Genomic DNA, 72,089 nt, shown 5'->3' with positions numbered 1-72,089 from the left:
AATATAATCCCGGCAATTATATTACCCTGATTCATATGTGCATTCGACATTATTCTATAAAGTCAAGGTGGCGTGTCAATCAAATTAAACAACGTGAGATTAAGATGAACTAAGAGTAGATATGAGTAGAAGTGTTCGAGTATAAATGCACAAGTAGTCAAGTAATTCCTACTTCAAGTCTATATGCCGGTTGTAGTCTAGACTCACCAATGTACCCTATCACTCGAGGTTGACACCAATGAACTCTAAATCCCTACAACCAACGCTCTGATACCATCTGTAGCGACCCGACAAAATCGTCATTGACGGCGCCGTCTACTTAGGTCCCGTTACGTGGTCATAAGTCTTTAAAACAACGTTTGACCTAAAGATATGTCGCATTCATTTCAAATGTAAAGATTGTTCAAAGTTTACAAGAATAGTTCCACCACAAGTTACGATACAAAGTTTTAAGTACAAATGAAACTTATGCGACACAATTTAAAAGTAGCCAAAAGACGCTCCATGTATGCATATATACTCGACATCCAATGCAAGTATCAAAATAATGAGCGGAAGCATGTATCATGTATCGTTCAAGGACCTGAGAAAAACATAGAAATCTGTCAACGAAAACGTTGGTGAAATCATAGGTTTAAGTAAGTAAGTACAAGTGAACCACAAGATTTGCATCAATGAAATAATAGTAATACATTCCAAAAGTTTGTTTCACGAGCACCCAATTATCAATGCTTAACATTCCTTCCATAGAACCCCATCACTTAGTGCTAGAACATACACTGTTTCTCGAAAATATATTTCATTCGTAAACGGTAGCGAACCGTTTGAATGAGGGTTTGTCAAACCCATATGGATCCATACAACATAAGTTCTCGCTTACACCCGGCAAGTGTAACTAATGATAATCGAATTGAGGATTTTGTTCTAAACTCGTATGTAGAATGTTTGTTTTCCTGTACTTGTGTTCACTTAGTAAAGAAATGTTTATGTTTTCTCATCCCAAATGTAAGTTCAAAAAGAGTAAAAGTGGGACTATGATCTCACCTTGAGTGCACGTACGAAAAGTACTTCACAATTTAACGTGTGCGAAGGATAGTGCTAGTCTTGACCTAAACAAATAGGTCGTATCAATAACGGTAAACACGATAGGTCAAAGATGTTCAATTAGTCCTATGGCTCGTTACGACTCGATTATGTAGCATGTGAAATCAAATTGTCAAGTTTCATGCAAGATACAAGTATATAAACAAGTTAGGAAGGTTGCATAATCACTTAGTTAAGTTTGACAAAAAGTCAAACTTTGGTCGGTCAAAGTCAACGAAAAAGTCAACACGTTCGGGTCGGGTCCCGAACTATTTTTCTGAGGTTTTTAATCATGTATGAGCATGTTAGAACAAGTTACATGTGAATCGGAGGTGCGTAGCATAGCAAACATTATTCGAAAATTGACAAAGTTGGACAGACCACTTTGGCGCGCCGCGCGAGTATATGGCGCGCCGCGCCATTACCTGTGCAGAGAATTCTGGCAGTTTTTAAGTTTTATGCACGAACCTAACTTCAAACAATCACCATTTATGATCCGCAAACAATCAAGACAAGTATCTTATACCGTTGGGAAGGTAATTTGACGAGGAAAACAACTAAACACATTTCATCAATCAATCTACCTAATACAACAACCAAAACCGCATCTAATGCTTAACATTAACCGCATACAAGTTCATAAATGCAATTCAATGATTCGGGCAACCAATTTACATGAATGATATGCTGTTTCGAAGGTAATCAAGCATACAATCCAACTAAACACTTACCAATAATAATCCATGGCATTCAATGCATCAAAAGTCCATTTCAAGTTCATCAACCCTAACCCAAATTCACCAAAATCATAAATCAAGTTCATGAACTTTTCTAAAGCAACCTACACATCAAATTGAAGCTAGTGATACTAGGAACACAATTAGAACATGAACTTTTAACATCTAACAACATATGATCATCCAAAATTCAAGAACAACACACCAAAATTCAAGTTCATGCTAGTTACACTAAAACAACGAGATCGAGCATATAAATTACACACACGACATCACAATGAGCCATAGACACTAACTAACACCATTTCAAGTCAAAAACACGAATTTAGAGAAATCTAGAGTTTTAGAAATGTTACCCAAACGAGATGAAGTTGGTACCAAAATGAAGAGGATGAAGAGAGGATTACGAATATGTAATTTATTTTGTTATAAGCCTCCTAGATCGGATTTAGATGATGATTGAATGAATTTGGTAATGGTGTGTGTGTTCTTGCTAGAGAGAAAGAGAGAGAGAGATGGAGATGATAATGAATGGGTGAAAGGGGTTTGACCCTTTGACCTAGTCAAGGGTTTGATTCCTTGTCAAGTTTAGTCCCTCAACTTTCGTTCGGGTGCGTGAATTACCTAAACGAGATAATTTAAAACGCGTATCAACGGGAGATGTTATAAACATATAACGGACTTTATATTAGTATAACGAAAAAGTAAATGGAAAAAGGCGAGATGCTACATTATAAAAGTTAAATTGGATGTTAATTTTATTATTATTATAGATATTGTATAGTAGATTTTTTGAGTATAAATATGTGTGTTATGAGTTTATAAAACACACACTAAATATATTCTCTCATATTCTCTTATATTCTCTCATATTCTCTCATATTCTCTCTATATACTTATTAGTCTACAGTCAAGAACTAGGCCACTAAAGGTAGTTATAAGCATACTAAATTATAACAAGGTGGGTTTAGTGGGGAGTTTTATAGAAAATAAAACAATGACCATTTTGACTCCCTGAAATTTAACTTTACACTATAAAGTTTCCATTTTTTTCTCCAAAAGATTTACATTTGGCCCCTAAGGTTTGAAATGATTGTCAACTTCTAGTGTGGTGGTTAGGGATGGCAATAGATGTTCCATCCATGGACATCCATCCGATCCGATCCATTTATAATGGATATGGATGATGTAAATGGACGATTAACGGATATGGATATGGATATGGATTATCTAAATATTTCGTGGATCGGATATGGATGACAATATATCAGGGCCGGTCCCGAGTTTTTCGGTGCCCCGAGCGAGGCGTAAAAAAAAGGCCCCTATGAATAAATAACTTCTTTTGATTATGTTTTTGATGGAGATTACAAGAGACGTAAAGTTATGGCTTTTGTCTGAATTTAAACTGGTTTTGCATCAGTGGGTTTTATGACATAAAGTTTCTTTTTGTATCCCACGTCGGTGGGTATTATAGAAAAGATACTCTATAAATTTAAAAGTCACCATTTGTAATAAGTAAAGAAATACAATTAGCATTTATCCTCTAGTGTTGATTTGCCTTGGGCTTAGTTAATTTTTGTCTATAAATAAAATATATTGGGCCCTTAAAATTAATGGATTTATATATTGGGCCCTTAAAATTAATGGACCCTGTGCAAATGTGCATGTTGCACCACCTTTGGGCCGGGTCTGCAATATATCATCCATGGATATATTCATTATCACCCGAAATACATCTATATATACATCGATATACATATACATATAACTTACAAATTCTTAAATTATTAACGAAAATATATTTTGCACAATCGGCGACAAATTACAATCAAAACATGTGTAACAAATAAAAAACAAAAAGATTTAATATTTACATTTATTAAAATTTATATTAAATTGATAAAATTGTCGTTAGATTAACATTTCATTTGATATCCAACGGATATCCATTAACCCGCATAATCCATCGGATATGGATATGGACGGATGAAATGATATTAAATGGATATGGATATGAATGAGCAAAACATAAATGGATATGGATGTGGATATGGCATCATTCGATCCATATCCGATCCATTGTCATTCCTAGTGGTGGTATTGTGGGTACAACCATTTTAACGCGAGCTACAAACGATTTAAGCATAAAAAGTTACTATTCTAGGCTCTTTGTCTTTTAGATAAATGGTACTTCAAAAAATTTACATTTGGCCCCTAAGGTTTGAAATGGTTGCCAACTAGTGTGGTGACATTGTGGGTACAACCATTTTAACGCGAGGTACGAACGATTTAAGCATAAAAAGTTACTATTCATAGGCTCTTTGTGTTTTAGATAAAGGCTAAATGTATAATATATAATGACACTGCAATTTTAGTGACGTAATAAATCCTTAGGCGACTGTAGAAATGATTAACAATCCGATTAGGGTCACATTTAAACAACAGTGTCATTCGACTCATTTGACAATTATTTGACCTTTCAACTGATCATGTAAGATCAATGTCAAACCAACAAAAGAACAAAACAAGTGAAGTTTAGTTTAAAGACCTACCTCAGAAACATGATGATTGAAGTGATGTTCAATTTTTCCTATAATCATTTCGTCCCTATCACCACACAGCAAGTTGAATACAGCTCCTGTTACATACACATTACGAGTATTATTAGTCGAGTCCGTCTTCATGGAATCAATAAAATATATATCTACAAATACAAAGAGATAGACATGTGTGTAACTATATGACTCCGACCATGTAAAAACAAATTACTCAATTTGAAAATGCACTTGTTAAGCAAGGAAAACTGAACATTTAGGCTCAATAGTTATTGACACCTCGACAATTAAAGAATCCCAACAAACTATTGGTGTATCAGTATAGGCGTGACATGTTGTACATAATTGAGATGTTCAAAAGCAACCCATCTTGACCCACATTTTTGGTAAATGAGTCAAAATTGTCACCTCTAGCTAACTAGAAAGCATTGCATATGAAAATGTGAACATAAGTTGTATCGAATAACACAACTGAAGAAGATTATCGATCAGATAAAAACCACATACGTCTACTATGTACATGAAACTCTTAAGGAGCTGAGAAAGGAAACAAAGAAAAAAACATCTTTTAAGGAAAAGATAAGGTGCACATTGATAAAAGTACACACCTTTGTGTTGGAGATATGGAGAACTTTAAACAATTAGAGGGAAGATTCTAGGAAACTCACACGAAGCTTCCACGAAGTTGTTAGGAAACTCACATGTAGCTTCCACGAAGCTGTCAGGAAACTCACATGTAGCCTCCATGAAGCTGTCAGAAAACTCACATGAAGCTTCAAGGAATTGTTTTTAGCTTACTCCTTAAACCATTCTATAAATAGACCCTCTTGTAACTCATTGTAAACACACCACAAATATTCAGTAAATACATTCTCTAGTTGGTCCGTAGACTAAAGTAATCACAACGATTGCATATAACCACGTTATCTCTTGTGTCGATTTACATTTCTTGCATTTATAATCTTTCGTTCATTAAGTGGGTTAGTAATCTTGTAGAATTACTATCGGTGAGTGATCTTGTTGAATCACTTGCGTTGTTTTGGGTCCTAATATCCTTACAACTGGTATCAGAGCAAAAGGTTTCGTTAAGGGAACGATGGCGGAAGACGGGAAGTTTAGAATCGACCGATTCGATGGGAGAGACTTTGGCTTTTGGAAGATGCAAATTGAAGATTACTTGTATCAAAAGAAGCTACACCAACCCTTGTTAGAGATCAAGCCTGAAAGCATGAACGATGCCGATCGGACGCTTTTGGATCGTCAAGCTTTGGGCGCTATTCGTCTTTCACTTGCTAAGAACGTTGGATACAACGTTGTGAATGAGAAGACGACGTTTGCTTGCTTGAAAGCACTCTCTAACATGTATGAGAAACCTACCGCTTCTAATAAGGTATTTCTCATGCGTCAATTGTTCAATACAAAGATGAAGGAAGGTACAAGTGCAACGGATCATATCAATGAATTTAATAATATCGTTTCAAGGCTTGAATCGGTAGAGATTAGGTTTGATGATGAACTAAAAGCACTAATCTTGCTTTCATCATTACCGGAAAGTTGGTCGGGTACGGTTACCGCGGTTAGTAGCTCTACGGGAACTACTAAGCTAGCGTTTGAAGCAATAAGGGATTTGATTCTTGGTGAAGATACTCGTAGGAGAAACTCGGGGGAATCGACATCCGGTTCTTTGTTAAGTACCGACAACCGTGGTAGGAAATTTGATCGCGGTGAGAAGAAGGGTAGAAAGAAGTCTAAGAAGAGGTATCCATCGAAAGATAGAAGTGAAACTGTTTGTTGGGGTTGCAATCAAAAAGGACACTTTCAAAGGAATTGTAAAAATGGTCCGGCGAAAGGTGTGAACTTGACCGAGGAAGAAAGTGATGATGCACTTTTATTTAGTGTTGAAAATTCTATGGAGTCTTGGATTTTGGATTCGGGAGCTTCGTTTCATGCTACTCATGTCAAAAGCATGATGAAGAATTTCCATTCATATCAAGGCAATGTGAGATTAGCAGACGACAAACAACTCAATATAGAGGGCATTGGAGATGTTGTATTGAAGACTACTCTTGGCTCTAATTGGACCTTGAAAAACGTAAGGTACATTCCTAAATTAAAAAGGAAACTTATTTCGGTTGGTCAATTAGATGATGAAGGTAACGCGGTTACTTTTGAAAACCGCCAATGGAAGGTGGTTAAGGGTAGTTGTGTAGTGGCTCGTGGACATAAAAAGGGAACTCTTTATATGGTTGAAGTGTTTGATGAAGATACGGTGGTTGCTACAGTTAATGTTGAGTCCGAATCAACTCTATGGCACCGAAGACTCGGGCATATGAGTGAGAAGGGTATGAAGATGCTTGTTTCGAGTGGGAGAATTCCAGATTTGAAAAAGGTAGAATTTGAGTTTTGCGAACCATGTGTATATGGAAAGCAAAAGAAGGTGACTTTTGAGAAATCAGGGAATGCACCTAAGTTGGAGAAATTGGAGCTTGTTCATACGGATGTATTTGGTCCAACGAATTTAGAATCACATGGAGGTTCTCGCTATTATGTCACCTTCATTGACGACTCCACTCGAAAGGTATGGGTTTATTTTCTTAAAGCTAAATCTGATGTATTTAATACATTTGTGAAGTGGAAAGCTATGGTAGAAAATGAGACTAACTTGAAGGTCAAGTGCTTGAAGTCGGATAATGGAGGGGAATATGGTAGTCTTGAGTTTAAAGACCATTGTGCAAAGCTCGGTATTAGAATGTTAAAAACGGTACCAGAGACACCGCAACACAATGGGGTCGCCGAACGTATGAATCGTACGTTAAATGAAAGGGCTAAGAGTATGAGACTACATGCCAGTTTGCCTAAAATGTTTTGGGCGGATGCGGTTAACACGGCGGCTTATTTGATAAATAGGGGACCCTCAATACCGTTGGGTTTCCGAATTCCCGAGGAAGAATGGCAAGGTAAGAAGGTGAGTTATGGTCACCTTAGGATCTTTGGGTGTAATGCATATGTGAAGACCAAAGATGCGGATAGAGACAAACTTGAAGCTAAGTCAAAGAAGTGTATTTTCATAGGCTAAGGGTCGGATGAAATGGGTTATCGTTGTTGGGATAACGAGGCTAGAAAATTAATTCGTTCTCGCGATGTTACTTTTGATGAAGATTCGGTCTATGGCAAACCGGAAACGGGGAGTCCTAAACCGGGTCATGTTACTTTTGACGATGTTTCTATTGATGATCTTACAGGTTCTAGTGGGAGTACGGGAAACAATGAATTGCCAATGAACGGTGAGGCGTCAGAAAATGCTAATGATGGGGATGGTTCGGAAAGCGGTGATGATTTCGAACATAATGCGAGTTCTAGTGATGAGGAGGATACAAATGAAACCGGTCCAACCATTTCGGTTACTCCTACACTAAGACGCTCGACTAGAGTGTCCAAACCTAATCCTAGGTATTCTCCATCAGCAAACTACTAGCTCTATACCGAGAATGGTGAACCCGAAAGTTACTTTGAGGCAAGGAAGATAAAAGAATCCATACAATGGGAGCTTGCCATGAAAGAAGAGATGGGGTCACTTGAGAAGAATAAAACTTGATCACTAGTGAAGTTACCTCATGATAAAAGGGCGTTGCAAATTAAATGGGTGTATCGAATCAAGAATGAGTTGGATGGTAAGAAAAGGTACAAGGCTCGTTTGGTGGTTAAAGGCTTTCAACAAAAGAAAGGAGTTGACTACCAAGAGATATTTTCACCAATGGTGAAGATGACTACTATTCGTTTGGTACTTTCTATGGTTGCATCCGAAGACTTACATCTAGAGCAACTAGATGTAAAGACCGCATTCTTGCATGGTGATCTTGTTGAAGAGATCTACATGAGGCAACCCGAGGGCTTTGAGGTAAAGGGTAAAGAGAAATGGGTTTGTAAGCTAAAGAAAAGTTTGTATGGATTGAAGCAAGCACCTCGGCAATGGTACTTGAAGTTTGATGATTTTATGAAGAAGATTGGTTTCTTAAGATGTGAAGCGGATCACTGTTGCTACTTGAAGAAACTCAAGTCTTCTTATATAATCTTATTGTTATATGTTGATGACATGTTACTTGCAGGTTCCAACATGTCCGAAATTAACAAGTTGAAGGGATTACTTTCTCGTGAATTCGAGATGAAAGATCTTGGTGGTGCTAGGCAAATACTTGGCATGAGTATTGTGCGTGATCGTGTGAAAAGTACTCTATACTTGTCTCAATCTAAATATATTGAGAAAGTAGTAGAGAGGTTTAATATGGAGAATTCAAAGGCTCGTTCTATGCCTTTGGGTAGCACGATTAAGTTATCAAAAAGTCAATCACCAAAGACGGTAAAAGATAAAATGGATATGGAAAAGGTTCCATATGCATCGACCGTGGGTAGTATTATGTATGCCATGGTTTGTACAAGACCCGATATTGCTCAAGCAGAGGGAGTTGTAAGTCGTTCGTTATATGTCTAATCCGGGAAAAGAGCATTGGGAAGCGGTCAAATGGTTGCTTCGTTATTTGAAAGGTACTTCTAATATGGGATTGTGTTTCTCCAAAAACAATATCATACTTAGGGGTTATGCGGATGCTGATTTGGGTGGATGTGATGATTCGGGGAAAAGCACTACGGGTTATGTTTTCACAATAGGGAAGACGGCGGTTAGTTGGATGTCTCGACTACAAAAGAGTGTTGCTTTGTCAACTACCGAGGCCGAATATATGGCTATTGCAGAAGTTTCTAAAGAGCTTGTTTGGTTGAAGAACTTCTTAGGTGAGTTGGGTAAAAGACAAGACTATTGCGTCTTGTATTGTGATAATCAAAGTGCAATACATCTTGGGAAGAATCCGGTGTTTCATAGTCGTACGAAACACATCAAGATAAGGTATCATTTTATTTGACAACATATAAATGATGGTACTTTATTATTGGAGAAAATCCTTGGTACGAAGAATCCTGCTGATATGTTTACTAAGGTTGTTACGACAGAGAAATTGAGGTTTTGCATTACCTCAATTGGTCTTCTAATGAATTGATGAGAGAAGACCCCAACTAGAGAATTAGAGAGTTAATGTTTCAATTCTAACAAGTAGTGTTAAAGACCTTGTATTGAAAGTCTGCTCATCCGAAGTATGTGTTGAGTGTGCGTGTCCCAAATGGAGTTTGGCGGTATAATGGTGGTTTAACGTTCTTGGTTAGATCGTTGATATTTTGGGTTGACGAAGATTGGGTTTGTTCAAAGTCTCCAAGTGGGAGATTGTTGGAGATATGGAGAACTTTAAACAATTAGAGGGAAGATTCCAGGAAACTCACACGAAGCTTCCACGAAGTTGTTAGGAAACTCACATGTAGCTTCCACGAAGCTGTCAGGAAACTCACATGTAGCCTCCATGAAGCTGTCAGAAAACTCACATGAAGCTTCAAGGAATTGTTTTTAGCTTACTCCTTAAACCATTCTATAAATAGACCCTCTTGTAACTCATTGTAAACACACCACAAATATTCAGTAAATACATTCTCTAGTTGGTCCGTGGACTAAAGCAATCACAACGATTGCATATAACCACGTTATCTCTTGTGTCGATTTACATTTCTTGCATTTATAATCTTTCGTTCATTAAGTGGGTTAGTAATCTTGTAGAATTACTATCGGTGAGTGATCATGTTGAATCACTTGCGTTGTTTTGGGTCCTAATATCCTTACACTTTGCGCCCAAACCTTCCTACTCTACCAATCCGATGCAAGTACACCTCGTAATCAGGCTCAGAAGGAGATTCATGTCTTACGGGAAGATCATAATTAACAACCAAGTTAACCTGCAGTGATTAATGTTGGAGTATGATACAAATTCAAAGCGAGCGGAAGCATTTTTAAAACTTTACAAAATCATACTCTTCCACGAATCATTGTACAAAACTTTAGTAAACAAAACAAATTAACGAAACTGAACAAGAGAAGATTAGAATACAACCTTTGTAGCCCTTTTGAAGATCGAATTTGAAAACCCAAAGAAGAGTTCCTCAAAACGGTAGACTCCCAAAGTTCCAACCTTGATTTAATCTATACCTTCTACTTAACGGATCTTTTCTTTTCCTTATTTCCACCAAAACCCGAACCTAATTATAAAGTATTTTGGTTTCTTGAAAATGAGAAAGAGAAATAGCATTTTGTATGTGTGTTTTTGTATCTCAAGTTACATATATATTTTCAATACCAAGACTTGGTATTATATAGAATAAAATTGATACATATAATACAAATATAAAGATTTGGAAAGATTTTAAAAGATTTGCAAAATCAAATCTTTATATAAAATAAGATTTACAAATCAAATCAAATCTTATTTATATCAAATCAAATCTTATATATTATATAAAATATGATTATAGTACAAATCATTATATTAAATAAGATTTACAAATCAAATCAAATCTTATTTATATCAAATCAAATCTTATATATTATATAAAATATGATTATAGTACAAATCTTTATATAAAATAAGATTTACAAATCAAATCAAATCTTATTTATATCAAATCAAATCTTATATATTTAGATTTGTAAGTATATGTACACACATAAAAAAAACTTACTTAATTTATTAAACCATTAACTAATGATTAATAAATTAATTTCCGATTAGAAGGTATATCAAACAATTTACGATTGGCCTTTGTGTGTGACCGAATAGGATAAATGGACTTTTATTATTTAATGTCATGGGCATATCTTCGGAATATATGTACTACGGTCAAACCACGATCGAACCGTAGCTAACCCGAGAACATATTTCTAACAGACTCCCACTTGCACTGACATTAATAATATTGGCCTGTCTTAAAAGACACACCGTGTGTAACAACTAGTCTGCTACGTTACACTCCTATATTTTGATTTATATCAGTCATCCTTTTGTTCAAGATATCTATATGAACGTGTGACATGGTTAAGTGTCAATCATCATCATTCAAGATTATGTTTCCCGATAGAGATTTGTGGTGATCAAATAGACTGCTATTGCATCAATTCAGTCGTAGCATGGCCATGCATTTAATGCAGCACAAATCAACGAGGGGCCCAGAGATATCGCTTCAACTTGCTATGATAAGAAGGAACAAATTGCTTCAACTGTATAGACATCCACCACATCCCATATTGTACCTGATATGCACCCTTATGACTGGCATTTAAGCACAGCGTTAAATACAGGTCAAAGTAGAATATAGTTTGTGTCAGGATTCCTCATACATATCCACTCTAGGATAAATGATATTGCCATCTTAGAGCTTACTTGTGACTTAAAACCATGAAGTAATGTCTAAGTGTGGTCATTCCAGAACCTTGAATCAATTATCAAGTTCCTCATGAATGTAGTTTCATATAAGCCTATATTACTACACTTCATAGCAGCCTTAATTCAATTCTCTCTTCCTTAGAGAATGATCGACTGTGGAAGTTTATGAAATAATATTCATTGAAAGTTAAAAAATGCAAAATGAAACATGGCAATATACAATGAAATGATCGCATTGTGCGTATAATATAATCTCAATATATTAATCATCAGATCAATTGTTGTTTAAGGTCGTGGTACATCTTATTGGCACCGGGGTGAATCGAGTATCGTGACTTATGGGCTTCATCTAAAATAAGGCTTCGTAGGTCCCCATAACTAGGCACCCAAATCCTTCCGGCGTAATATCGGAGTCCGGTCTCCCTAATTTCGAATCGAGAGACGAGAATGTTCAAGAGCTCGTGTGAAAGGTTTTCATCCTTGAGAGCCTCATCTTGGGCTACCCGAATTTGGCTATTAAGGTTTGTGTGGATGGTGATGTTTAAGGCTCGGACACGAAGAGGCACCGCTCTTTCTTTTCGACTTAAGGCATCGGCTACTACATTTGCCTTCCCGGGATGGTAACGAAGCTCGCAATCATAATCGTTTAAGGTTTCAATCCACCTTCGTTGTCTCATGTTTAGTTGCTTTTGATCAAAAATGTGTTGGAGACTTTTGTGGTTGGTAAAGATAGTACTCTTGGTTCCATAAAGATAGTGTCTCCACATTTTAAGTGCAAATACAACGGCTCCGAGTTCGAGATCATGAGTCGTGTAATTCCGTTCATGAATTTTTAGTTGTCGAGAAGCATAAGCAATGAATTTCGTTCGTTGCATCAATACACACCCAAAACCATGTTTCGAGGCATCGCAATATACAACAAAGTCATCATTGCCTTCGGGAAGTGACAAGATAGGAGCGGTGGTTAGCTTCGTTTTCAAGATTTGGAATGCGGATTCATGTTCGGTTGCCCAAACGAATTTTCTTCCCTTATGAGTTAACGTGGTTAGAGGACGAGCAACCAAAGAGAAGTTTTCGATGAATCTACGATAGTACCCGGCGAGACCCAAGAATTGACGAATGTGAGTAGGAGTAGTAGGAGTCTCCCATTTACTAATGGCTTCGATTTTTGTGGGATCGACTTTAATACCTTGATCACTTACAACATGACCAAGAAATTGAACTTCCTTTAACCAAAATTCACACTTGGAGAATTTGGCATAAATTCGTTCTTGTCTCAAGAGTTCAAGCACAAGTCGGAGATGTTGTTCGTGCTCTTCTTCATTTTTAGAATAGATCAATATGTCATCGATGAACACAATAACGAATTTATCGAGATACGGTTTGCACACGCGGTTCATAAGATCCATGAACACCGCCGGTGCGTTAGTGAGACCAAATGGCATGACGAGGAATTCATAACTACCATAACGAGTCCGGAAAGCGGTTTTGGAGACATCTTCCCCCTTAACCCTTAATTGATGATAACCCGAGCGGAGATCGATTTTCGAATATACACAAGACCCTTGTAGTTGATCAAAGAGGTCATCGATGCGAGGAAGAGGATATCGGTTCTTAACCGTCAATTTATTTAGTTCACGATAATCAATGCACATTCGTAGGGATCCGTCTTTCTTTTTAACAAACAAAATCGGAGCGCCCCAAGGTGAATGGCTAGGTTGGATAAAACCACGGTCAAGTAGTTCTTGGATTTGACTTTGCAATTCTTGCATTTCGGATGGAGCAAGTCTATACGGTGCACGTGCTACGGGTGCGGCTCCCAGAATAAGATCGATTTGGAATTTAACCGGTCGATGAGGTGGAAGACCCGGCAATTCGTCGGGAAATACATCGGAAAAGTCACTAACAATTGGCACATCATCGATATGCTTCTCTTCGGACTCGACTTTCTTAACGTGGGCAAGGATCGTAAAACAACCCTTACGGAGTAGTTTTCTAACTTTAAGGCACAAAACGAGGTTGAGTCTGGTGCAACTCTTATCGCCATAAACAATCAAAGGTTCATCATTCTCGATAGGAATTCGGATTGCGTTAAGATCACAAAGGATGTGAGATTTCGTTTTGACTAACCAATTCATACCAATTATTACATCAAAGCTTCCTAGTTCCATGGGTATCAAGTCAATTTCAAATTCCTTACCCAAAATGTTTAACGTACACCCCCGGTAATATGTGTCGGCACTTAATAGTTTCCCGTTAGCCACTTCAATGGTATAAGTGGTATCTAATGGAAGAGGTGGAGTGCTAAAAGAATGAGTCAAAGTCTTGGATACAAAGCATTTATCGGCACCCGAATCGAATAAGCAAGAGACATAAGAATTGTTGAGAAGAAACGTACCCGTGACTAATTCATTATCATCTCGGGCTTCCTCGGTGTTGATGTTGAAAGCTCGGCCGTGCGTATTGGGGTTACCTTTCTTCTTTGGGCATGCATTTCTATAATGACCCGTTTGGCCACATTCGTAACAAGTGCCCGTCTTTGGTGCATTGGGCCACTTTCGAGCGACGGGAGTGGCACTTTTACAATCGTTGGCCTTATGACCAACTCCTTGGCACCAGTGGCAAATTAACTTACTACATTCGCCAAAGTGATGTTTGTTGCATTTGTTGCAAAGAGGTAGGTTCCCGGCATAACCCTTCTTGCCGTCGGAGGTGTAAGGCTTCTTAGCAAAGTTGTTGTTGTTTGATTGGGAGGGTTCCCACTTTCTTTTGTTGCCGCCCGATTTATCCTCGGCCTTAGGTGCCGGAACTACGATTTCGTCAACCGTTTCTATCAATTTGCGGGCCATGTTCAAAGCTTCTTGATGATTAGTGGGTTTGGATGACATTACTCCGTGTTTGATACTCTTTGGAAGACCATCCATGTAAAGTTCAACCCTTAAAGCTTCGGGGTTCACAAGATTTGGGTACATCAAGGCTAGTTCGGAAAATCGTTGATTGTAAGCCTTGAGATCATTTCCGATCGCCTTTAAAGTTCTTAGCTCTTGTTCGAGCCTTCGGGTTTCTTCACGAGGGAAATATTCGACAATCATCTTTTCCCTCAAGTCGGCCCAAGAGAGGGCGTGAGCTTCATCGGTACCCACCGATTGTACATAAGTATTCCACCATGTAAGAGCGACACCGGCAAAGGTGTGAGTGGAGTATTTGACCTTGTCTTGGTCCCGACAACCGCTTATGCTAAAGACGGCTTCCGTTTGCTCAAACCATCGGGTGAGCACGACCGGTCCCCCGGTTCCATCAAAAGTGTGAGGTTTGCACCCCATGAAAGCTTTATAGGAGCATCCCTCGTTTGAGTTTCCGGCTCCATTGTTGTTGTTTTTGTTGTTGTGGTTGTTATTATTATTGTTGTTGGATGAGTGACCGGCCATGGCCGCATCTACGGCGGTGGCTATCATCCGTTCGAGAGCTTGTTCGGGAGTTTCATTGCGGCGTACACGACGAGGAGCCATTGTTCCTTCAAGACACAAGATTATCATTGATTAGTATTCTCAATAATACTAACTGTGATATAGAATAAAGATAAAGAGAAGTTTTTCCTCGACTCGCCTTAAATTCTTTATGCCATAATGTCGGAACGTTCATATGAGTCACCGTAATATAATCCCGGCAATTATATTACCCTGATTCATATGTGCATTCGACATTATTCTATAAAGTCAAGGTGGCGTGTCAATCAAATTAAACAACGTGAGATTAAGATGAACTAAGAGTAGATATGAGTAGAAGTGTTCGAGTATAAATGCACAAGTAGTCAAGTAATTCCTACTTCAAGTCTATATGCCGGTTGTAGTCTAGACTCACCAATGTACCCTATCACTCGAGGTTGACACCAATGAACTCTAAATCCCTACAACCAACGCTCTGATACCATCTGTAGCGACCCGACAAAATCGTCATTGACGGCGCCGTCTACTTAGGTCCCGTTACGTGGTCATAAGTCTTTAAAACAACGTTTGACCTAAAGATATGTCGCATTCATTTCAAATGTAAAGATTGTTCAAAGTTTACAAGAATAGTTCCACCACAAGTTACGATACAAAGTTTTAAGTACAAATGAAACTTATGCGACACAATTTAAAAGTAGCCAAAAGACGCTCCATGTATGCATATATACTCGACATCCAATGCAAGTATCAAAATAATGAGCGGAAGCATGTATCATGTATCGTTCAAGGACCTGAGAAAAACATAGAAATCTGTCAACGAAAACGTTGGTGAAATCATAGGTTTAAGTAAGTAAGTACAAGTGAACCACAAGATTTGCATCAATGAAATAATAGTAATACATTCCAAAAGTTTGTTTCACGAGCACCCAATTATCAATGCTTAACATTCCTTCCATAGAACCCCATCACTTAGTGCTAGAACATACACTGTTTCTCGAAAATATATTTCATTCGTAAACGGTAGCGAACCGTTTGAATGAGGGTTTGTCAAACCCATATGGATCCATACAACATAAGTTCTCGCTTACACCCGGCAAGTGTAACTAATGATAATCGAATTGAGGATTTTGTTCTAAACTCGTATGTAGAATGTTTGTTTTCCTGTACTTGTGTTCACTTAGTAAAGAAATGTTTATGTTTTCTCATCCCAAATGTAAGTTCAAAAAGAGTAAAAGTGGGACTATGATCTCACCTTGAGTGCACGTACGAAAAGTACTTCACAATTTAACGTGTGCGAAGGATAGTGCTAGTCTTGACCTAAACAAATAGGTCGTATCAATAACGGTAAACACGATAGGTCAAAGATGTTCAATTAGTCCTATGGCTCGTTACGACTCGATTATGTAGCATGTGAAATCAAATTGTCAAGTTTCATGCAAGATACAAGTATATAAACAAGTTAGGAAGGTTGCATAATCACTTAGTTAAGTTTGACAAAAAGTCAAACTTTGGTCGGTCAAAGTCAACGAAAAAGTCAACACGTTCGGGTCGGGTCCCGAACTATTTTTCTGAGGTTTTTAATCATGTATGAGCATGTTAGAACAAGTTACATGTGAATCGGAGGTGCGTAGCATAGCAAACATTATTCGAAAATTGACAAAGTTGGACAGACCACTTTGGCGCGCCGCGCGAGTATATGGCGCGCCGCGCCATTACCTGTGCAGAGAATTCTGGCAGTTTTTAAGTTTTATGCACGAACCTAACTTCAAACAATCACCATTTATGATCCGCAAACAATCAAGACAAGTATCTTATACCGTTGGGAAGGTAATTTGACGAGGAAAACAACTAAACACATTTCATCAATCAATCTACCTAATACAACAACCAAAACCGCATCTAATGCTTAACATTAACCGCATACAAGTTCATAAATGCAATTCAATGATTCGGGCAACCAATTTACATGAATGATATGCCGTTTCGAAGGTAATCAAGCATACAATCCAACTAAACACTTACCAATAATAATCCATGGCATTCAATGCATCAAAAGTCCATTTCAAGTTCATCAACCCTAACCCAAATTCACCAAAATCATAAATCAAGTTCATGAACTTTTCTAAAGCAACCTACACATCAAATTGAAGCTAGTGATACTAGGAACACAATTAGAACATGAACTTTTAACATCTAACAACATATGATCATCCAAAATTCAAGAACAACACACCAAAATTCAAGTTCATGCTAGTTACACTAAAACAACGAGATCGAGCATATAAATTACACACACGACATCACAATGAGCCATAGACACTAACTAACACCATTTCAAGTCAAAAACACGAATTTAGAGAAATCTAGAGTTTTAGAAATGTTACCCAAACGAGATGAAGTTGGTACCAAAATGAAGAGGATGAAGAGAGGATTACGAATATGTAATTTATTTTGTTATAAGCCTCCTAGATCGGATTTAGATGATGATTGAATGAATTTGGTAATGGTGTGTGTGTTCTTGCTAGAGAGAAAGAGAGAGAGAGATGGAGATGATAATGAATGGGTGAAAGGGGTTTGACCCTTTGACCTAGTCAAGGGTTTGATTCCTTGTCAAGTTTAGTCCCTCAACTTTCGTTCGGGTGCGTGAATTACCTAAACGAGATAATTTAAAATGCGTATCAACGGGAGATGTTATAAACATATAACGGACTTTATATTAGTATAACGAAAAAGTAAATGGAAAAAGGCGGGATGTTACATTATAAAAGTTAAATTGGATGTTAATTTTATTATTATTATAGATATTGTATAGTAGATTTTTTGAGTATAAATATGTGTGTTATGAGTTTATAAAACACACACTAAATATATTCTCTCATATTCTCTTATATTCTCTCATATTCTCTCATATTCTCTCTATATACTTATTAGTCTACAGTCAAGAACTAGGCCACTAAAGGTAGTTATAAGCATACTAAATTATAACAAGGTGGGTTTAGTGGGGAGTTTTATAGAAAATAAAACAATGACCATTTTGACTCCCTGAAATTTAACTTTACACTATAAAGTTTCCATTTTTTTCTCCAAAAGATTTACATTTGGCCCCTAAGGTTTGAAATGATTGTCAACTTCTAGTGTGGTGGTTAGGGATGGCAATGGATGTTCCATCCATGGACATCCATCCGATCCGATCCATTTATAATGGATATGGATGATGTAAATGGACGATTAACGGATATGGATATGGATATGGATTATCTAAATATTTCGTGGATCGGATATGGATGACAATATATCAGGGCCGGTCCCGAGTTTTTCGGTGCCCCGAGCGAGGCGTAAAAAAAAGGCCCCTATGAATAAATAACTTCTTTTGATTATGTTTTTGATGGAGATTACAAGAGACGTAAAGTTATGGCTTTTGTCTGAATTTAAACTGGTTTTGCATCAGTGGGTTTTATGACATAAAGTTTCTTTTTGTATCCCACGTCGGTGGGTATTATAGAAAAGATACTCTATAAATTTAAAAGTCACCATTTGTAATAAGTAAAGAAATACAATTAGCATTTATCCTCTAGTGTTGATTTGCCTTGGGCTTAGTTAATTTTTGTCTATAAATAAAATATATTGGGCCCTTAAAATTAATGGATTTATATATTGGGCCCTTAAAATTAATGGACCCTGTGCAAATGTGCATGTTGCACCACCTTTGGGCCGGGTCTGCAATATATCATCCATGGATATATTCATTATCACCCGAAATACATCTATATATACATCGATATACATATACATATAACTTACAAATTCTTAAATTATTAACGAAAATATATTTTGCACAATCGGCGACAAATTACAATCAAAACATGTGTAACAAATAAAAAACAAAAAGATTTAATATTTACATTTATTAAAATTTATATTAAATTGATAAAATTGTCGTTAGATTAACATTTCATTTGATATCCAACGGATATCCATTAACCCGCATAATCCATCGGATATGGATATGGACGGATGAAATGATATTAAATGGATATGGATATGAATGAGCAAAACATAAATGGATATGGATGTGGATATGGCATCATTCGATCCATATCCGATCCATTGTCATTCCTAGTGGTGGTATTGTGGGTACAACCATTTTAACGCGAGCTACAAACGATTTAAGCATAAAAAGTTACTATTCTAGGCTCTTTGTCTTTTAGATAAATGGTACTTCAAAAAATTTACATTTGGCCCCTAAGGTTTGAAATGGTTGCCAACTAGTGTGGTGACATTGTGGGTACAACCATTTTAACGCGAGGTACGAACGATTTAAGCATAAAAAGTTACTATTCATAGGCTCTTTGTGTTTTAGATAAAGGCTAAATGTATAATATATAATGACACTGCAATTTTAGTGACGTAATAAATCCTTAGGCGACTGTAGAAATGATTAACAATCCGATTAGGGTCACATTTAAACAACAGTGTCATTCGACTCATTTGACAATTATTTGACCTTTCAACTGATCATGTAAGATCAATGTCAAACCAACAAAAGAACAAAACAAGTGAAGTTTAGTTTAAAGACCTACCTCAGAAACATGATGATTGAAGTGATGTTCAATTTTTCCTATAATCATTTCGTCCCTATCACCACACAGCAAGTTGAATACAGCTCCTGTTACATACACATTACGAGTATTATTAGTCGAGTCCGTCTTCATGGAATCAATAAAATATATATCTACAAATACAAAGAGATAGACATGTGTGTAACTATATGACTCCGACCATGTAAAAACAAATTACTCAATTTGAAAATGCACTTGTTAAGCAAGGAAAACTGAACATTTAGGCTCAATAGTTATTGACACCTCGACAATTAAAGAATCCCAACAAACTATTGGTGTATCAGTATAGGCGTGACATGTTGTACATAATTGAGATGTTCAAAAGCAACCCATCTTGACCCACATTTTTGGTAAATGAGTCAAAATTGTCACCTCTAGCTAACTAGAAAGCATTGCATATGAAAATGTGAACATAAGTTGTATCGAATAACACAACTGAAGAAGATTATCGATCAGATCAAAACCACATACGTCTACTATGTACATGAAACTCTTAAGGAGCTGAGAAAGGAAACAAAGAAAAAAACATCTTTTAAGGAAAAGATAAGGTGCACATTGATAAAAGTACACACCTTTGTGTTGGAGATATGGAGAACTTTAAACAATTAGAGGGAAGATTCTAGGAAACTCACACGAAGCTTCCACGAAGTTGTTAGGAAACTCACATGTAGCTTCCACGAAGCTGTCAGGAAACTCACATGTAGCCTCCATGAAGCTGTCAGAAAACTCACATGAAGCTTCAAGGAATTGTTTTTAGCTTACTCCTTAAACCATTCTATAAATAGACCCTCTTGTAACTCATTGTAAACACACCACAAATATTCAGTAAATACATTCTCTAGTTGGTCCGTAGACTAAAGCAATCACAACGATTGCATATAACCACGTTATCTCTTGTGTCGATTTACATTTCTTGCATTTATAATCTTTCGTTCATTAAGTGGGTTAGTAATCTTGTAGAATTACTATCGGTGAGTGATCTTGTTGAATCACTTGCGTTGTTTTGGGTCCTAATATCCTTACAACTGGTATCAGAGCAAAAGGTTTCGTTAAGGGAACGATGGCGGAAGACGGGAAGTTTAGAATCGACCGATTCGATGGGAGAGACTTTGGCTTTTGGAAGATGCAAATTGAAGATTACTTGTATCAAAAGAAGCTACACCAACCCTTGTTAGAGATCAAGCCTGAAAGCATGAACGATGCCGATCGGACGCTTTTGGATCATCAAGCTTTGGGCGCTATTCGTCTTTCACTTGCTAAGAACGTTGGATACAACGTTGTGAATGAGAAGACGACGTTTGCTTGCTTGAAAGCACTCTCTAACATGTATGAGAAACCTACCGCTTCTAATAAGGTATTTCTCATGCGTCAATTGTTCAATACAAAGATGAAGGAAGGTACAAGTGCAACGGATCATATCAATGAATTTAATAATATCGTTTCAAGGCTTGAATCGGTAGAGATTAGGTTTGATGATGAACTAAAAGCACTAATCTTGCTTTCATCATTACCGGAAAGTTGGTCGGGTACGGTTACCGCGGTTAGTAGCTCTACCGGAACTACTAAGCTAGCGTTTGAAGCAATAAGGGATTTGATTCTTGGTGAAGATACTCGTAGGAGAAACTCGGGGGAATCGACATCCGGTTCTTTGTTAAGTACCGACAACCGTGGTAGGAAATTTGATCGCGGTGAGAAGAAGGGTAGAAAGAAGTCTAAGAAGAGGTATCCATCGAAAGATAGAAGTGAAACTGTTTGTTGGGGTTGCAATCAAAAAGGACACTTTCAAAGGAATTGTAAAAATGGTCCGGCGAAAGGTGTGAACTTGACCGAGGAAGAAAGTGATGATGCACTTTTATTTAGTGTTGAAAATTCTATGGAGTCTTGGATTTTGGATTCGGGAGCTTCGTTTCATGCTACTCATGTCAAAAGCATGATGAAGAATTTCCATTCATATCAAGGCAATGTGAGATTAGCAGACGACAAACAACTCAATATAGAGGGCATTGGAGATGTTGTATTGAAGACTACTCTTGGCTCTAATTGGACCTTGAAAAACGTAAGGTACATTCCTAAATTAAAAAGGAAACTTATTTCGGTTGGTCAATTAGATGATGAAGGTAACGCGGTTACTTTTGAAAACCGCCAATGGAAGGTGGTTAAGGGTAGTTGTGTAGTGGCTCGTGGACATAAAAAGGGAACTCTTTATATGGTTGAAGTGTTTGATGAAGATACGGTGGTTGCTACAGTTAATGTTGAGTCCGAATCAACTCTATGGCACCGAAGACTCGGGCATATGAGTGAGAAGGGTATGAAGATGCTTGTTTCGAGTGGGAGAATTCCAGATTTGAAAAAGGTAGAATTTGAGTTTTGCGAACCATGTGTATATGGAAAGCAAAAGAAGGTGACTTTTGAGAAATCAGGGAATGCACCTAAGTTGGAGAAATTGGAGCTTGTTCATACGGATGTATTTGGTCCAACGAATTTAGAATCACATGGAGGTTCTCGCTATTATGTCACCTTCATTGACGACTCCACTCGAAAGGTATGGGTTTATTTTCTTAAAGCTAAATCTGATGTATTTAATACATTTGTGAAGTGGAAAGCTATGGTAGAAAATGAGACTAACTTGAAGGTCAAGTGCTTGAAGTCGGATAATGGAGGGGAATATGGTAGTCTTGAGTTTAAAGACCATTGTGCAAAGCTCGGTATTAGAATGTTAAAAACGGTACCAGAGACATCGCAACACAATGGGGTCGCCGAACGTATGAATCGTACGTTAAATGAAAGGGCTAAGAGTATGAGACTACATGCCAGTTTGCCTAAAATGTTTTGGGCGGATGCGGTTAACACGGCGGCTTATTTGATAAATAGGGGACCCTCAATACCGTTGGGTTTCCGAATTCCTGAGGAAGAATGGCAAGGTAAGAAGGTGAGTTATGGTCACCTTAGGATCTTTGGGTGTAATGCATATGTGAAGACCAAAGATGCGGATAGAGACAAACTTGAAGCTAAGTCAAAGAAGTGTATTTTCATAGGCTAAGGGTCGGATGAAATGGGTTATCGTTGTTGGGATAACGAGGCTAGAAAATTAATTCGTTCTCGCGATGTTACTTTTGATGAAGATTCGGTCTATGGCAAACCGGAAACGGGGAGTCCTAAACCGGGTCATGTTACTTTTGACGATGTTTCTATTGATGATCTTACAGGTTCTAGTGGGAGTACGGGAAACAATGAATTGCCAATGAACGGTGAGGCGTCAGAAAATGCTAATGATGGGGATGGTTCGGAAAGCGGTGATGATTTCGAACATAATGCGAGTTCTAGTGATGAGGAGGATACAAATGAAACCGGTCCAACCATTTCGGTTACTCCTACACTAAGACGCTCGACTAGAGTGTCCAAACCTAATCCTAGGTATTCTCCATCAGCAAACTACTAGCTCTATACCGAGAATGGTGAACCCGAAAGTTACTTTGAGGCAAGGAAGACAAAAGAATCCATACAATGGGAGCTTGCCATGAAAGAAGAGATGGGGTCACTTGAGAAGAATAAAACTTGATCACTAGTGAAGTTACCTCATGATAAAAGGGCGTTGCAAATTAAATGGGTGTATCGAATCAAGAATGAGTTGGATGGTAAGAAAAGGTACAAGGCTCGTTTGGTGGTTAAAGGCTTTCAATAAAAGAAAGGAGTTGACTACCAAGAGATATTTTCACCAATGGTGAAGATGACTACTATTCGTTTGGTACTTTCTATGGTTGCATCCGAAGACTTACATCTAGAGCAACTAGATGTAAAGACCGCATTCTTGCATGGTGATCTTGTTGAAGAGATCTACATGAGGCAACCCGAGGGCTTTGAGGTAAAGGGTAAAGAGAAATGGGTTTGTAAGCTAAAGAAAAGTTTGTATGGATTGAAGCAAGCACCTCGGCAATGGTACTTGAAGTTTGATGATTTTATGAAGAAGATTGGTTTCTTAAGATGTGAAGCGGATCACTGTTGCTACTTGAAGAAACTCAAGTCTTCTTATATAATCTTATTGTTATATGTTGATGACATGTTACTTGCAGGTTCCAACATGTCCGAAATTAACAAGTTGAAGGGATTACTTTCTCGTGAATTCGAGATGAAAGATCTTGGTGGTGCTAGGCAAATACTTGGCATGAGTATTGTGCGTGATCGTGTGAAAAGTACTCTATACTTGTCTCAATCTAAATATATTGAGAAAGTAGTAGAGAGGTTTAATATGGAGAATTCAAAGGCTCGTTCTATGCCTTTGGGTAGCACGATTAAGTTATCAAAAAGTCAATCACCAAAGACGGTAAAAGACAAAATGGATATGGAAAAGGTTCCATATGCATCGGCCGTGGGTAGTATTATGTATGCCATGGTTTGTACAAGACCCGATATTGCTCAAGCAGAGGGAGTTGTAAGTCGTTCGTTATATGTCTAATCCGGGAAAAGAGCATTGAGAAGCGGTCAAATGGTTGCTTCGTTATTTGAAAGGTACTTCTAATATGGGATTGTGTTTCTCCAAAAACAATATCATACTTAGGGGTTATGCGGATGCTGATTTGGGTGGATGTGATGATTCGGGGAAAAGCACTACGGGTTATGTTTTCACAATAGGGAAGACGGCGGTTAGTTGGATGTCTCGACTACAAAAGAGTGTTGCTTTGTCAACTACCGAGGCCGAATATATGGCTATTGCAGAAGTTTCTAAAGAGCTTGTTTGGTTGAAGAACTTCTTACGTGAGTTGGGTAAAAGACAAGACTATTGCGTCTTGTATTGTGATAATCAAAGTGCAATACATCTTGGGAAGAATCCGGTGTTTCATAGTCGTACGAAACACATCAAGATAAGGTATCATTTTATTTGACAACATATAAATGATGGTACTTTATTATTGGAGAAAATCCTTGGTACGAAGAATCCTGCTGATATGTTTACTAAGGTTGTTACGACAGAGAAATTGAGGTTTTGCATTACCTCAATTGGTCTTCTAATGAATTGATGAGAGAAGACCCCAACTAGAGAATTAGAGAGTTAATGTTTCAATTCTAACAAGTAGTGTTAAAGACCTTGTATTGAAAGTCTGCTCATCCGAAGTATGTGTTGAGTGTGCGTGTCCCAAATGGAGTTTGGCGGTATAATGGTGGTTTAACGTTCTTGGTTAGATCGTTGATATTTTGGGTTGACGAAGATTGGGTTTGTTCAAAGTCTCCAAGTGGGAGATTGTTGGAGATATGGAGAACTTTAAACAATTAGAGGGAAGATTCCAGGAAACTCACACGAAGCTTCCACGAAGTTGTTAGGAAACTCACATGTAGCTTCCACGAAGCTGTCAGGAAACTCACATGTAGCCTCCATGAAGCTGTCAGAAAACTCACATGAAGCTTCAAGGAATTGTTTTTAGCTTACTCCTTAAACCATTCTATAAATAGACCCTCTTGTAACTCATTGTAAACACACCACAAATATTCAGTAAATACATTCTCTAGTTGGTCCGTGGACTAAAGCAATCACAACGATTGCATATAACCACGTTATCTCTTGTGTCGATTTACATTTCTTGCATTTATAATCTTTCGTTCATTAAGTGGGTTAGTAATCTTGTAGAATTACTATCGGTGAGTGATCATGTTGAATCACTTGCGTTGTTTTGGGTCCTAATATCCTTACACTTTGCGCCCAAACCTTCCTACTCTACCAATCCGATGCAAGTACACCTCGTAATCAGGCTCAGAAGGAGATTCATGTCTTACGGGAAGATCATAATTAACAACCAAGTTAACCTGCAGTGATTAATGTTGGAGTATGATACAAATTCAAAGCGAGCGGAAGCATTTTTAAAACTTTACAAAATCATACTCTTCCACGAATCATTGTACAAAACTTTAGTAAACAAAACAAATTAACGAAACTGAACAAGAGAAGATTAGAATACAACCTTTGTAGCCCTTTTGAAGATCGAATTTGAAAACCCAAAGAAGAGTTCCTCTAAACGGTAGACTCCCAAAGTTCCAACCTTGATTTAATCTATACCTTCTACTTAACGGATCTTTTCTTTTCCTTATTTCCACCAAAACCCTAACCTAATTATAAAGTATTTTGGTTTCTTGAAAATGAGAAAGAGAAATAGCATTTTGTATGTGTGTTTTTGTATCTCAAGTTACATATATATTTTCAATACCAAGACTTGGTATTATATAGAATAAAATTGATACATATAATACAAATATAAAGATTTGGAAAGATTTTAAAAGATTTGCAAAATCAAATCTTTATATAAAATAAGATTTACAAATCAAATCAAATCTTATTTATATCAAATCAAATCTTATATATTATATAAAATATGATTATAGTACAAATCATTATATTAAATAAGATTTACAAATCAAATCAAATCTTATTTATATCAAATCAAATCTTATATATTATATAAAATATGATTATAGTACAAATCTTTATATAAAATAAGATTTACAAATCAAATCAAATCTTATTTATATCAAATCAAATCTTATATATTTAGATTTGTAAGTATATGTACACACATAAAAAAAACTTACTTAATTTATTAAACCATTAACTAATGATTAATAAATTAATTTCCGATTAGAAGGTATATCAAACAATTTACGATTGGCCTTTGTGTGTGACCGAATAGGATAAATGGACTTTTATTATTTAATGTCATGGGCATATCTTCGGAATATATGTACTACGGTCAAACCACGATCGAACCGTAGCTAACCCGAGAACATATTTCTAACAGACTCCCACTTGCACTGACATTAATAATATTGGCCTGTCTTAAAAGACACACCGTGTGTAACAACTAGTCTGCTACGTTACACTCCTATATTTTGATTTATATCAGTCATCCTTTTGTTCAAGATATCTATATGAACGTGTGACATGGTTAAGTGTCAATCATCATCATTCAAGATTATGTTTCCCGATAGAGATTTGTGGTGATCAAATAGACTGCTATTGCATCAATTCAGTCGTAGCATGGCCATGCATTTAATGCAGCACAAATCAACGAGGGGCCCAGAGATATCGCTTCAACTTGCTATGATAAGAAGGAACAAATTGCTTCAACTATATAGACATCCACCACATACCATATTGTACCTGATATGCACCCTTATGACTGGCATTTAAGCACAGCGTTAAATACAGGTCAAAGTAGAATATAGTTTGTGTCAGGATTCCTCATACATATCCACTCTAGGATAAATGATATTGCCATCTTAGAGCTTACTTGTGACTTAAAACCATGAAGTAATGTCTAAGTGTGGTCATTCCAGAACCTTGAATCAATTATCAAGTTCCTCATGAATGTAGTTTCATATAAGCCTATATTACTACACTTCATAGCAGCCTTAATTCAATTCTCTCTTCCTTAGAGAATGATCGACTGTGGAAGTTTATGAAATAATATTCATTGAAAGTTAAAAAATGCAAAATGAAACATGGCAATATACAATGAAATGATCGCATTGTGCGTATAATATAATCTCAATATATTAATCATCAGATCAATTGCAACATATATTATTGCCCAATGTTTAAAGTTTCAAACTTAACATAATAAATACAATCAAACTTTATCATCGATGACACGAATGCCAATAGACATGCTATGAGCATCATGCTTAGTCTGTGGCAAAGGCTTGGTGAAAGGATCAGCCAAGTTCTTAGTCGTGTCTACTCTACTTAATAATATGTCATTTTCTGCTACAAGTTGACGGATGTAATGGTACTTTCTGAGTATGTGCCGTGTGCACTTTTGTGACCTCGGTTCTTGAGCCAAGACAATCGCACTCACATTGTCGCAGAAAATCTCAACAGGATCATGGATTGTAGGAACCACTCCTAGATCCCCGATGAATTTCTTTATCCACATGGCCTCTTTAGCAGCTTCATTTACCGCTATATACTCGGCTTCTGTCGTAGAATCAGCAATAGTACTTTGCTTACCACTTCTCCACGCGACTGCTCCACCGTTCAACATAAATACAAATCCCGATTGTGAAGAGCAATCATCTCTATCTGATTGGAAACTAGCGTCAGAGTATCCTTTGACGCTCAGCTCGCCATTCCCACCATAGACCAAGAACATCTCTTTAGTCCTCCTAAGATACTTTAGAATGTTCTTGACTGCTATCCAATGAGCTTCACCAGGATTGGCCTGATAACGACTAGTCATGCTTAGTGCATACGACATGTCAGGCCTAGTGCATATCATCGCATACATGATCGATCCTATAGCTGAAGCATATGGAGTCTGACTCATGGTAGCCGATTCCAAGTCAGAATTAGAACATTGAGACTTGCTCAATATCATTCCAGGGTTCATAGGAACGCACCCTTTCTTAGAGTTATGCATACCGAATTTATTCAGTATCTTATCTATATATGCACTTTGGTTTAGCCTAATTAATCTCCTTGACCTATCTCGATAGATCTTTATACCCAAAATATATGATGCATCTCCTATGTCTTTCATGGAGAAACATTTCCCTAGCCAAGCTTTGACATCTTTCAATGTTGGGATATCATTTCCCATGAGTAATATGTCATCGACATATAGTACAAGGAAGACTACAAAACTCCCACTAGACCTAACATAGACACATGGCTCATCTTCGCCTCTAATAAAACCAAATTCTTCGATCTTCTCATTAAAGCAAAGATTCCAGGTACGAGAAGCTTGTTTAAGTCCATAAATGGACCTTTGAAGCTTGCACACACTATTAGGATACTTAGGATGTACATAACCCTCAGGTTGTGTCATAAACACATTCTCTGTTAGTTTACCATTAAGGAAAGCTGTTTTTACATCCATTTGCCATATTTCATAGTCATAAAATGCAGCTATGGCAAGAAGTATTCTAATAGATTTCAACATAGCTACTGGTGAAAAAGTTTCATCATAGTCTACACCATATTGTTGCGTGTAACCCTTAGCCACCAGTCTGGCTTTGAATGTGTGTACATTTCCATCCATATCGGTCTTCTTCTTGAAGACCCACTTACACCCAATGGTTTTAATACCTGGTATATGATCAATCAAGGTCTAGACTTGATTATCATGCATGGATTGGATCTCGTTGTCCATAGCCTCCTTCCATTTGGCAGACTCAGGGCCTGTTATCGCTTCCTGATAGGTAATAGGTTCATCAGAATCTATATTTTCATCATCACCCTCAAATATGTGTAAACTATATTTCTTTGGTGTTTGACGAACTCTATCAGATCTACGTATGGGTGGTGGCTGTAGGTCAGTTTCTCTCTCAACAGCAGGTTCGTCGACCTCTTGAGGAGAATCGGTTCCAATATCGGTTTCCATGTCGGTTGATTCTTGAATTTCTTCAAGGTCTATTTTGCTCCCACTGGTTACTTTTGATATGAAATCCTTTTCAAGGAAGACTCCCTTTCGAGACACAAAGACTTTGTTCTCAGTAGGGTTGTAAAACAAATATCCAAAAGAATCAGTCGGGTAACCAACAAATAAACACTTTTCAGATCTGGGTTCAAGTTTATTTTGAGCTTCACGACGAACGTAAGCCTCACAACCCCAGATTCTTAGATATGAGAGAGACACAGTTTTACCATGCAATATCTCATAAGGTGTTTTGGAAACTTTCATGGTTGGGATGAGGTTAAGGATCCTTGCGGCAGTTTGTAGGGCGTAACCCCAAAAACTGATTGGAAGTATTGTGCGGCTCATCATGGATCGAACCATATCAAGTAATGTTCGATTCCTCCTTTCAGCCACACCATTATGTTGTGGTGTTCTAGGAGGAGCTAATTGTGAGATTATCCCACAACCCCGTAGATGATCACGAAATTCATCATTAAGATATTCACCACCTCTATCAGATCAGAGAATCTTAATTCTTTTGTTCAGTTGATTTTCTACTTCGTTTTGGTATGCCTTGAACACTCCAAAAGTTTCAGACTTTTGTTTAATTAAATAAACATAGCCATATCTACTGAAGTCATCAGTAAATGTAATAAAGTATCGTTCCTGGTGTCTAGTAGGCGATCTGAACGGACCGCACACATCAGTGTGTACCAACCCCAACAGATCCTTTGCCCGTTCACAGTTTCCTGTGAAAGGTGCCTTTGTCATTTTTCCTGATAAGCAAGATTCGCATTCATCATACGATATTATATTAAATGATTCTAGAATTCCATCTGACTGGAGTTTGGCTATGCGTTTCTTGTTTATGTGGCCTAAACGACAATGCCATAGATACGTTTTATCCAAAACATCTTTGGATGAATCAACATTGTAGATTGAACTATCATTTAGCTTTGCTGTGGTTTCTAAGATGCCTTTACAAGGACTGGCCTTGAAATAAAACATCTCATTTTTGTGAACAAGTATTGATCCATTATCAAAACTAAAATTAAAACCATCATTAAATAAAGCATCAAAAGATATAATGTTTCTTGACATTTTGGCACTATAGCAAACATTAGATAAAACAATACATAAACCAGAATCAAAAGAAAGCTTGTATTCTCCAATCATGTCAACAGAGGCAACATTCTTATTCCCCATGATTAGATTAAGCTCCCCGGTCTTCAGCTTCCTACTTCTTGTGAGTCCCTGCACATTTGTACAAATGTGAGTACCACATCCTGTGTCCAATACCCAGGAATTAGAAATAGTAGTATTGTTTAGTTCAATCATGAACAAACCTGAAGGTACGGCGACTCCCTTAGCCCGTAGTTCATTAAGTTCCTTCAAGTACTTAGTACAATTGCGCCTCCAATGTCCTTTATCCCCACAATGAAAGCATATTGCTTCTTCAGGAGACTTGGTTTGCGGGATCTTTGAAGTAGGAGAGTTAGCAATGCCCTTAGGTTTAGGTTTGAAGTTGGACGTGCCAACCTTATCCTTGCCCTTGTTTTTGCCCTTTGTTTTGTTTTTCTTCTTCTTAATCCCACCTTCACGAATGGCTAGGATGGTAGTTGCGGGTTTAGCTTTGGCCATGTTAGCCTCAGCGGTTTTCAACATGCCATGGAGCTCCATGATTGTTTTCTCCATATTGTTCATATTATAGTTCATAATGAATCCTTCATATGCACTAGTCAGCGAGTTCAGGATAAAATCCGTTGCAAGCTCCTGACTTATGGAAAAACCAAGGCGCTCCAACCGGTCTATGTACCCTTTCATTTGTAGTACATGGACACTAACGCTACTTCCTGTTGCCATTTTGCAAGATACGAGAGCTTTCACGGTGTCAAACCTTTCTTGCTTTGCTTGTTGTTGGAACATGTCTTTGAGTTGGTTAAGCATGTCATACGACCCTAAGCACTCCTTGCCCTTTTGGAGCTCCGGAGACATAGTCGCCAACATCAAGCATGCTACCTCATTAGACTCGGAACGACGTTTTTCAAACTCGTCCCTAGCCGCTTGAGTAGCTCTCGATCCGGGTTCTGCCGGTAAGGGTTCCTCAATTGCCCTGATCTTTCCTTCCATCCTAAGAGCAATTCTTAGGTTGCGAAGCCAGTCCATGTAGTTCAAGCCCGTAAGCTTGTCCTTTTCGAGGAGCCCTTTAAGGCAGAAATTAGTGATTGATGACGGAGTAGGATTTATGTTTATTGCAGACATCTATCATATTTTTAAAGTAAGTTGTATTAGTTAGTTTGATATGTTTAATCCTTGTTAAGATAATTACCCAAGTGTGTTCAATATTCAAACAATTATAATTAACAAGGCTAAGATCCATATTTCACTTATGGTAACGACGGGTTTACCGCGGATCGCCAATCATAAGCTATTTAGGTAGGTAACTATATTACCAATTTCATCTATTATGAAATTCTTAGGTTCTGCGGGATTTAGTGATAATCAATTATTTCACTTGGCATGTTTAATCCCTTCTACGCTAATCCTTCCTCGTGGTGGGTTTGCCACAAACCACGATTTCAGATTGTAAACCGTCTGTGATAGATACACGTGAAATCCGGCCCAAGACTCTCGGGTATCGCGAAATTCACCTCACCCTTCACAACACCTAATTAAAGTCCGGCCCAAGACTCTCGGGTATCGCGAACTCTAACAGGTAGAAGGTTCGGATGTGTGTACTACTCATGGGTAGCGTAAAGTTTACATTTAAAACGGGGTTTTGTTTTCTTTTAGCAAAAGTAGTTTATTCCATTTTAAAACATTTGCTAATTATGTATTGCGTGTTGCGTTTGTTAAACTAATTTTAACCAAATCATTTTAAGTGATTATTGTCTTTTGTTTCTATACTGATTTTCTAGCTAGCATGGCATAGACAAATAAGAACACAATAATAATCATGACACGCAATTATCGGTAGTATGCCTCGAGTCCTATGCGTTTTTCCGGTGAGCCAACACACGGAAAAACTTGGTCATCTCCATTATATGCTCGGATGGGCCGCCTTGTGAACATCGTCTTCTTGATTTCAATCTTGGTTGCATTATCTTACATAATAATTATTCTATTTTCTATACTATTACAAATATAATATAAATAGAAAGACGACATGCAAGTCGTTTAATAAATTATTACATTCATCCCGAATAAATAATAAATAGAATCATACAACCAAACATCCACACAAGGGTCTTATAGAGGCAATTACTACCGAATGCAACAACAATTACATACATAACAAATGGAGTGCCAAACATCCATTTTCATGAAACATGTTTTGATAAGGATTGATTTAAACAACACTTAATGGCACATAACAAATATCAATCCTTGTTTACATAACTTATGTATGTAAACCCACTTCATATTTTGTAAGTATGGTTTTCATGCCAAAACCATCCAAACAAACATATTAAGTGAATTAAAACATGTTGGAGATTTATCCACTTTAACAAAGCATAAAGTCTAAAATTAACAATTTTAATTTTCTCATTTCATGTAAAACATGAATATAATTTATGTACTTTATTTTCCTAAACTTTGAATCACTTTTAGTCAACATGCAAGTTACCTTATCAAATTTTCGGATTTTGACAGATTCATGCATGCAACTTCAGATGGTCATATCTTACTCATTTCTAGTCCGTTTTCGATGATTTTTTTTTCAAATTTAAGTTCTTTCAGTTAGCTTTCAAATGCAATTGGTCTCATACAATAATATTGAGTTTAAAGCCCCGTAACAGTCCATGAAAGACGGACTGTCCAAGCTGGAAAAATTTCTTAAATGAAAAAAAATGAGTTTAACCAATTTTACATTTTTCCAAAATCCAAGATTCAAATTAGTATTTAGGAAACATAAAACATAAATCATGATACTTGTTTTGCATGTTTGTTATGCATGATCATCTCCAAGAATCATGCACAACGCATCCATCAAAACTAAATATCATAAGAAAAGTTTGCTAAAACTTGTACAAGATGGCTCTGATACCACTGTTGGAGTATGATACAAATTCAAAGCGAGCGGAAGCATTTTTAAAACTTTACAAAATCATACTCTTCCACGGATCATTGTACAAAACTTTAGTAAACAAAACAAATTAACGAAACTGAACAAGAGAAGATTAGAATACAACCTTTGTAGCCCTTTTGAAGATCGAATTTGAAAACCCAAAGAACAGTTCCTCTAAACGGTAGACACCCAAAGTTCCAACCTTGCTTCGATCTATACCTTCTACTTAACGGATCTTTTCTTTTCCTTATTTCCACCAAAACCCGAACCCAATTATAAAGTATTTTGGTTACTTGAAAATGAGAAAGAGAAATAGCATTTTGTATGTGTGTTTTTGTATCTCAGGTTACATATATATTTTCAATACCAAGACTTGGTATTATATAGAATAAAATTGATACATATAATACAAATATAAAGATTTGGAAAGATTTTAAAAGATTTGCAAAATCAAATCTTTATATAAAATAAGATTTACAAATCAAATCAAATCTTATTTATATCAAATCAAATCTTATATATTATATAAAATATGATTATAGTACAAATCATTATATAAAATAAGATTTACAAATCAAATCAAATCTTATTTATATCAAATCAAATCTTATATATTATATAAAATATGATTATAGTACAAATCTTTATATAAAATAAGATTTACAAATCAAATCAAATCTTATTTATATCAAATCAAATCTTATATATTTAGATTTGTAAGTATATGTACACACATAAAAAAAACTTACTTAATTTATTAAACCATTAACTAATGATTAATAAATTAATTTCCGATTAGAAGGTATATCAAACAATTTACGATTGGCCTTTGTGTGTGACCGAATAGGATAAATGGACTTTTATTATTTAATGTCATTGGCATATCTTCGGAATATATGTACCACGGTCAAACCACGATCGAACCGTAGCCAACCCGAGAACATATTTCTAACAATTAACAAGAGAGAAGGGGAATACATATACATACATACTTGCAAAAAAACTAAAAGAAAAAAAATGGAGACAAAAGTAAGAGATATAAACCTCAGTTTGATCAAACCCTCAGCAAGAAGATCAGTCGATATTAGAACGTGAGTATAACCTTCTTTAAATTCCTTAATGATCTTATCTCTATCTTTGTCTGTAAGAGATCCTTGAATAGTAGTTACCTCGAGCCCATACTTAACAAGTGCGCCATGCAACATACCAGCACTATTTCGTGTGCGAACAAATATGATTGTTTGCTTTACAGCTTCTCCTATATCAAATATATTGTCTTTAATAAGCATAATCTTTGACAGCTCATCAGGTACCCTCACTTTATACTGTTTGATAGAATCCAAAGACAAGTCTTCTTTGTTTACGTACAACTGATTGTATTCATTTACAAAAAGCTCGTTCACAAATCACAACCTTTGCAACAAAAGCCTTCACAGTGTCGTTAAAGGTTGCAGAAAACAGTAGCACCTGGGCATAATTTCTTCATCGTTAGGAATTTCAAATTGACTGCTATTAGGATGATTAGGTAGCCTTAACATATTAATTAGTTTACTTGATATTGTGGCACCACGCCACCACGTGATGTTTATGTGGCATTCACAGGTTTTTTATGGGCAGTCACCACATGACATTTCATGATGACATAATGTGCCATCTGGACGCCACATGTGCGTTATGTCATCATGAAAATGCCATATTGATGCTACATAATCTGTTTTCTAAGTATCAAGAAACATGGATCAGTACAAGATTCATCACGTGTATTTATTAACAGTCGGTTTGGGTTGTGTATGCTCTCAAAAGGGTCAAATGAAAAAAACAGCTGATGATAGCAGGGACAATTTAAACCTGGCAGTTGGGGCTCCATTTGACTATATCCTTCATTATCCTAACAGTGTTATCTCTAAAGCCACTCTGTACCAAAAAGAAATTGATGAATATTCACCACCAACAACAAAGCAGATCATAACTATAACTAATAACTATAAGTATAAACAAAAAGAAGACATAACAGAGATTCAGTGAAGAAATTATATAGCAGAATTTCACCTTAATAAAAACAAGGCACAAAATATGAAAAATCTGAATCAAAATATTACCTCAGAGCACCTGTGACTCGCCTCATCAAACACAAGAATCTTCATATAAGCTGTGCCAAGTTTCTTAGCTGCAATCCATTTATTAACCGTACCAGTTGTGCCAATAACAACTTGTGCTGTCACCGGTGCTCTCTTGAATACTGAAATAGGATTCTCTCTATCCGCAATGGCCAACTCTGAAGTTATGCCTGTAAACTTTCCCATCTTCTTTAACACTTCCATATTCTGCAACATACAGCTATCATAAGATCAAAACGCCTTAAAAGACAAGAAAAGTATAACCACAAAATGCTATTTTTCAATTTAGTAATAGGGGCCTTAAGAAATAACACAATCAAGTACTCCGTAATAAATATACAAACCATCTATCAGAAATGTAACGTTATATATATTCCAAAAAGTAAAGGATTACAAAAATGAGAGTTTAGACCATTGGCACCCTCCCAAGACTGTTAGGAAGAGGGGATCGCCTGGACGTTGGGAGATATAAATTTGAGAGAAAAACAACTCTATTACTCACAAGAATAGATTTACAGAGTATTACAAAACTCTTACAAAAAAACTCTCAAACTCACACACACTCTCTAGGTTGTGATTACACTTCTCTGAGTGATTTGGGATGATTTACAATTGAGGTTTGCACCTCTATTTATAGTAAAAATTCTATGGCGGTGGAAGGGTGTGAACGGAGATGGTGGGCGGCCGTCATCGTGTTCATCTTTGCTTCTTCTACATGGTGTTCAAAGAAGGCTACTTTGAACATCTAGAAGGTGAGCTTCTAGATTGTAGGCTGGAAACTTTCAATTCTCCCCCTCCAGCCGAATCCACGAACATTCCAGTTATGTCTCTGCATAACTCCAACTTCTCTCGAGTCACCACCTTTGTTAACATATCCGCAGGATTCTCCTTTGTATGGATCTTCACTAGTCTCAACAGTTGTCGATTAATTACCTCGCGTATCCAATGATAGAGAATATCAATATGTTTTGTACGGGAATGGTACATGGAGTTCTTGCTCAAATCTAGAGCACTCTGACTGTCATAATGTACCTTGTACTCCTTTTGCTTGATTCCAAATTCTTGGAGATAACGCTTTAACCACAACATTTCTTTTCCAGCTTCTGCGGCAGCAATATACTTTGCTTCAGTTGTGGATAATGCAACACACCTCTGTAGTCTTGACTGCCATGAAACAGCTCCCCCTACAAAAGTGTAAATGAATCCTGAAGTAGATTTCTTACTATCAGGATCTCCGGCCATATCCGCATCTGTATAGCCTTCCAAGATTGGATCAGCTCCCCCGTAACAAAGACATAGATTCTTTGTACCTTTAAGATATCTGAGAATCCATTTTACTGCATCCCAATGCTCTTTCCCGGGGTTCGAGAGAAAACGACTCACCGTTCCCACTGCATGAGCAATATCGGGCCTTGTACACACCATCGCATACATCAAACTTCCAACTGCTGAGGAATATGGTACTGACGACATCTCCCCGATCTCTTCCTTGGATGAGGGACAAGAACTCTTGCTTAACTTGAAATGGTTAGCTAATGGAATGCTAACAGGTTTGGCATTGTTCATATTGAAACGTGAAAGCACTCGTTCAATATACTTCTCCTGAGATAGCCATAACCTTTTATTCTTCCTATCTCGGGTTATCTGCATTCCCAAAATCTGTTGAGCCTGTCCTAAGTCTTTCATGTCAAAAGACTTAGAGAGTTCCTTCTTCAGCTGGTTGATCTTCGTTACGTCTTTTCCTACGATCAAAATATCGTCTACATAAAGTAGAAGAGCAACGAAATCTCCTTCAGAAAACTTCTGAATGTAGACACACACATCTGCTGCAGTTTTCTTGTACCCGTGACTCACCATGCACGAGTCAAACTTCTTGTACCACTGCCTAGGTGCCTGCTTTAAACCGTACAAACTTTTCTTCAGCTTGTTTACGAGATTATCTCCTGAAACCTCAAAACCTTCTGGCTGCTCCATGTAAATTTCTTCATGTAAATCTCCATGAAGAAAAGCTGTCTTTACATCCATCTGTTCAAGCTCCAAGTTCATACTTGCGACCAATCCAAGTATGACTCTAATTGAAGTCATCTTGACTACTGGTGAAAATATCTCGTCAAAATCAATCCCTTTCTTCTGTTGGAATCCTTTGACTACAAGTCATGCTTTGTATTTCACCACTTTTCCACTACCATCCTTTTTCAGTTTGAACACCCATTTATTTTTCAGTGCCTTCTTCCCGCGTGGAAGTTCTACAATCTCATAAGTTTGATTTTTCTGCAGAGAATCCATCTCATCCTGCATTGCGAGCAACCATTTTTCTTTATCCTTATGAGTTACTGCTTCATGAAAACTCTCCGGTTCTCCATCTTCAGTAAGTAGAAGGTACTCGGATTCTGGATATCTACTCGATGGAATCCGACCTCGTTCAGATCTACGAACTTCTGGAACATTCTGAGGAGATCCACCATCATCTTGACCTTGTGATGGTGCTGGAACATCTGGCAGATGGGGTTGTGGCTCCCCCTGCTCAGCACCGTTATTTTCCTCATTATCTTCTACTTCTGGCATTTCTTCTTGCACTGAAAATTCATTTCTCATGAATGATTCCGTTGTTGCCTCTGGCACCTGAGCAGCAACATTTGACTTCTGAGATATTGTGGGCTTTTCAATATCTTCTATTGTCTGGCTTTCATGGAACACCACGTCCCTACTTCTGATCACCTTTTTCTCCTTTGGATCCCATAATCTGTATCCAAATTCTTCATCTCCATAGCCTATGAATATGCATGGAGTGGTCCTTGCATCCAGCTTCTGCCTGAGCTCCTTGGATACATGTGCGTACGCCAAACATCCAAATACTCTTAAGTGAGAGTATGATGGATCCTTTCCAGACCAAAGTTTCTCCGGAACTTCAAAATTCAGTGGTACTGATGGAGATCGGTTGATCAAATAACAAGCGGCTCTGACTGCTTCACCCCAGAATGGCTTTGGCAGCTTAGCCATACTGAGCATGCTCCGAACACGTTCCATGATTGTTCGGTTCATTCTTTCTGCTATACCATTATGTTGAGGGGTACGTGGGACCGTCTTCTCATGTCGAATGCCATATGATCTGCAATAGGCATCGAACTGTCTGGAACCGTCGTTGTCGGATCGAAGACACTTTAACTTCTTTCCTGTCTCACATTCTACCATGACATGGAACTGTTTGAAGTAATCGAACACCTGGTCCTTCGTCCGTAAGAAATATACCCACATCTTTCGAGAAGTATCATCGATAAACGTCAGAAAGTATCGATTGCCGCCAATTGATTCAACCTCCAAGGGACCGCAAACATCAGAGTGTACCAGACTGAGTAACTCTGATTTTTTCATTGAAGAGGAATTAAACGAGACTCTATGCTGCTTACCAAACAGACAATGATTGCAAGAATCTAGTGCAGCATCCTTGTTTACATTGATAAGCTTCTTCTTTATTAGGGTAGACAACCCTTTCTCACTCATGTGACCGAGTCTCTGGTGCCATAAATTTTGTGAAGCCTCCTTTTCTGCAACATTAATACTGTCTGTGCAGATCTTCACATGAGTCTTGTAAAGTGTGCCACAAATGTGTCCCCGAGCGAATATCATAGCGCCTCTTGACAATTTCCATGTGCCTCTACTGAAATGACTATCATAGCCCTGTTTATCGAGAGCTACTCCGGAAAGTAAATTCAGCCGAAGATCTGGCACATGGCGGACATCCTTCAAAGTGATTGTGCTCCCGGAACTTGTCTTTATCCTGACATCTCCAATTCCGACAATCTCAGCGGAACTGGAATTTCCCATCTTCACAGCTCCAAAGTCTCCAGCTTTGTATGTTGTGAAGTATTCCTTGTATGGAGTCACGTGGTAGGAAGCTGCAGTATCTACCACCCATTCTGTGTCTTCTCGTGAGACGTGAAGGCATGTCTCATCATGGGTTGAACAATAAGCTACATCACCTGTGATAGCAACTAATGTTTCTCCACCCTTATTCTTCGGCTGTGAACTGCTTTGACCTTGTTCCTCTTTTAATCTATAGCAGTTCTTCTTCATATGTCCCTCTAATCTACAATGATGGCATTTATATGTTGGTTTTCTGCCATCAGCTGACCTGCCCCTGCTCTTGCTTCTGCCTCTCCATTTATTTTTGCTACTCATTCGCTGTCTCCCCCGATTCTCTGTGACAAAGGCATGGGTCTGATCTGTGCCCATGTCCTTTCTCCTTGCCTCTTCACTGAATAGGGCATCCTTGACCATTGACATGGTAAGTTTGCCATTCGGTGCTGAGTTGCTGAGTGTTACTACCAGCGTTTCCCAACTATCGGGAAGGGAACTAAGTAGCAGTAGCGCCTGAACTTCATCGCCAAGCGGCATCTCTACAGACGATAACTGGTTGACCAAGTTCTGAAACTCACTGGTATGCTCGGCAACTGAAGTTCCACTTTTGAGCTTCATGTTGACTAAACGCCTCATTAGCAGGGCTTTATTCCGAGCAGTCTTGGCCTGATACATGTCCTCCAACTTTTTCCAGAGGACATATGCGTCTGTTTCTTGTGCAACATGGTGGAAGACACTATGATCAATCCATTGACGGATCTGACCAATAGTTTTTCGGTTTAATTTCTTCTACTCTTTATCTTTGGCAGAATCAGGGTTTATACCCTTCAATTCAATAGGATCGAACAAATCCTTACAGCTGAGGAGATCTTCCATCCGAGGTTTCCACAGCGTGTAGTTTGTTGCTGTGAGCATAATCATAGCTCCGGAAGATGATGTTGACTCTTCTTTGGACATTATCACCTTAAAAATAATTTTTCAACACAAACGGGGTTGAATTGTAGAAAACAGAGATCACCGTTACGTCCGGAACGGTTGAAAATGGTGGAATAGACACTTCGCGGCTTAAATTCCACTTACGGGGCAAAATTATAATTTTTATAAACTTCAGGGACCAAAAAAATGAAATTCTGAAAATTTCAGGGACCAAATTGTAAAATTTCAGAATTGCTACAGTACCGCTACAGTACTGCTACAGTAACTTGCTACAGTGCCGCGGCTGCTACAGTGAATTGCTGCAGTGATCGTCTTCTCCGGCGAAAATTCCGGCACCGGTCGTCTCCTCCGGCGAGATTTCGGCGAGTTGACCAAACTTTGACCGCGTTTTCTGGGCTCGTTATAACTCCGTTTAAGTCACCGTTTTTTGCGTTGGACTCGGTTCGACGAGACGAACCCAATGGTATACTCAAAATTGGATTTTAAGAAAACTTCAGAAAACCCAAAACTCGACCAACGTCTCTAACCAAGCTCTTGATACCACTTGTTAGGAAGAGGGGATCGCCTGGACGTTGGGAGATATAAATTTGAGAGAAAAACAACTCTATTACTCACAAGAATAGATTTACAGAGTATTACAAAACTCTTACAAAAAAACTCTCAAACTCACACACACTCTCTAGGTTGTGATTACACTTCTCTGAGTGATTTGGGATGATTTACAATTGAGGTTTGCACCTCTATTTATAGTAAAAATTCTATGGCGGTGGAAGGGTGTGAACGGAGATGGTGGGCGGCCGTCATCGTGTTCATCTTTGCTTCTTCTACATGGTGTTCAAAGAAGGCTACTTTGAACATCTAGAAGGTGAGCTTCTAGATTGTAGGCTGGAAATTTTCAAAGACATGTCCCTGGAAGAGTTGAAACCAAAGGCTAACAAAACACGCATTGACTCAAAACATGCTTTGAGTCATATACTTTGTAAACTAACTATCTAAACTATTTTATGAACATCTGTTACACAGGAATTAAAACTGATTGAATCCTTGGTGACCACAAGGTAAACTTTTGGAAGCTCATGAAGTGTGATTGCACCCAATAAAAATAAGAACCTTCTTTCCATGCATGCTTTGCAACATACAATGCGTATAACAACACTTCAACTTGTATTGTATAACACCACATCAAATAATATGTAGCAAGATACCATAACAATAGTAATTGGCAGCATAGTAAAACCACTTTACTATGCATATACGACTTGCAGCAAGAAAATAGATATAGACTTTCAGCCCTGTTATGTATTGAGCTATTCTTTTGTATGGAATGTCTAACTATATGTGACAGTCACTAGTGAACAGACCGAATCATAATTATGAGAATAGTGGACACCGTCATAAATTCGATCAGTCGCAACTTCGATCATCCATAACTATCATTGTATGTTCAAATTAGGAAGTAAAACAATCATAAATAGCTTCCATCCGAGCTTCACAGCATAGTTTATAATGATGCATAAAAGCTCGATCGGACCAATATTTTTTATTCTAGTGCGCTTATTAGTACGATAATCGTGTCACAATTCCATCTTCCACAATCAATCGAATCTATTACTAATTGAAGAGCATTAAATGACCTGCATTGCCAATTCTCTGGTTGGGCATATACAAAGTGCCTGAGGAGCATCTAGCTTTGGTTCAACACGACTCAGCATACCAAGAACAAAACAAGTAGTCTTCCCGGACCCATTATGTGCCTGAGCAATCAATCCCTTAAATGGTGGTGTCATAATCATCGGTAAACTTATTGATTGGATCTTACTCGGCCTCTCAAATTTCATCTCAATATATAATCCCTTCAACAACTCATGTGAAATATTCAAGTCTTCAAACCTCATAGCAGATGTATATGGTGTATCTCCAGCAGTAACCTAAGCCAAAATTAAGACCAAAACCCTAACTCAATCACATACGTTACAAAAGCTTATATAATAACAGGACACGATATATACAAAAACTAAATTACAGAACCCTAACTCAAACACAAATGTTACAAAAGCTTAGATAATAAAAGAACACAATATAAAAAAAATAAAAAAAATAAAAAATAAAAAAAATCATGCCGTATGTTACAAAACTAAATTACAGAACCCTAACTCAATCACATTGTAAATATAAAGGAATGAGAGAATGTGTACAGCTTGAACGTTGGAATCATAAGGAACATAGTTGTTTAGATTATTACTGGACCCTCCGGTTGAGAGAGAATCGAGTTTCATTGTAGTGACTGAAGAAGAGGTTATAGCTGTTGGAACACGGGTCCTTTAACTCACAAATATGTAATGAATAAATTAAGGGAACAAAGTTTGATATTAAAGATATAAGGAAACTCTCGGTGGACAGAAAGAAAAAGGTAAAAAACTTCACTGCCACACATGAATATGAAGATTACAAGCACTTAAATACTAAAAATAAATAACAAAAACTACCAAGTGTACACCCATGTACACCCATGTTACACCTAAAAATCGTTACACCACCTTCTCACGTGCATCATTAGAATCGGTCAACCCAAATATGTATTCTACCTAATAAACGTACACTATCACCTAGATATTAACTGTTTAATTCAAACTAACACATAAAATTAATTCTAACTCACCAATTAAGTTTTAATATACATAAACAAAATATTAGACAAACTTAGCATATAAACTAATTAACCCAACAATCACCTCCTAATTAGTTTTTCCCGCTACACGTTCACCACACTTTTATGTAACATATACCGCGGCTTTTCCGGACACGTTCAACACCATCTCGACTCACCCGAACCCCTGACCTCTTCCCCAGTCACGTCCACAGTCAACTTGGTTTGAACTGTTCAACACAATCTCGACTGTTCCCGGACACCCGACCTCTTCTCCGGCCACGTCCATAGTCATCCCGGTTTGAACTTCCAAAGCCACTATGCATACAGCCGTGTGTCTTCTCCTCTTTTTGACCTGACAATTTCCCCTTTTAACAGACTTGTTCCAAGAGTCTTTTACACCACCCAAGAAATCAAACCTTGGCCACGGGCTATCCCGATTTCTTGTCCCCGGTTAGTCTCTTTTCGTGAAACTCTTACACCACCCAAGAAAACAAACTCACCTGGTCATAACGAATTCTTGTCCCGGTTCAGTTTCATCCCACGAACAATATAACCGTAGTTGAAGCCGAACCTTAGCTCTTGATACTAATTGTTGGAACGCGGGTCCTTTAACTCACAAATATGTAATGAATAAATTAAGGGAACAAAGTTTGATATTAAAGATATAAGGAAACTCTCGGTGGACAGAAAGAAAAAGGTATAAAACTTCACTGCCGCACATGAATATGAAGATTACAAGCACTTAAATACTAAAAATAAATAACAAAAACTACCAAGTGTACACCCATGTACGCCCATGTTACACCTAAAAATCGTTACACCACCTTCTCACGTGCATCATTAGAATCGGTCAACCCAAATATGTATTCTACCTAATAAACGTACACTATCACCTAGATATTAACTGTTTAATTCAAACTAACACATAAAATTAATTCTAACTCACCAATTAAGTTTTAATATACATAAACAAAATATTAGACAAACTTAGCATATAAACTAATTAACCCAACAATAGCCATGTCAGTGACACCGTTGTCGTCGGCGGCGGCCATTATAGGATACGCGGGTAAGTTCATTGATTCGTGATCGGGGGTTATGAAGTTTAAACTTGGCGTAAGATTTAAGCAGGAGGATGGTTTTTAATGAAAATCCTAAACAGGGTCATTGTTTATTACTATATTTATTTATTTATATTTATTATTTATATTTTTAATTATTTATTTAATATGATATTTTTGTAGTCATGGATATGATATTTTTTGTTTCTACACAACACCAGGAAATGATCCGTAAAATCACGGGTTTGTTTAAACGAAACGATTTAATGACATATTTTAGTTATTAAGTTAATGTAAATGCTAAAGTCATTTATTTTAATGACCCGTTTGACTAAGAAACTTGTCGTTGTTTTTACAAATATATAGAGACATGTATTTTCGCATACATATGTAACGTAATTAATTTCGTAAAAAGAATCCATATTTGAATATTAATAATATAATGATTATAATTATAATTATATTAAAAGTATATAATAATAATAAAATTCGCTTAAAATTGAGTATTTATATTTTAATAATAATAATAACTATTGGTGATAATAAATGGCATTTAATTTTTTTTTGGAAAATTAAAATCACAATTTAGGAGAGATTAGTATTTCCTTTTATAGAAGATTTTGTATTATTTTTTTAATTAAATTAATATATAATTATGACATCATTGAAATGTCCCGTTCTTATTGATTAAAAACGTTCCATATTAATTGATTTCGTTGCGAGGTTTTGACCTCTATATGAGACGTTTTTTCAAAGACTGCATTCATTTTTAAAACAAACCATAACCTTTATTTTATAAATAAAGGTTTAAAAAGCTTTACGTAGATTATCAAATAATGATAATCTAAAATATCCTGTTTACACACGACCATTACATAATGGTTTACAATACAAATATGTTACATCGAAATCAGTTTCTTGAATGCAGTTTTTACACAATATCATACAAACATGGACTCCAAATCTTGTCCTTATTTTAGTATGCAACAGCGGAAGCTCTTAGAATTCACATGAGAATAAACATGCTTTAAACGTCAACAAAAATGTTGGTGAGTTATAGGTTTAACCTATATATATCAAATCGTAACAATAGACCACAAGATTTCATATTTCAATACACATCCCATAATAGAGATAAAAATCATTCATATGGTGAACACCTGGTAACTGACATTAACAAGATGCATATATAAGAATATCCCCATCATTCCGGGACACCCTTCGGATATGATATAAATTTCGAAGTACTAAAGCATCCGGTACTTTGGATGGGGTTTGTTAGGCCCAATAGATCTATCTTTAGGATTCGCGTCAATTAGGGTGTCTGTTCCCTAATTCTTAGATTACCAGACTTAATAAAAAGGGGCATATTCGATTTCGATAATTCAACCATAGAATGTAGTTTCACGTACTTGTGTCTATTTTGTAAATCATTTATAAAACCTGCATGTATTCTCATCCCAAAAATATTAGATTTTAAAAGTGGGACTATAACTCACTTTCACAGATTTTTACTTCGTCGGGAAGTAAGACTTGGCCACTGGTTGATTCACGAACCTATAACAATATATACATATATATCAAAGTATGTTCAAAATATATTTACAACACTTTTAATATATTTTGATGTTTTAAGTTTATTAAGTCAGCTGTCCTCGTTAGTAACCTACAACTAGTTGTCCACAGTTAGATGTACAGAAATAAATCGATAAATATTATCTTGAATCAATCCACGACCCAGTGTATACGTATCTCAGTATTGATCACAACTCAAACTATATATATTTTGGAATCAACCTCAACCCTGTATAGCTAACTCCAACATTCACATATAGAGTGTCTATGGTTGTTCCGAAATATATATAGATGTGTCGACATGATATGTCGAAACATTGTATACGTGTCTGTGGTATCTCAAGATTACATAATATACAATACAAGTTGATTAAGTTATGGTTGGAATAGATTTGTTACCAATTTTCACGTAGCTAAAATGAGAAAAATTATCCAATCTTGTTTTACCCATAACTTCTTCATTTTAAATCCGTTTTGAGTGAATCAAATTGCTATGGTTTCATATTGAACTCTATTTTATGAATCTAAACAGAAAAAGTATAGGTTTATAGTCGGAAAAATAAGTTACAAGTCGTTTTTGTAAAGGTAGTCATTTCAGTCGAAAGAACGACGTCTAGATGACCATTTTAGAAAACATACTTCCACTTTGAGTTTAACCATAAATTTTGAATATAGTTTCATGTTCATAATAAAAATCATTTTCCCAGAATAACAACTTTTAAATCAAAGTTTATCATAGTTTTTAATTAACTAACCTAAAATAGCCCGCGGTGTTACTACGACGGCGTAAATCCGATTTTACGGTGTTTTTCGTGTTTTCAGGTTTTAAATCATTAAGTTAGCATATCATATAGATATAGAACATGTGTTTAGTTGATTTTAAAAGTCAAGTTAGAAGGATTAACTTTTATTTGCGAACAAGTTTAGAATTAACTAAACTATGTTCTAGTGATTACAAGTTTAAACCTTCGAATAAGATAGCTTTATATGTATGAATCGAATGATGTTATGAACATCATTACTACCTCAAGTTCCTTGAATAAACCTACTGGAAATGAGAAAAATAGATCTAGCTTCAAAGGATCCTTGGATGGCTTGAAAGTTCCTGAAGCAGAATCATGACACGAAAACAATTTCAAGTAAGATTTCCACTCGAAATAAGATTGTTATAGTTATAGAAATTGAATTAAAGTTTGAATATGATTATTACCTTGTATTAGAAAGATAATCTACTGTAAGTAACAAAGGTTTCTTGATCTTGGATGATTACTTGGAATGGATTTAGAAAACTTGGAAGTCAACTTGCAATCTTGGAAGTATTCTTGATTTTATGAAACTAGAACTTTTGAAATTTATGAAGAACACTTAGAACTTGAAGATAGAACTTGAGAGAGATCAATTAGATGAAGAAAATTGAAGAATGAAAGTGTTTGTAGGTGTTTTTGGTCGTTGGTGTATGGATTAGATATAAAGGATATGTAATTTTGTTTTCATGTAAATAAGTCATGAATGATTACTCATATTTTTGTAATTTTATGAGATATTTCATGCTAGTTGCCAAATGATGGTTCCCACATATGTTAGGTGACTCACATGGGCTGCTAAGAGCTGATCATTAGAGTGTATATACCAATAGTACATACATCTAAAAGCTGTGTATTGTACGAGTACGAATACGGTTGCATACGAGTAGAATTGTTGATGAAACTGAACGAGGATGTAATTGTAAGCATTTTTGTTAAGTAGAAGTATTTTGATAAGTATCTTGAAGTCTTTCAAAAGTGTATGAATACATATTAAAACACTACATGTATATACATTTTAACTGAGTCGTTAAGTCATCGTTAGTCGTTACATGTAAATGTTGTTTTGAAACCTTTAGGTTAACGATCTTGTTGAATGTTGTTAACCCATTGTTTATTATAACAAATGAGATGTTAAATTGTTATATTATCATGATATTATGATATATAATATATCTTAGTATGATATATATACAGTTAAATGTCGTTACAACGATAATCGTTACATATATGTCTCGTTTCGAAATCATTAAGTTAGTAGTCTTACTTTTACATATGTATTTCATTGTTAATACACTTAATAATATATTTACTTATCATTTAACATAATTAACCAAGTGTATCAATATCTTAATATGATTCATATGTACCTAGTAAGACGTTGTTATAACGGTAATCGTTATATATATCGTTTTCGAGTTTCTTAAATTAATAGTCTCATTTTTATGTATATAACTCATTGTTAAAATACCTAATGAGATACATACTTATAATAAAATCATGTTAACTATATATATAACCATATATATGACATCGTATAGTTTTTACAAGTTTTAACGTTCGTGAATCACTGGTCAACTTGGGTGGTCAATTGTCTATATGAAACATATTTCAATTAATCAAGTCTTAACAAGTTTGATTGCTTAACATGTTGGAAACATTTAATCATGTAAATATCAATCTCAATTAATATATATAAACATGGAAAAGTTCGGGTCACTACAATCATTACTATGAAAATTAAAGGGTAATTAGCTTAATGATGACATCATCATTTTATAGCTTTATATGACTATATAGATTATATTTTAATTCTAAGTTAATTAAGATTAATGACATCATCCATACTTATATAAATGACAAGTTTAAGCAAAATGAATAGTTAAATTGTGAAATGATGAAATCATCATTTTAACGATTTAATAGAAGTTATAGATAATTACCGAGATAGTCCATGTAATTTATAGCAAATTGATAAAAATAGCCTCCTACGATATCTTTATATTTATATTCTTTTTATCAATATAGTACTCAGTGGTTTGCAAAAATTGTTGAAGTCTTTATTATTGACGCTCGTTAAAAATTTCGTTAAACCGCATCATGTGCTAAGCACACGAGGGTATTTTCATCAGTTTTTAGTCAATTCTATTTCTCTAACATTTCTTATTTTTTTACAAACCCTTGTTCATCTCCGCAACACTCATCAACAAAACCTATATCTATTAAAGTCCACCCTTTTTATTCGAATCAGCTAAATGATGCTTCGGTTGAAGTTAAACGAGTTAAGGATGCTACTACTGTTGTGTTTGCTACTAAGTCTTGAAGCGATGGTGGGCGTAAGATGTCCAACCCTTATGGGTTTGAGAATGACTGGTCAAATTAGACAATTACGTATCACTAGCAGTCAATTATATTAGAGGTTTTATGATATTTATTGAAGGTAAATGCTAAACGTAGCCCTTAAACCATTCTATAATCTAAAAGCAAATGTTATGTTGTTGTGAGAAAGATCCTTGCTGACGTGATATTGTTGTGGGATTGAGGATGCGTTGTAGTAAAATGTATTGTTGTGTTGTACGGGGAGTATTAAGCTCATGTAGCATTTCTTTTTCATTTTTCATATTTCATATTTAATCATATAAATATTAAATATAAATAAATAATATAAAGTCCTTACCGTAAATATTAAAAAAAAAAAATTTGAACGGCAAGTAGTCGGGATCGAATACTCTCATTTGCCACGCGCACGCGTTTTCGTGAGAAAACTCGAATCATATTACAGGAACCCGATCCTTAAACCATCCCGAGGGGCAGGCGGACCGGGTTTGAATCTTGAATGGATACGGAAGAAAATCTATTTGGAGTCAATCTGGAACTCCATCTTTCAAACAGATTGATTAATAGGATGGGCAGAGCGAGGCTTGAAACCATGACCTAAACCCCAAGCCCCACACACAAGATGTGAGAATACCACTGAGGCAAACCTGCGATGGTTATTATTTAAATTATTTAAACTAGTTATATATCAAAACCCACACATGATTTTGATTGTCCGAAGTAGATAAGGGCCCCACAACAAATATAACTCCTTTTGGTTTTTACTTTTGGTGTCATTTTTAACGTTCGACCAACATATACAAACAGATACATATATGCACGCCATTGTTACCCGGATATTTTTTTTTTTTTAAAATAACTCTTGCACAATTTGTACTCGAGCAATACCTTTAACAACCGATAGAAACAATCCATGTGGCATATAATCTCGTTGTGATCTTCGTGGTTCGCTCTTACAATGACACCATGATGCCTCCGACAATGGCTGCACAATGCCCGTTGTCGTCGTTGTTGTTCAACAAAAGCTCATCATTGTTCACCGTAGTGAGTGGTGTTAGAAATAGGGTATGATTTGACTGTCCGGATTGATTTTTTGAATCGTATAATCACTTTCTCTATAATGTATTTCGACCAAACGATGACTTTGGTTTCACGAAATCTTTACAAGGATAAGACAAGAATGTCATTAGTGTTTTTGGCAATGAAATCACTAATCAATTAGCAGAGAGATTTTGTGTGTGTTTCTGTTGTTCTATGAATGCAGAATGACAAAAACCGAAATAAGAAAAACTCCTGTTTTCGGCAGTTAATATTTGAAAGGATATAACATTTCACTTTGGGTGGGAAAAACTGTTATACCCAAAGGTATAACACTTGGCTGGAATTCGTTGGAATACACTTTTCCTACATAACGTATAATGTATTTTCAGTTGAGGTTTCAGGGCGCTGCCCCGAGCCCCGCCAGGGGCGTTTCCCCTCGACCTCTGCCTCCTCGACCCCATCCACGGGGCGATCCCCCTTGGACCCCGCCAGGGGCGCTGCCCCTTGGACGCCACGAGGGAGTGCAGACCCCTTGACCCCCGCAATTACGCGACAGTTAGTAGCCAACTTTTACGGGCATGTACTACACACTCTCTGAACCCGTTGTTAAGTATAACTAGTTAACCCGTTGCAGTCAAGTAAATCGCAATTAGCTAAAATGAATGTTGGATGACACTAAAATCACCAACAAGTAGTCTTAGGTCTACGTTTAAATGTACCATAGATAATTTAATTTTTTTTATAACTTAAAGTTGCCATTAATTAATATTGATGCCAATATTATATAAGTAAAAACGATATTAAAAAAATATATTTATACTTTGTAATTAATTAAAAATGATTTATAAACCTATTTATGGTATACTCAAAGATAGTCATTCTCATTATCTTCTATTATTTAAAAATAAATTATAGATTCAAATAAAAAAGATTCTATTTGTTAAGTACACATTTACTGCTCCTAATGATTATGGGTGACATTTAACATTTCATTATTTAAAGTGGATGGAGATTCTTGATGAATATGGTAACATAATACCTTGATTTAATGAATTTAGATAAAATAGGAAGGCTTAGTAATGTCTTTAGAGCTACACTTAGCAAATTTCTTATTTTATTTTACTAATGTTAATTATACTCCACTATTTATACCAATAGTAGATATATTATAGCAAACTATATCAATTCTGTATTTATATTAATGTTGAAGATTTTAAATAAATCTAGACAATCAAATAAATTTTGAATTAAGTTGTATATTTGATATTTGATTTCCTAAATATAATTTAATTTGAAAACTGAAAGCTATAAACTCGATATAAATTCTTCATTCACAGTAGGTAAAATTCTCTCATCACAAGAGATCAAAACCTTAATACCAAGAACAAACTAACCCAACCTATTACAATCACTCATAATTTTAGTAACGAACTCATAATATTGGTTCAAAAGATCATGAACCAAACTCTCACAGTAACAACAGATTCTTGTGGTTGCTAGGGCTTTGAGGTTTCAAGCTAATCTGCCATTAAAGTTTTGGGGAGATTGCGTCACTATTGCAACATACCTTATTAATAGATATCCCTCTTATGTGCTACACAATAATACACCTTATGAAGTTCTTCTCAACAAATCACCAACTTATGATCATCTCAGAATATTTGGTTGTTTTGCTATGGCTGTAAATTTAACAAGAACAACAGATAAGTTTCAAGAGAGAGGTGTACCGTGTGTGTTTATTGGCTATCCACCTCATCAAAAAGGGTACAAATTATACACTTTGCTAACTCATTCTGTGTTTGTGTCAAGGGATGTTCAATTTTATGAACATATTTTCCCATACTCTGCTGCAAATATCAGAGGTTTATGCATCATGTACCAAATGTAATACCTACTTCACCAGTGGCGGAACTTGAACTCAAAGACAGGTGGGGCGGATGAGAAAATTTAATAAATTTTTCATTTCCAGCGGGGGTAAACACTAATAAAAACCTTATTTTTAGTTTAAAAAAAAAAATTTAGTGTAAAATTTTTTTATCCGTTAAATCCAGGTGGGGCGGATACTCCCTTTGGGTTCCACTAAGATCCGCCTCTATACTTCACCTCAGCATACTAATAATCCCTCCATATATGATGATCCTTCTATAATCTTTGCCTCTGAAGCTCAAGATTATACGGTTGTTCATGATGATCCTTCTGATCATGCTACTAGCTCATCACAAAGTGACTTAAGAAGGTTAAGTAGGTCTTCAAATCCACCTTTGTGACATAAAGATTATGTTTTTCCAAGGTCTATAAGTGGTTTATCTCATGTTCCTGTAGTTAATCAAGTATCAAGTGATATACTACAATGTAACATCCCGCACTTTTCCGTTAAATTTATTTTTAACATCGTCTTTTTTTTTTTAAAAATAAAATCTTTCGTTATTTAAATTCGTAGTTTCCGTTGACTAACGTTCATAATATTCCTGTTATTTAATCATAACATCACTCGTTTACTCGAGAGTTTTTAAAAATATTCGTTTGGTTAATTCTCGCACCCGCTTTGAAACTTGAGGGACCGAAGTTGCCAAGTGGGCAAAGTGGAGACTAGTGGTCAACTAGTCACCACCACCCACCTCCCACCTCATTTCTCTCTTTCTCTCTTTTTACTTCCATTTTTCTTCCATTTCTCCAAAACCATTCAATCATCATCTATTTCGGATCTAACACGCAAACATCAAAACAAATTACATATTCGTGATCCTCTCTTCATCCTCTACATTTTGGTACCAATTTCATCTCGTTTGGGTAACATTTCTAAAAGTCTAGATTTCTCTAAATTCGTGTTTTTGACTTGAAATGGTGTTAGTTAGTGTCTATGGCTCGTGTATAACATGAAAATATGATTTATTTGCTCGATTTGTTGTTTTGGAGTAACTAGCATGAACTTGAAAATGGGTGTGCTTAATCTTTGATTTTGGATGAGTTAATGTTGTTAAATTGTTAAAGTTCATGTTTTAATTGTGTTACTAGTATCACTAGCTTCGTTTTGATGCATAGGTTGATTAAGAAAACTTCAAAAACATGAATATTGATTTTTGTGGATTTTGGTTAGGGTTTGATAGACTTAAAACGAACTTTTTAATGCTTGAATGCCATGAAATATTATTTGTAAGTGTTTAGTTATAATGCGCGTTTCATTACCTTCAAAACGGCATATCATATGTGTGAATTGGATTCCCGAAACTTAAAATGCATTTGATGAACTTGAAACTTTGAAAATAAACCTTTATTGATCAACTGACGAGTTTTCGGTATTGTAATTGATGTTTTTGCTTGGTGAAAAGTAGTTAGTTGTATTCCTCGTCGAAAGAGCTTTCCAACGATATAAGATACGCATTCTAAGTGTTTACGGTTTGTGTTTTGTGTTAGTTTGAATTTTGATTTGGGACTTAGACAATTGAGACTGACCAGGTACCAGCACCCGTTATTCGCCGCGGCACGGCTAGCCTTTGTCGCGGTGCGACATTAGGCGTAGTTTGATTCTGACCTTCTTATCCAAAATACGAAAAATGTGTGGCATGCTATGGACCTCCGATTCACATGAAACTTGTTCTAACATGCTTATATATGAATAACTAGCACAGAAAAATAGTTCGGGACCCGACCCGAACGTGTTGACTTTTTCGTTGACTTTGACTTGACCGAGTTTGACTTTTAGTCAAACTTAACCAAAAACTTATGCAATCGTTCAAATATTATTTTATACTTGATTCTTGCATGAAACTTGACAACGTGATTCACATGCTATATTTAATCGAGTCATAACGAGCCATAGGACTAATTGAACACATTTCTCCCGGCCTTGTGTCGTAACCGGTTAATTGATACAACTTACTTGTTTAGGTCAAGGCTAAGCAACTTTCATGCACACGTTTACTTTGTGAAGTACATTTATACTCGTGCACTCGAGGTGAGATCATAGTCCCACCTTTTCAACAACTTTTTATACTTTTAAATTGTGGGCTGAGAAACATATACTTTGTTACATTTTGTACTACTTACTTTTATACTTTGAACACAAGTACGAGGAAACAAACATTCCACAGCGAGTTAGAACAAAAATCCTCAATTCGATTATCATTAGTTACACTTGCAGGGTGTAAGCGAGAACTTATATTGTGTGGCCATACGGGTTTGACAAACCCTCATTTCGGACGGTTCGCTACCGTCTACAGATGAAATATATTTTCAAGAAACAGTGTATGTTCTAACACTATTGTGATGGGGTTCTATGGAAGGAAACGTTAAGTCTTGATAATTGGGTGCTCGCGAACAAACTTTTGGAATGCAAACGATTTGGATAATCAACATATTGGAAATACTAAATCTTGTGGTTCAAAATATAACGTTTACTAATACACCTATGATTTCACCAACGTTTTTTGTTGACAGTTTTCTATATGTTTCTCAGGTTCATACATGGCTATTTGATACATGCTTCCGCGTACACTCATACTTGCTTGGGGTCAAGCATACATACATGCATACGCTAGTGATAGCACCTTTGGATTCAAAGATGTTGTTTACATACTTACGCTATTTATAGCAACTGTGATTTTAAACTAATTATGTCGCAAGTTATTTCATTTATACTTTACTACTTTTGTAAACTTAAACTTGTTGTCGATCCGTTTGGTAAACTAAACTTTGTAAGTCTTGTACGTTTCAAATGAAGGCGACATAATTTTGGTCAAACGTGTCTCATTTAGGGACTACGACCACGTAACGGGACCTAAGTTAACGGAGCCGTCAATGACGATTTTATCGGGTCGTTACAGATGGAATCAGAGTGTTGGTTGTAGGGAACTAGGATGTGCATTAGTGTGTCTGACAGAGTCGTTAGGACGCATTAGTGAATCTAGACTACAACCGGATAGTTAGCCATTGCATTCTGACATACATTTGCTATAGATAGCACTTACTTGACTACTTGTGCATTATACTTGAATCATTCTTAGGCAAATTTTTAATGGTACCAAACTTTCATCATACGAATCCGTATTCTGCCACTTTCTAGTAACACACGTAAATTCAAGATTCATACGCGTAAGGATGACGACGACTTCATTAGTCACACTAGTTCGGGAACTCTATCTCCCACGTTGTTATTCGCCAACCGTCTCAACTTACTATCGGCTTCCCACCGGTGTTCCTTACTATCTACCACTTCTTGTTACTACCATCACTACTCTAGGTGAGTATCGTCATCACTATTTATCACTACGGTTGCGTACTATTCGTTATCATGACTCGTTACACTTCTCGTACCTGAATACATTATTGTTTGACTTGAACCGCATTGACGTGAACAATCATTTATACACTTCCCTCGGGGAACGCTTCTTTAGAGTTGCACTAATTCTTTCAATTCAATACGAGTCACGTTAGGGACGTCGTTACACTTTGTTCATTTTAAAACTTCACGATTACATGAACTTGAATCTATGGAGTGATGTGGGAATGGAGGTATGAGATAGCGTAATATAATGACACTCGATCAACGTGGTTATATTACGGTAAGTCATACAAAAGTTCTAATGACACGTGATGGTGATTGCACTCGATCAACCTAATCACCACCATGTGCCATGTACATGACCTCATTTTTCTTGTTTGGACATCCGACAATTCCGAGAATACTGATAACAACCATACCCGGGACTCATCGTCGATTATTATCGAACCATACTTATGCTTCCGAACGGATGACAAATTCTTTCAACTTCAAACATATGTTACACTTGTATACTATCTCGTTTTCTTACCATTTTATCGACGAACTACAATATGCTTGTTGTGCTCACATCGAGGTGGAAACTTCTCTCGCCTTACACTCGTATTTCCGTTTAAGGAAATCTTTATTCTAAATTCTCAATGGAGAGAGAGACTTTTCACATTATATAGTATTCGCCACGAGGGTGAATAGTCCTAACGAACGTTTTTGGAAACCGATAAATCTTTCGCTGCGCGAAATTCTTGAGAAACAAAAACTTGTTCAAATATATCTTGAGAAAATGTACCTCGTCTCGGATCGAGATTCTCGTTTCACTTCTAAATTTCAGGGTGCCTTACAAAAAGCCTCGGGACCACGTTTAAACATGGGTACCGCGTATCATCCACAAACCGACGGACCAAGCAAACATATGATTCAAACCTTGGAAACCATAATACGAGTTTGCGTTATCAACTTCAAATTTACTTGAGAAAAGTTTTTGCCTTTAACCAAATTCTCTTACAACGATGGTTATCATTCAAGTCTTAACGTCACACTTCTCGAGGACCCGTATAGCCGTAATTGTCGTTTTCTTAAATTGTTGAACCGAAGTAGGTGACAAGCGAACCACCGGACCCGAAATCATTCATGAAACAACCGGAAAATTTTTCAATTCCAAGAAAGGCTCAAGACGGCCCGTAGTCGCCAAAAGAGCCATACAAATGTTAAACTTAAACCTCTCGAATTCCAAGTGGGATACCACGTAACGTTAAAAGTCGCACCTTGAAAAGGTGTAGTCCGTTTTGGAAACGTAGAAAGCTAAATCTGCGATATTTTTAGTCCTTTTGAAATCTTGGGGCGTGTTGTGCCCGTTGCTTACCGCTTCGAACTTCTGACTCACACAAATTCCGTTCATCCTACATTCTGTGTATCAAACTTAAAGGCTTGTCTTGCGAAACAAGAACTTGTTATCCTCTTCGATGAACTTACTATCAACGATAAACTTCACTTCCTAGGAGGACCGGTTGAAACTATAAATCGTGAAACCAAACTCTGAAACAACGTAAGATCTCGACTGTCAAGTTCGTTATGATGCCCAAGGAAGTACTTTCACTTATTCATAGAATTGGCAACGCAAGGTTTCGAAGAAGAAACAACGATTACTACTTTCAACTAAATTTCGGGACGAAATTTCTTTTAAGGTGTAGGTAATGTAACATCCCGCACTTTTCCGTTAAATTTATTTTTAACACCGTCTTTTTTTTTTTAAATAAAATCTTTCGTTATTTAAATTCGTAGTTTTCGTTGACTAACGTTCATAATATTCCCGTTATTTAATCATAACATCACTCGTTTACTCGAGCGTTTTTAAAAATATTCGTTTGGTTAATTCTCGCACCCGCTTTGAAACTTGAGGGACCGAAGTTGCCAAGTAGGCAAAGTGGAGACTAGTGGTCAACTAGTCACCACCACCCACCTCCCACCTCATTTCTCTCTTTCTCTCTTTTTACTTTCATTTTTCTTCCATTTCTCCAAAACCATTCAATCATCATCTACGGATCTAACAAGCAAACATCAAAACAAATTACATATTCGTGATCCTCTCTTCATCTTCTACATTTTGGTACCAATTTCATCTCGTTTGGGTAACATTTCTAAAACTCTAGATTTCTCTAAATTCGTGTTTTTGACTTGAAATGGTGTTAGTTAGTGTCTATGGCTCGTGTATAACATGAAAATATGATTTATTTGCTCGATTTGTTGTTTTGGAGTAACTAGCATGAACTTGAAAATGGGTGTGCTTAATCTTTGATTTTGGATGAGTTAATGTTGTTAAATTGTTAAATTTCATGTTTTAATTGTGTTACTAATATCACTAGCTTCGTTTTGATGCATAGGTTGATTAAGAAAACTTCAAAAACATGAATATTGATTTTTGTGGATTTTGGTTAGGGTTTGATAGACTTAAAATGAACTTTTTGATGCTTTAATGCCATGAAATGTTATTTGTAAGTGTTTAGTTGTAATGCACATTTCATTACCTTCAAAACGGCATATCATATGTGTGAATTGGATTCCCAAAACTTAAAATGCATTTGATGAACTTGAAACTTTGAAAATAAACCTTTATTGATCAACTGACGAGTTTTCGGTATTGTAATTGATGTTTTTGCTTTGTGAAAAGTAGTTAGTTGTATTTCTCGTCGAAAGAGCTTTCCAACGATATAAGATACGCATTCTAAGTGTTTACGGTTTGTGTTTTGTGTTAGTTTGAATTTTGATTTGGGACTTAGACAATTGAGACTGGCCAGGTACCAGCACCCGTTATTCGCCGCGGCACGGCTAGCCTTTGTCGCGGCGCGACATTAGGCGTAGTTTGATTCTGACCTTCTTGTCCAAAATACAAAAAATGTGTGGCATGCTATGGACCTCCGATTCACATGAAACTTGTTCTAACATGCTTATATATGAATAACTAGCACATAAAAATAGTTCGGGACCCGACCCGAACGTGTTGACTTTTCGTTGACTTTGACTTTACCGAGTTTGACTTTTAGTCAAACTTAACCAAAAACTTATGTAATTTTTAAATATTATTTTATACTTGATTCTTGCATGAAACTTGACAACGTGATTCACATGCTATATTTAATCGAGTCGTAACGAGCCATAGGACTAATTTCACACATTTCGCCCGGCCTTGTGTCGTAACCGGTTAATTGATACAACTTACTTGTTTAGGTCAAGGCTAAGCAACTTTCATGCACACGTTTACTTTGTGAAGTACATTTATACTTGTGCACTCTAGGTGAAATCATAGTCCCACCTTTTCAACAACTTTTTATACTTTTAAATTGTGGGCTGAGAAACATATACTTTGTTACATTTTGTACTACTTACTTTTATACTTTGAACACAAGTACGAGGAAACAAACATTCCACAGCGAGTTAGAACAAAAATCCTCAATTCGATTATCATTAGTTACACTTGCAGGGTGTAAGCGAGAACTTATATTGTGTGGCCATACGGGTTTGACAAACCCTCATTTCGGACGGTTCGCTACCGTCTAAGGATGAAATATATTTTCGAGAAACAGTGTATGTTCTAACACTATTGTGATGGAGTTCTATGGAAGGAAACGTTAAGTCTTGATAATTGGGTGCTCGCGAACAAACTTTTGGAATGCAAACGGTTTGGATAATCAACATATTGGAAATACTAAATCTTGTGGTTCAAAATATAACGTTTACTAATACACCTATGATTTCACCAACGTTTTTCGTTGACAGTTTTCTATATGCTTCTCAGGTTCATACATGGCTATTTGATACATGCTTCCGCGTACACTCATACTTGCTTGGGGTCAAGCATACATACATGCATACGCTAGTGATAGCACCTTTGGATTCAAACATGTTGTTTACATACTTACGCTATTTATAGCAACTGTGATTTTAAACTAATTATGTCGCAAGTTATTTCATTTATACTTTACTACTTTTGTAAACTTAAACTTGTTGTCGATCCGTTTGGTAAACTAAACTTTGTAAGTCTTGTACGTTTCAAATGAAGGCGACATAATTTTGGTCAAACGTGTCTCATTTAGGAACTATGACCACGTAACGGGATCTAAGTTAACGGTGCCGTCAATGACGATTTTGTCGGGTCGTTACATACAATCTGAATTTCAGAATTATATCACTACATTGATTACTCAAGTTGATCCAACATGTTTTAAAGAAGCAATTACAGATTCTGGATGGTGTGAAGCTATGAATAGTGAATTAACTGCTATAGAGACAAATAACACACAGGAAATTACCACTTTACCTGCTGGAAAGAAACCAATTAGGTGCCATTGGATATTCAAAACAAAACTCAAGGCTGATGGCTGTTGAAAGAAAGAAAGCTAGGTTAGTTGTTGATGGTAATAGATAAAGACAGGGAGTGGATTATGCTAAAACTTTTGCACTTGTTGCAAAAATGGTGACTGTTAGATCTATTAGCAGTAACAACTATGTATGATTGGGAGATATGCCAAATGAATGTATTTAATGCATTTCTTCATGGCAAATTAATGGAAGAAGTGTACATGAACTTGCCTATGGGTTATGTAGGTAAAGGGGAGAGTGTTCAAGATGCTAAATCAGAAGATGTTAGAGTTTGCAAACTCAAAAAGTCCCTATACGGACTTAAATAAGCACCAAGGCAGTGGTTTGCCAAATTATCAAGTGCTTTGTTGTCACATGGATATCAACAATTCAAAGCTGACTACTCATTGTTTACTAAAAAAGATAATGAACAATTTATTGCTTATCTGATGATCACTGGAAATAGTCATGATCATATTTTGAAGTTAAAAGAGTAGTTAAAATCCAAATTTCATATGAAAGATTTGGGTGAGTTGAGTTATTTTCTAAGCTTAGAAGTGTCTAAATCTGAGCATGGAATATTTGTGCCACAAAGAAAATATACACTGGATCTGTTGAAAGAAGCAGGTGTATAGAATCTCAAACCCCTACAAATTATCTATGGATCAAAATGTTAAATTGACTGCTGAAGTTGGTTCTCTTTTGAAGGATCGAGAGGTGTACAGAAGAATAGTAGGTTAACTAATTTACCTAACTATAACTAGGACATATATTTGCTATACTGTGCAACTGTTGAGTCTGTTTATGCAAAATCCCACTTCTGTACATACGCAAGTTGTGATGCATCAGTTGAGATATCTATTGTTGGCTCCAACTCAAGGTATTATACTTGCTAATAAGTCTGTTGTCCAGTTAAAGGCCTATTGTGATTTTGATTGGGCTAATTGCCCAATGACCAGAAGATCAACCAAGGGATATTGTGTTTTGCTTGGTGATTCACCTTTGTCTTGGAAGTCAAAGAAGCAAAATGTAGTGTCACGTTCATCTGCAGAAGCTGAGTACAGGGCAATGGCACTCACTTGTTGTGAAATTATTTGGCTTGTTACTTTACTAAAGGATTTAAGGTTGACTTATTTGGGTCCAGTTGAGCTATTTTGTGACAACCGGGCAGCTATACACATAGCTGCAAATTCAGTATTTCATGCCCGAACTAAACATATAGAGGTGAATTGTCATTATGTGTGAGATTAAGTCAAGTCTGGTATGATTAAGACACAATATATTCACACAAAATCACAATTTGCAGATGTATTTACGAAAGTTGTACCTTCAGAGCAGCATAACAAATTGTTGTCTACGTTAGGAGTTTCATTGCCTGATACTACCAACTTGAAGGGGAATACTGATGTAAATAAGAAGTTCAGGGACTGAATGTATTTAATTATAGTGCAGGGTTAATTCTGTAAATATAGGGGATTAGTTTGTTAAGTTTGTTAATTAGCTGTTAGATTAGTCGAGATGTATTATTTAAGGATGATAACTGAATCAAATGGATCTAGTTCAAATGAATGAATTGTGAGTTCATTGTTTAGTCTTATTCTTGTTAAAACTCTTTAGTATGTGAAGTAGTGGAGCAATGTAAAGAGAAATTTGATATGGCAGTTTGTCATAGAAAAGGATAATGTCATGGTCATTAATGGTGTAATAAAAAGTTTCCGAAAACTATCATTAAAGATCCCCTTTAGCTAAATTCCAGCGAGTTTCTTTCCAATTACACCGTCTTTGACTTTCCAAATTTGTTGAGATATGATTAGTTATTGCACGTGGTTTTATTATACATAAGACTGTTTCTAACCCTGCCTGTGACATCACAGGCAGATTTGTACTTTTTGGCTCAAAAAGTGCATCTACCTGTGACATGGTAGTGTTAAATTTTGACCCCCCAATAACCCTAAATGTCAAATGCCAGTGTCAAATTTAGTAGGGTCCACCAGTTTTTATTTTTATTTTTTTTCAAATGATTTAAAATGGTAAATAAATACAACAAAATAAAATAAATTACATCATAATAGTAAATAAATACAACAAAATAAAATAAATAACATTAATAAAAAAAATACATAATTAATTTTTGAAAAGAATTTAAAAGTACATAGATTGACGATTACATAGATTAAAAAAAAACTAATTCGCATTGCGAAAAGTCGGTGGAAGATTCCAAATATGCTCGACTAAATCCTCGGTGAGTTGGTTGTGCAAATCTCGATCCCTTATTTCTCTTGCGATGATATCTCGATCTCGTCCTCTGTTTCGTATACGTTCCATACCATTTTCCATTTCTTCGGTAGTGAATATTTCTTCCCATTTAGAAAGTGCAAAGCCGTTATCTTCAAGTATCATGTTATGTAATATGAGACAACATTCCATCACTCTTCGCATCCTGTTAACGCTCATACTTCGTGAAGCTATGCGTATAATATGAAAACGACCTTGAAGAACCCCAAACTCCCTCTCTACATCCTTTCGGGTACTAGCTTAAAATCTTGTGAACTTAATCGTTGGTTCTTCAGTAGGACATGAATATCCTTTAACTAAAGTTGCCCAATCGGGATATATACCATCCGCAAGGTAATATCCTTTGCTATATTCATGCCCATTTACCTCAAATGGTGCGGATGGAAATGTTCTGTTCTTAAGTTTATCAAATATAGGTTATTGGTTCAAAACGTTGATATCATTGTTTGAACCCGCCATCCCAAAAAAAGCATGCCAAATCCACAAGTCATAAGAAGCAACAGCTTCAAGCATAAGGGTCGGTTTTTTGTGATCACCCCTAGTGTATTGTCCTTTTAAAGCAACAAAACAATTCCTCCACTCCCAGTGCATACAATCTATACTCCCGAGCATACCCCTAAACCCATGTCTCTCCTCGTGAGCATTATATAATCTAGCAACATCGTGTGCATTCGAAGATCGCATGTATTCCTTTTTGTACAATGTAATAATACACATACAAAAGTAATCTAGACATAGTATTGATGTTTGCTCACTCATTTGCAAATATTCATCCCACATATCGGGAGCGGTGCCATACGCCAATTGACGTATAGCCGACGTACATTTTTGTAAAGTAGTAAATGTAGGCCTACCGATAGCATCAACTCGTTGAGAAAAGTAAGTAAAATATTCTGGCATATTATCACTTTGGAAAATAGTAATACCTTGCACTATCCGGAGAAATAATTGTATTCGCATGCGAAAACGGCGTTTAAATTTTCTTTGTGGATATTTTGGCGTCTCACAAAAATAATCATCCCACAAACGTTGTGCACCAACCTCCCATTCCCTAGGAATGTAACCTCTAACTCTCGAAATAGATGGTGCCGATTCGACTTCGAAATCATCATCTTCTATTTCTTGAATTAATTGAACAATCCGCAAATCTTCAGAGTCAGAATTAGACCCCCGTAACCTCGAACCCATTTATAAACTAATAAACTTTTGTAAAAAAAAATAAAAAGTAGAAAGAAATAGAGTAAGTAAGAATGAATTGTGTGAAAAATGATATGATTGTTGGGGTTTAAATAGGAGTAAAATGGAGTAAAATTGAATTTTTTAAAGAAAAAAAAACCAAAAAACAGGTATATATCCGTTGGGTAACGGATATATTACCCCACCCAATCATTTGCTGCCACCACACCATTTGAAGCCCATTTTTTTCAGTCAAAAAGCCGATTGACGCCTCCCAGCATCAAAAACTGATGCCCCGTTAATGGCGTCAGGGGCGTCAGATTGCGCCACCTCGTCTGACGCTGGTCCATCTGACGCTGCGTTGTATCCCGTCTAAGGCTTTATGTAAATAGACCAATGTTTGACTTCTTTGGACCAAAGTTAGTATTTTTATAGGCAATAATTGAATAATAATTACATTAAATAAATTAATATTAATTATTAATTATTAATTATAATTATAATTATCATTATTCATTAACAATAAAAAAATACAGTGTTTTCTATTCACTTATCTCCTTTATTTCTCTCATCCATCTTTCTCTTCTAAAACAACCAACTATGTTAACACTATATACAAATGATTAGAATACACACCCAAAACAAACCCAGCTGTTACACCCGCCACCGTCGAGCACCACCGCTGAGCACCACCGCCGAGCACCACCAAACCTCCGCTTCCAGATCTGAAATATATCGCCACCGCAGAGTACCACGGCCAAGTACTACCGCCGAGCACCACCGCCGAGCACCACCGACGGTCCGGTGGTCGTCAGAGTGCGTCAGAGGTCTGACGCGGGTGACATTAGCCTTGATGGGTTCGTAAAAATATTTCTAGTTTAATGGTGTTGCACTACAACAAAAGAGCCCTTTCCCGACGACATTTTGTGTCACACCCCCAAATAGGGCCTGGGGTACTTGTGACTAATTATATCAAATCACAGTTGTATAAACGAGAACGACTCTATATGAGACGTTTTATTGAGTTTTATTGAGTTTTGCAGCGGAAGATAAATATATTACATTGTATTTAATAAACAACGCATTAAATGTCTTTAATTGATATGATATGTAATGAAGACTCCAAGCATAGCAAACAATCATCATCAAATTAGCAAATGCAAGTCTTTCAAATTATCCATGAATGACTCGTTGAAATGTTGCTTTCAATTAGCAAATACACAGCGGGAGCATTATGTAGGACCTGAGAATAAACATGCTTTAAAAAGTCAACACGAAGTTGAGTGAGTTCATAGGTTTATCATAAATCAATAGTTCAATATAGCATTAGACCACAAGATTTAATTTTAAAGTTGATTGATACCAAATATATCAATCGAAAGAGTTGCTGTTATATCGTGACTAATCAAAGTTACCCCGTGACACTTGTTATTCGTGTCGTTGAATCATTATTATGTAGTCAAAGACCAACGGTCAACTGACTAGAGACGTCACTCTCAGTAGCGCTACTCACAATAACTAAGCTTGCATCTTATACCTCAGCAATTAACGATATTACGGTAGGGATTTAGCATGACAAAGCACGTATTTAGCATAAAAGTTTGAGTACTTGTATCTAAACGTAAAACAGTTATAAAAGTTGCGCATGTATTCTCAGCCCAAAAATATAGATACAAAGGGAGGTATGAAAACTCATGATACGATACGATAGTTTGTAGTAAATATGCATAGGATGGCACTGAACAAGTGCAAAGTTGTCCTCGGATTCACGAACCTATATCAAGTATTTATATATTAACACGTATATTGAACATATAATGTTAATCAACCCAGTTTGTGTATAATATATTACTTATAGTAATATATTTGCTATTTAAATTATATGTTCATATATATATATATATATATATATATATATATATATATATATATATATATATATATATATATATATATATATATATATATATATATATATATGTATGTATGTTATTTTTATATGTTATTTGAAAATAGTACGTTAAATATGTTTATTATAATTAATTAAGCAGTGTTCATTATAAAAATATAAATATAGTTCCGTTGTAGGTTTTGAATATATTTTTATACAACGAGTATTTATTTAGTAAAATAATATTAATAAATATAAAGTTGAATCTTTTTACGATAATAATAATAACCTAAATGAAATTTTAGTTATAATTTTAATAACAATGTTAATTTTTAATAAAATGATAGTTTTATTAGAAATGATAATTTTGATAACTTTAATTAAAGTGATACTTTTTAATTATAATTATGTTTTAAATATTAATGTTTATAATAACTTTAACATTAGTAATAATAATAATATCGATAATAATATATAAAAAGGTATATTTGATTACGATAATACTTTTAATAATAATACTAATAATAATAATAATAATAATAATACAAATTATTACTAATTATAATGATAGTAATACGACTAATAATAATACTAATACTTATGATAATAATACTAATAAGAATAATACTAATACTTATAATAATAATAATAATAATAATAATAATAATAATAATAATAATAATAATAATAATAATAATAATAATAATAATAATAATAATAATAATAATAATAATAATAATAATAATAATAATAATAATAATGATAATAATAATAATAATAATAATAATAATAATAATAATAATAATAATAATAATACTAATAATAATAATAAGAAGAAGAAGAAGAAAACTACCTTAGGAGCCCTTTCTAAAAAAAAATGCCCAAGACGGGACTCGAACCCGAGACCTCTCGCTCACCCGAACACCCCTTAACCATTCGACTGATCTTGTTTTTCTGATTAATATCACAACTCATTTAAATATATCCCTTATTCGTTTTCTGTTCTTTCTTCTTCTTTGGTGTGCAGCGGGGTGTATATAAAATAGCATTAATTTTAGCAGGAAATACTATTAAATACGATACAATTTTACACAAGATATTTATTTATTTATAGAATGGATATACCTAAACCTTGCTACAACACTATAGGCAGTGTACCTAATCGTAGAGTAGTATAGTTTTTAGTAAGTCCGGTTCGTTCCACAGGGAGCGGGCTTATTGCACACTATATTTTTAAACAACTATATTTGTACAAAATATATATAATTATATATAATAATATATAAAAGGAGGTTTACCGTTTAATGACCGGTTTGTCGATTTATATTTTAAGCGAAGCGTATAGTAAATGATGATATTTAAATAACAATAAAATAAATAACCATAATTAAAATGACAATAAATAAAAGTACGAGGAAATATGAAATAAAATATATTTTGCTTATTTAAACTTCCGTAACCATGATGGTTGACGTGTTGATTTTAGTTTTATGCCCATGGGTTAATTGTCCTTTGTCCTGGATTATTTAATATGTCCGTCTGGTTTTCGTCCATAACAGTCCATCAGTCATAAATATAAAGTGCAAGTGTCCTCGTCAAATTATTATTATACCCGAAGTTAAATATTCCAACTAATTGGGGATTCGAATTGTAACAAGGTTTTAATACTTTGTTTAATGAATACACCAGGTTATCGACTGCGTGTAAACCAAGGTTTTACTACTTTGTTAACAATTACACCAATTACCCTTGAATGTAATTTCACCCCTGTTTTAATTATTCTAGTGGCTATTAATCCATTCCCGTATCCGGTTAAATGAACGATTATTCGTACATATAAATATCTCGCACATCGTGTCCGATCGAGTGTATGTGGTTATTTATAGGTACGTCCAATTGTAAATCTTTATATTAAAATTAACAAACTATCATTTAGTTAAACAAATATAAAGCTCATTAATAGCCCATAGTCTAATTTCCACAAGTGTCGTTCTTTTGTCCAAACCCCAATTATGGTACAAAGCCCAATTACCCCGTCTTTAATATTTAGTCCAACATCATGATTACTTTGGCTCAAATAAGCATAATAATAACTTAAGTACGAGACATTAATTTAAAAAGGAGAACATAACTTACATTGAGTATTTATCGCGTAGTGTTACACGGACAGAATTTCGACTTCAAAAATCCGTAAAAATAACTTTTACATAACCCGAACTAATCTAATATAACACTAATCTATACTATATATATATATTTATTTATTTATTATCTTATGGAGTATTATTATTCTTATTATTATATTTTTTTTACATGCAGAACTCGAGAGCTTTTATAGCCAGAATTGAAATTCACTGCTCCGCGAGTCGCGGCCATTTTGGCCTTCCAGCTCCGCAAGTCGCGGAGGTTTCAAAACCAGCCCACAAGTTCAAGATCCAAGGCTGCCGACGGTTTTTATTTAAATATATATAATATATAAATAATTTTTATAATTATTTATATATTATATTATATTTATATACATAGTAGACTCGTAATTTTTTTTTCCGTTGCGTCGAGCGTTGAGAGTTGGTTCATGTACCGGTTCCGGATTTTCGAACGTCCTTGCGTACGCTGAGATATTTTGTACTTTGCGTTTCGTAATTGTACTCTTGTCATTTTTAGACGTTCCTTATCAATAAATTGAACCTTTTTAATTGTATCTTGTACTTTTGAGCTTTTTGGACCTTTGCGTCTTCAATTCGTTGTTTTCGCCTTTTGTCTTCGCACTTATTTAATATAAATGAATATTACATGAAAATGGAACAATTGCAACTGAAATCTTTACATATCGGAGGGATATTGATACTAAATATATGTTCATTTGGAGCACTATCAAATATCCCCACACTTGAACGTTGCTTGTCCTCAAGCAATACAGTCTTGAAATAAAACACACTAGAATCACTTCTTTATTCTTCACACTTTGTACATCAGTGATTTTGATACGGCGGTATAAACAATGATAGTAGCATTTGTGGTTTACAGTCCCACATGACTATGAAAATTTAGATCCGTTAGGAAATTGGATCTTTATAAAAACATTTGATCTTTTGAAAATTCATGCTAGATTTTACCCTAGACAGGTTTTCCGGAATAACCCTTCATCGGTGTTTGCAAAATATTTTTGTGGGTTGGTGGGTTTCAGATTTGAAAATTTTAGCTCAAAACTTATGGTTTTGTGTCACCCACTTGCTAACCTTGTATTAGGAAAGCAACACGTCCAGTTTACTTGTCCCGTATATTACCTTTCGGTAAACTACCGTCCGGTTGTAAAGGAAAGCGATGAACAAGCAACTGTTAAGGCAATGTCCCGTGACATGCTTTTGATTATGGTCTTTAATGTGTCGGATGCAATACTATCCTTTGTAGGAGTAATAGTAAAGATCACCCTATAGTTTTTCGGTCTTGGCAAAAGGTCCTGTCTCCGACCATGCTATGCAACCACCGTTCTTACGGTTGACACCCGATTTGGTTCAGGTGACCTAATGAATTCCATGTGAATTTCTTAGGATTTTACGTTCAATGGTAATGAACGCATTGAAAATGGTTTTTCAGAAAACAAATCGGTTTGTATTTTTGATCAAAATATTTTCTCGTTCATGCTCGAGTTTAGATATCATCGAATTCCATGAGTTTGAATTCTCAATCTTTAAGGTCAATCTCTAGGATTGAGTATTATCAGTCTTAAAAGCTGATTTTTAATCTTTAAGGAGATTATCCTTTTCTGGGGATCTGATTCATTAGTCTTATCAAGCTAATTTGCACGGTGCCCCCCATTGTACGAGATAAATCCTTCTCATGGTTAGGATAAATCTGACCACTTGGCGACCCTGTTTGATGCTGAGGTCCGTGGATTTCCTGCTGATTTTAGAGATGACTTTTCTAGATTTTTCGTCAACCTACAGCTGGTCTGGACGACAACTTCATGACCTAAATCAAGAAGCGCGTGTCTTTTTCGGAAGACTTTACTTCCTTTTAATGATGGAATTGATTCATCGTGTAGATCCATCTTTCTTTAATAAATCGGGTAAAACAGTTAATTTAGTCCAAAACAAAAACACTTGCAATAAACTTTACAGAAACATGTGATAGATAGTTTTTTAATTGAATAACTTGGTACATTCTCCCCACACTTAGTTTCTTTCTTTGCCTTTTTATTCTCCTTTATTCCATTTTAAATGAATTCAAGCGTTTTAGGGTGTTTCTCAATTTATGTCCTTTCCGAGGTAACGATAATTTCGGTATTAACACCTAGTTTTCATCGTTCATAAATATGTATAAACATGATTTTGACTTCATTTACTTGAAAAAAATTTTTAGTTTTTTTTTTTTTTTAAATTTTCACAAAATTTGGCAAATAAACTAAGTGCAAATTCGAGAGAATTTATAACCCTTCCCCACACTTGAGATCATGCAATGCCCTCATTTGCATGAAATCAGACTCTAATTATAAATTCATGAGGGTGATTAGTGTAGAAAAGTGATTGAAAATACCCAGTTTGTAATTACAAAGCTCGTCGAATGATAGATGGCGCGGTTCATCGTTCATTCCTTCTTGTTTTATCACACATATTTTTCTTCAAAAACGGTTGCTTTTCTGAACTGTTTGCTAATCTTTAAAAATGCGTCTTTTACCCTAATTTATTATGCATGTTTATTAACGAGTTATGCACTAACCCGAACCCCTAATTTAACGTTAAGTGGGGTTAAACTTCCCCACACTTAGCTGACGACATGTGAAGTCAGTAGAATAAGTTCCACGAATTAAAATAGTGAGCCAGTTATTCACATCTCGGGTGGTATAAAATATATTAATGGGTTTAAAGTTTAGACCCACCCGATCGTCACTACTAAATTCTTTTTTAAGTGTAGCTTTTAGTAAATGGATATGTCTCTTTTCTGGTTCTTGGTCAAATGGATCGATATACACCGTCATACTTATTTCTATAGGGTGGACAATTCCTAATATTTCCTTCCTTTTATTCTCGTGATCAAAGTTTTCACCTCTATTACCCGATTGGGTGAAATCCGAGGTGTCATTATCTATTACAGCTCGTAGTTCATCTTCGGTAGATGACTCGTCTATTGAGAATATTGGGTTGGAAGGTTGTTGAATAGTGAATTTCGGGATCGAAGTAAATTCTTCTTCATTAACGGTCCTTATCAGTCCCTCCATTTTGGTCTCGGGGGTAAAATTTTTAACGTTATCGTTTTCCCATGAGTACCAATTTGTCACCCTTATTTCTTCTTCATCATTCATTGATGGATTGATGATTTTGTCTGTAGAGGCTAATGTGTCGATATGTTGTGAATTTGGTAAGACTGAATAAAAAGTATCATCGGGGTAGTTGTTGATTTCGGAGCTCTCGAATTCATCAAAATTCGATGATATGGGATTTTTTTGAACATGTCTCCTCAGATCAACAGGTGTGTAATTTGATAGAGTTTCAGCTTGCCGGTTTACAAACTCTCTCATTTGTTCATTTTGAGCTTCGAGTTCTTCGAGTTTGATTTTTATAATGTTTAAAGAATTTTCGGACACGTAATTTTCCTCGTCTTCTGGTTGTTGACTTTGGATATATTCTTGGGAATAATCCCAATTTGAATTGTGTTCTTCGTAATCGTTCCATTCAGGTTCCGTGGGTGCGTAATTTTCCATAGGAACGTAATAGTAACATTCCCATGTTGAGTGATAATCTCCACAGATTTCACAACCAGTTATTGTTTCGTCGTTCGCGATCCAAGATTGACCGAATGAATTGTTATCAACACTCGTTTGAGGGTATTGATTTAATTGATTTTGGAGTTCAAAAAGAGTTTCCAAGGCCCTGTTTTCAAAATTTTCCATTTTATTGCGATGGACAAATTTTTAGCTACAATGTGGTGCGTTCACTAATTATCCTATTAGTTATAAAAATAGAAAAACTTATATAAGTTGTCCAATTAATAGACTTTTCTGCTTTTGCCCACGTTTCGAATAGCCAAAAGATGTAGCAGGGAGCCAGGCACCTTTAAATCGGAAAAGCCACAACTCAGCCACTAACAAATCCAACTATTACTACGAAGCAGAAAAATGTCAACGTCCATTAATTTAACCGCTTAAATAATTTTTCTTTCCGTTTGAGATATTAGATAAGAAATAGAGAAAATTCTAAGTCCTAAAAACTAAAGCGTCGAGAAATAAGAAAGAAAAAGACTGCGCGTCGAAAAATAAAAATAAGAAAATAGCGCGTCGTAACTTAAAAAGGAATTAAAAACTAGGAATTAAAAGTTGCGTCTAAAAATATTAAAGCTTAAAAGAAAAACTATATCCCAAATGGTAATAACTTAAAAAGGTACTAAAACTTAAAAAGGCGTCGCAAAATTCTAAAGCATCTAAATCTTAGTCTAAAGAAAAAGCACTTAAGGAATTCTACGGCAAAGCCTAAAAATCTAGAAGTAAAAATAACTATGGCAAAAACTAAGTTTAAAACTAAATATGCTCTAAAAATACAAATATTACGCTAAAACGATTGAAAAGGAACAAAATATAAAAATATACAAACAGTTGTAAAAAGTACAATTTTTATAAAAATATTATTTTTATATTATTTATTTTTATATTTTATAAAAGTATTAATTTTTTATATATTAAAATTAAATATAATTAATTATAACTAATTAATTAAAACTTAAAACTAAATTATATTAATAATAAACTAATTAGGTTTAAATAATAATAAATAATAATCCGTAATTTATGCGATTTTAGGGTTTCTGTCAGCTCGTCAGGGCGGCTCCGCGAGTTGCGAGGTTCCCAGTTCAAAACCTCCGCGAGTCGCGGGGGTTCAAAATTCAAACGTGACAGGTCAGTTTTACAGGTTCAACGTATTTATTTTATTTTTATTTTATTTATTTTTCTGTTTTGTATTTTTACAAAATATTTTTATATAGTAAATAAACACTTATATTTAAAAAAAAAACCAAAATAGAAATGAAAATATTTTATAAAAACAGATTTATATATATATATATTTTTTTCGGTGTTTAATTTTTTTTTTTTTTTTTAGATTTTATATTGTTTTTCTAAAAATAAAATATAAATATACAAAAATAAATTAAAAATATAAAGTTTCGCCGACTCCCCGGCAGCGGCGCCAAAAACTTGGTGTGCAGCGGGGTGTATATAAAATAGCATTAATTTTAGCAGGAAATACTATTAAATACGATACAATTTTACACAAGATATTTATTTATTTATAGAATGGATATACCTAAACCTTGCTACAACACTATAGGCAGTGTACCTAATCGTAGAGTAGTATAGTTTTTAGTAAGTCCGGTTCGTTCCACAGGGAGCGGGCTTATTGCACACTATATTTTTAAACAACTATATTTGTACAAAATATATATAATTATATATAATAATATATAAAAGGAGGTTTACCGTTTAATGACCGGTTTGTCGATTTATATTTTAAGCGAAGCGTATAGT

General features: G+C 35.8%; 2 protein-coding genes across 2 annotated transcripts; both read right to left on the bottom strand.

Moving 5' to 3' along the window:
- Nucleotides 1–25,432: 25,432 nt before the first annotated feature.
- Nucleotides 25,433–43,818, bottom strand: LOC139855275 (DEAD-box ATP-dependent RNA helicase 38-like). The gene is made up of 9 exons (XM_071844511.1): nucleotides 43,777–43,818; nucleotides 42,940–43,115; nucleotides 42,309–42,432; nucleotides 41,748–42,041; nucleotides 35,302–35,526; nucleotides 35,051–35,116; nucleotides 34,247–34,572; nucleotides 26,898–26,916; nucleotides 25,433–25,549 (listed from the first exon to the last, which is right to left on the bottom strand). Exons 1-9 carry the CDS (start codon nucleotides 43,816–43,818, stop codon nucleotides 25,433–25,435), a joined length of 1,389 nt encoding a protein of 462 aa, XP_071700612.1.
- Nucleotides 43,819–61,923: 18,105 nt separating this feature from the next.
- On the bottom strand, nucleotides 61,924–62,694 carry LOC139855274 (uncharacterized). Its single transcript, XM_071844510.1, has one exon. It carries the CDS (start codon nucleotides 62,692–62,694, stop codon nucleotides 61,924–61,926), a length of 771 nt encoding a protein of 256 aa, XP_071700611.1.
- Nucleotides 62,695–72,089: the final 9,395 nt, after the last annotated feature.

Source organism: Rutidosis leptorrhynchoides, chromosome 6 (assembly GCF_046630445.1).
Source record: "Rutidosis leptorrhynchoides isolate AG116_Rl617_1_P2 chromosome 6, CSIRO_AGI_Rlap_v1, whole genome shotgun sequence".
Taxonomy (NCBI): domain Eukaryota; kingdom Viridiplantae; phylum Streptophyta; class Magnoliopsida; order Asterales; family Asteraceae; genus Rutidosis; species Rutidosis leptorrhynchoides.
Note: the sequence above shows the minus strand (reverse complement) of the source record. Positions and strands in the feature narration are given on the sequence as shown.

Coding starts and splice junctions, on each gene's coding strand:
- LOC139855275 (XM_071844511.1), bottom strand. CDS start 43,818: ATGGCCGCCGCCGACGACAACGGTGTCACTGACATGGCTATT. Junction 42,042..42,308: donor ATGATTCCAACGTTCAAGCT/GTACACATTCTC, acceptor ATTTTGGCTTAG/GTTACTGCTGGAGATACACC. Junction 34,573..35,050: donor AATGGAGCCCCAACTGCCAG/GTTTAAATTGTC, acceptor GAATACAATCAG/TTGTACGTAAACAAAGAAGA.
- LOC139855274 (XM_071844510.1), bottom strand. CDS start 62,694: ATGGGTTCGAGGTTACGGGGGTCTAATTCTGACTCTGAAGATTTGCGG.